The sequence below is a fragment of the Cyprinus carpio genome, chromosome B22 (assembly GCF_018340385.1).
Source record: "Cyprinus carpio isolate SPL01 chromosome B22, ASM1834038v1, whole genome shotgun sequence".
Classification (NCBI taxonomy): domain Eukaryota; kingdom Metazoa; phylum Chordata; class Actinopteri; order Cypriniformes; family Cyprinidae; genus Cyprinus; species Cyprinus carpio.
The window spans coordinates 15,667,814-15,739,902 of NC_056618.1; the positions used below are offsets into that span (position 1 = coordinate 15,667,814).

The window sequence follows — 72,089 nt, forward strand, 5'->3', positions numbered from 1 at the left end:
CCTGACCAAGTTCATGCTCTCTCAGGATACTGGAATCAGTCACAAGCGAAGGACAAATCAATTTTGGGCAACAAAAAATCAGTCCTTAACCATCTTCAAGAATCAAGAAATTACTCTAAAAAACTATTTAGTATGATAAATGTAATAACTTTTTATTTATTATACAATTGCCTTTCTAAATAAAAAAAAAAAAACTTGCTAAAAGTCTCAGCCTAACTGAGACTTTTTATTCATTGCTCTTTTGTTGATTTTGATTTCTTCCATTGTGCCCTCATTTGTAAGCTGCTTTGTCAGAATTGGAATGTTTAAGGAAAACTTTTAAAATATAGTTATTCCAAAGTGATATCATATAAGGATCTCATGTAATGTTAATAACATTAATGAAAATTATTAGTATGGTTTTACCATACAGATGTATATGTGTACGTTTATTTGCATTCAGAAAACCATAAACGAATGTGTTTTCCCCCTCCTTAACGCCACAACGAACAAAGAAATAGCCTCCAAAAGCTAAGACACTCTTCTCCGCTCCTCAAATCAGATATTGTATAAGGATAATAATTGATTATTATGTGTATTGGTTTCAGAAAACCATAAAGAAATAAAAGATTTTGTATCAGTATATTAATTAACATGAAATTTGTTGTATTTTACAAGTGTCAAAATTATTGAGGAAAGCGCTTGTCATTGCCTGCAGACGAATAGAAGGATGTGATGGTCCAGGAAGAACCGTTATATTTCGATGAGGAGCAGACGAATAGAAGGATGTGACAAGAACCTGCTGCAGACAATGCATGATGTCAGCCATTTTGTTGTCAAGGTATATGTGCAGCGTGAAGAGTAAGTGATTGTCATGTGAATCTTGTCAGTAAAGCCGGTTCTGTAATCAGTAGTAAATCTCACGTGCATGCTTTCAGATGGAACAGAATTTACTATGCAGAGCCATAGTTCACTGACAAGCTACGCAAAGCCACATTCATAATCACAGACGATATCATACAAACCCGATTCCAAAAAAGTTGGGACACTGTGCAAATTGTGAGTAAAAAAGGAATGGAATAATTTACAAATCTCATAAACTTATATTTTATTCACAATGGAATATAGATAACATATCAAATGTTGAAAGTGAGACATTTTGAAATGTCATGCCAAATATTTGCTCATTTTGGATTTCATGAGAGCTACACATTCCAGAAAAGTTGGGACAGGTAGCAATAAGAGGCCGGAAAAGTTAAATGTACATATAAGGAACAGCTGGAGGACCATTTTGCAACTTATTAGGTCAATTAGCAACATGATTGGGTATAAAAAGAGCCTCTCAGAGTGTGGCAGTGTCTCTCAGAAGTCAAGATGGGCAGAGGATCACCAATTCCCCCAATGCTGTGGCGAAAAATAGTGAAGAAAATAGTATCAGAAAGGAGTTTCTCAGAGAAAAATTGCAAAGAGTTTGAAGTTATCATCATCTACAGTGCATAATATCATCCAAAGATTCAGAGAATCTGGAACAATCTCTGTGCGTAAGGGTCAAGGCCGGAAAAACATACTAGATGCCCGTGATCTTCGGGTCATTAGACGGCACTGGATCACATACAGGAATGCTACTGTAATGGAAATCACAACATGGACTCAGGGATACTTCCAGAAAACATTGTCGGTGAACACAATCCACCGTGCCATTCGCCGTTGCCGGTTAAAACTCTATAGGTCAAAAAAGAAGCCATATCTAAACATGATCCAGAAAATTGTTCTGTGGTCAGATGAATCAAAATTTGAAGTTCTTTTTGGAAAACTTGGATGCCATGTCATCCGGACTAAAGAGGACAAGGACAACCCAAGTTGTTTATCAGCGCTCAGTTCAGAAGCATGCATCTCTGATGGTATGGGGTTGCATGAGTGCCGTGCGGCATATGGGCAGCTTACACATCTGGAAAGGCACTATCAATGCTGAAAGGTATATCAAATTTCTAGAACAACATATGCTCCCATCCAGACGTCATCTCTTTCAGGGAAGACCTTGCATTTTTCCAACATGACAATGCCAGACCACATACTGCATCAATTACAACATCATGGCTGTTTAGAAGAAGGATCCGGGTACTGAAATGGCCAGCACTGCAGTCCAGATCTTTCACCCATAGAAAACATTTGGTGCATCATAAAGAGGAAGATGCAACAAAGAAGACCTAAGACAGTTGAGCAACTAGAAACCTGTATTAGATATTGAAATTTGAAACTTCCACATCATTGCATTCTGTTTTTATTCACAATTTGTACAGTGTCCCAACTTTTTTGAAATCGGGTTTGTAGATATAATCGCCGATATTATGAAATCATTCTGCAATACAGAAAATTGTTTACGTAGCTTGTCAGTGAACTACAGCTCTGTGTAGTACATGCTGCTCCATCTGAAAGCACGTGAAAATAACACATTTAATAACAATGTTTTTACTCCACACTCACTTCATAACGTCAGTCGAGTGTTTGAAATAAACCCTTGTGCGAGATGATGTTGGTTCTTACACAGAATAAGGCACGCAACATATTTCATAGTATTCTAAGCAGTGATAAAGGCTATGTCAATTAGCATTGCATTATTATATACTTTATTATAATGAAAATTATAATAATAATTATAATAAGAACTCATATAAATAATATATTGACGTTGTCATGTGTTTATTAATCATGTTAAATCAATGAAGCAGTTAAATCTTCTGCTTATTCAGCTACCGCTATAGAGATTTCCTGGATTTCTTCTGCGGGGCCTATTTGGAGTTTCTGCATGAGAGTGCCCTCTGGCCTTTGGATGGAGATTTACTACTGATCACAGAAACGTGCTTCACTGACAAGATGCGCATGACTTATTGCAGCTTTTGCCTAATCATGAGTGCAATATCATTGTGATTTATTGTGATTTATCGTGCAGCCCTAAATGTCAAATTAAGACACCTCAAAAATCTATTAATAAAGGGAACTGAGGGGAGCCCCTTATTAATAATGTGAACAGTTGCTTCATTGTCGCAGTATATGAGATTTTGTTTCCTGGATCATTGATTACCCTAAAGAATGCAGGCTACAACCACTGGGTATAATTCAAGCAGTGCTGTTGATAGTGTGTTAAATGGACGATCTGACAATTCTTTTGGTCAACCACTAGCAAACTGCTAAATATTGTAAACAACTCCAATTGAATCCAATTGAAGGAGCGACATCTGTAAAAAAAAATATGTGCAACAGAAATCTCACTACGTCGTTGTAGAAAAAAATTAAAACATTCTGTTCCAACCTTCACATAGAAGGGACCAAAAACACTGCAATGCAGTTCAGATTAGCAGCCTGAATCTAACTTAATAGGATCAAGCAATCTATACACTGTTTTTCACATATTGTCCAAAAGTTCTTTAAAAAGACCAGATAGTGAATAATTTACAAAACACCAATTAGGATGCTTCTTCAATGCTCTGTCGAGTTCAGGAACATTGACAGGCATAGAAGGCTTTATTTTTTTTTCTTTTCTGCTACATGCATTATTCAAGAATAACTGTGAGGAACTGATCCTGCCGCTAAGAAGAGATAGCAGTGGCTGGTGGAAAGAAGGGAGCTCCGGCAACAGGAGCCGGAAGAGCTGCTGCCAGAGACCCACAACTCCAGCAGTAGATGAAGTGGAAATAGCCTCTGGAGCATCTGGGGAAGTAGAAGCAGGTGCCGGAGAAGGGATGGCTGCTGCAGCGATCGAAGAAGAGGACCGACCCCCAGCGCAGTAGGTGTGGATGTTGAAGCGGTTGAAGGAGAGGGGATGGCTGGGATGCTCGATAAGGATATTATTAATTTTAATTATATATTTGATTATTGTAGTATCCCCTTACTTTTTTATTTTTCATTCTTTTAGGCATCCAGATTATGTGCCCAATGCTCTGTTCATTCGTGGTCCTTCAGTTTCAAGGATTCAGATAATCAACCATCATTTCAGTAAGTCCTGAGTTTAGAGTGACTGAATCTCCCATTTTCACAAACTTAATTTCACCAAACACACCTGAAAAACAGTTTTTCACAGAATAAAATAAAGCTTTAAAATCACTTGATGTTGGTTTGATGAAGCTTCACTTAAATGTGCAGTTAATAATATTTTGCTGCAATATTCTGCAGCAAAATACAAAAGATAATCAATGAAAAAAAAAGAAAACAGATTTATATGTGGAACAACAACTACATTAGTGGCCAAATGTGAAGTCAGGCCTACAAAAAATGTACATCTCTTTGTTACATATATTATGATCATATTGCAGAGTTGTGCTTGGAGTCGATTGTTTTATTTTCTGATAAAGCAATTAAACATTCCAAACTCTGCGGACATAATTTTCGGCTAGGCTGTCATATAAAGACATTATCAATGCATGCAAAAACAAGAGAGAACCAACAAAATGTTAATAAATTATAATTATGTTGTAGTCAGTGGATGTTTTTTGTTGTTGTTGTTGTTTCCTGTGAGCTTTTTGTTATTCCAATTTTTTTTTTTTTTTTTTTTTTTTTTTTTTTATAATTCTGTCAAATACTTTAAAGGGATAATTCACCCAAAAATGAAAATTCTGTCATTAATTACTCACCCTCATGTCATTCCAAACCCGTAGGACTTTTGGAACACAAATTACGGAGCATTAGGCAACGCTACAACACCTCTAGCTTTGTGGCATCAAATTTAGGGCAGAGCACGTCTCTGAAAACAGTATTAACACCCTGTTTATGTTTCATCTACTTCTTTTAACTGTGGTTTGTAAACTAAATAATTTGTTGGTGCCATATAGGTGCAACGTAAAATATTATCTTTTTTTTTTCATATGACTTTTTCAACAACAAGTGATTTCAGCTAAGTATTTGACCAGTTTAGCAAACACTTAGAAACATACGAATTTTTACAGCGATTGGTTGTTGCCTGGTGTTTTTCGCTCAATATTTTCATAAGTCGAGGAATGCCCAACTTTTTGTGAAGTGAAAGTGACGTGACATGTGGCCCAGTATGGTAACCCATACTCAGAATTTGTGCTCTGCATTTAATGCATGCAAAGTGCGCACACACATCGTGAACACACACCAGAAGCAGTGGGCAGCCAGTGCTGCAGCACCTGGAGAGCAGTTTGGTGCCTTGCTCAAGGGCACCTCAGTCATGGTATTGATGGTGGAGAGAGCGCTGTACATTCACTCCCCCCACCTACAATCCCTGCTGGTCCGAGACTTGAACTCACAACCTTTTGGATTATGAGTCCGACTCACTAACCATTAGGCCACAACTTCCCCAATTGATACTATTGGCTGCTCTCATTGCTTTCTCCGCACCGCTTTCAATTCAATAATACACCGTGTAAGCGTTTAAGCTTAACTTCCATAGAAATGAATTGAAAATGCTTGCTCCACTGTGCTTACTACGTGCCAGTAGAAATACACCGTTAAAATATTTTTGATGAAATCCGAGAATTTTCTGACACTCACCAATAGACAGCAAGGGTCCTACCATGGCACAGAAACATAGTAAGGACATCCTTAAAATAGTCCATGTATCATCAGTGATTCAACCGTAATTTTACGAAGCTACGAGAATACTTTTTATGAACATTATTCAACAATTCGTCTCCTCCTCGTAGTATACTTTTACAATTTTAACAAAGTCCTTGCGATGTTTCTGCACCTGGATCGTGGAAATACCCTTGCTGTCTATGGGAGGGTCAAAGAGCTCTCGGATTTCATCAAAAATATCTTAATTTGTGTTCCAAAGATGAACAAAGGTATTAAGAGATAATACAAAGAAAAAAACATAGAATACTCTTTTTTTTTTATAAAAAAGGAAATGTGTACATGTATATTAAAAACCAGCACTGCCAATGTGCAAAGACTGAAACTAGCTAATAGTGTGCAGGAGGGATGAATTGCAGATTACCTCAACATAAGTGCAGTGTGCTTGAGTAACCCTACATCACCAGAAGCTCCAGAAGCAGTGTATTTTCATGACTATGTTTAAAAGTCTGATTGTCTGATTTTAAAAGCCATAGCTTTGCATCGCCTGATGTGGATGTCATGCAGGGAAGGAAGATGAGTTCTGGAGATACGCTCAGCTGAGCATACCACTAGGGCTTAATCACTAATAACTTCTTATTAGAGTTTAGACCTGAATTAAAACTTGATCTTACAGTAAAATCACAGTTCAATTTTTTTTCTATATGAGAATAACAGCGAATATTAATCCTCTCCAACTGACTTATCCAGTAATTTAATTACATGGTACCAGAACAAAAACAACTAAAGCCATAAAAACATCAAACTCACTAATCAGTCGCCACAAACACAAACAGCACCAAAATCTGTCAAACATTGTTTCAGTCCACAAATATGAAAATAAATTAAAAAAAAAAAAAAAATCCTTTTCAAAACTGGTTCAGTAATAAAATGCTACTGTCAGAACAACAGTGTTAATGCAGAATTCACACTGAATACTGATATTTTTAGCTCCAGTAGGCCTCAACTTCCTCTATATGAATGATGTCATTTTCAACATGATCAGTGACTAGAGAAGTTGTTTAGAAAAGTGTTTCCTTATATGAAAATATGATTCATTTTCAACCGCTACAGATTACGACACAAAAAGGGATATTCTGTGTTCACAATATAAAAGTTATACCTCGTTTGTGAATAAATCCTTTGGTGCAAATTATGAAACCACAGCTGAACAACATAAGCCATCAGACAGAACTAACGGAGTCAGATTTAGGAGATAGTTGTAGAGCTAAAATTCTTTGTGAAATACAAAAATTTAGGAGTCCTAAATTTAGGACTGAAACGGCCATTATTTTTAAGATTTTCTCCTAAATCAATGATTTATGAGCTACTTTTAGCCTTAAGATGTTTTGTGAATACGGGCCCAGTTCTCAAAGTATGTTATAACTATATTATTTTAATATATTATAACAAAGTATATCATTATTATTAAACGTCTCCGAAATCAGCATTTTCTCAGGTTAAAAGAGACACTATGGGAAGCTGTTTATTATTGTGGATAGAAAAAGAAAAAGAAAATGAATGAGCAATAATAATGTAAACATTCACAAATAATGTTGCAGTAATGTAAATCCATGTATATGTAACACTGCTGAAACTGTTAAAATATACATACCAGTGGCAATTGGTCAAGTTAGCCTCCTTTAATGTGTTAACAATAAGTTAAATATATATCCCAAATATTAACTAAATAACATAATTTAGTCATAGTATTCTACTGTTAATCATATTATAATTTATTAAAAAAATAAATAAATAAATAAATTTCTTTCATATGTGTTTGCGGGGCGCCGGGCTAATGAGTGTCTATGTAGGTACACAAACTTTTGAAAAGCATGTGATTTGAGGCTAAGCTCTAATTGGTTTGTTTCAAATTGTCCTTGGGGTGCAGCGCTCTGCGCCCCGAACCCTCCCACTTTTGTTGTTAGAGTGATTGGACTGTTCTCAACGACTCTCATTCTGCTCAGCAGCAGCTCATCAGTTGTCAGTTGACAGACAGGAACTAATTAATGTGGAAGGAAACGCAATATCTTGAGGTGAAAGAAAATTTGGTTTTATCTTTACAAAAATACCCGTTCACAAGGTGTTCAGATGAAGAAAAAAAAAGGATAAAGGAGTTTTGACCAGATCAACCACACTTGCAAATTCATCAGCAATCAAGTGATCGCGGTAGCGCCTACACTCGGGGCTTTTCCAGCACTTCTTATGGCAAACGGAGTTGGCTGGCTGGATGTGATGCAAGTCATGCCTTTTATTGTTTTCCGTGTTTGCTGTTTCAAAGTCATGGCACCGAAACGTTGTGGACAACAACAGGTGTTGGCGACTTAAAACATCTGTCTGAAAAGTGCAAGCGGCATGAAAGTAGCCGAAGCCATCTTGACAGCACTATGAGGCTCCAGTTTTTTGGGAAGCTTAGCATTGCTGAACAGCTAGATGAAGGCTACAGGATTGGCATTAGAAGACACAATGAAGAGGTCACAAAAAATAGACATATCCTGTCTAGAATAATAGACTGTGTGAAATTTTGTGGCGTGTTTGAGCTGGCTTTGCGTGGCCATGACGAGAGCGAGACGTCAGACAATCCCGGGTTATTCCGTGGCCTGGTCGATTTTGTTGCTTCTCTTGATGGAGTTTTGAAAGAGCACCTTGAGAATGCCGCTGTGTTTAAGGGAACTTCAAAAACCATGCAGAACGAGCTGTTGGACTGTATGTTGTCTGTTGTTAAGGAGCAAATAATCCAAGAAGCACAGAGCAGCGACTTTCTCTCAATCCAGGCCGACGAGACCACTGATATTGCAACACAGTGTCAACTTGTGCTTGTGCTGCGGTACATTGACGATAAAAGCAACGTACAGGAGAGTTTTTTTTTTTAGTTTATTACTTCGCGTTCAAGTACAGCTGATTCCATCGCTACAGCACTGAAAGAGCGTCTTGCTGTCATCCTTCCAGAGGATCAGAAGAATATACTCATCTCCCAAGTGAAGATGGAGAGCAGCGTGATGAGGGGTGCCACTGCAGGTGTTCAAAGGAAGATGCAAGATGTGTACCCACACTGCTATGCACATCAACTCAATCTGATCATGCAACAGGCCACTTCTCACATACCCAAAGTAAGATTTTTTTTTTTTTCTGACCTTGGAGGATTTGCCAGCTTTTTCTCAAGATCACCCAAGCGCACATAGACTACCAACATCAAGCAGAGTCAGATGAAGCTTCCACAGCTGTGCCATCAATACAGTGTTTGAGCACAGAGAGGACCTCATCCGCTGTTTTCAAACTATATGAGACTCAGGTGACTTTGACCCTGTTACCGTCAGAGAGACAGGAGCCTTTGCCAAGCTGCTGGAGGATCAGGAATTTAAGTTTTTTCTGCAACTTTTCCACAACATCATGCCACATGTGGACCTCCTCTATGCCAAACTCCAGAAGAAGGACATAGAGTCAGTCCACATCAGTGGGAGCAGCCAGCAGTTCCAGCAGGACATACAGAAGATCAGGTAACAGCTGTATTCCTTGTTTTGCATTTATTATTAATACTATTGATACATTTTCTTATTCCTTTACAGAAATTCTCTCCATTCCCTGGTTGACCAAAGCAGTGGAGGTGGTTCTTAACTGAAGAGGTGGCGGTCACTCAGTCCAGAGGTCCATGAATGGATTGCAGCAGAAGTAAGTTTTTATTGCAGTCAAAATAAACCTTCACCAACAAGTTAAACTACATTGTTTATTTATCTTCTATGGGTACTTGTAAATGTCTTTGATTTTATAAAAAAAAAAAAAAAAATGGTTAAGTATTGTAGCAAAGAGTAGATCCTTATGATAAAGAAACATTTAAATAATATAAATGAATATAAATAATTAGCCCACTGGTTTTGATAACTTTACTAATGAGAGGATTACTATTCCATGTTTGTGGGATCAATAATATGGTAGTCACCAAAGACAATTACCCACAGAAGGTAAATGAAACAATGCTGTTTAACTTGTTGCAAATTAATTTGTTGCATGCACAATGGCTTGTGTAGATGATACAGTTACACAATGAGCATGTTTCTGTTCAAATAAGAGTATTTAAGTGTCTCATTGTAAAAGCATTATATAAAAAAGTTATTAATAAAAAGTATTTTGGAGATAAGTTTTGTTGATTATAAGCTGATTATATTGGGCTTTAGGAAACTATAATAAATGTATATGCATTTTTTATATACCGCAAGGCTATCTTTTTAACCATTTACACAGTCTTTAAACTGATCTAAAAGGATATGTTATTCTTTGGTTTCCTCTTGTGGACAACATTAGTATTACAGCCTTCATCTCTGAGTTTGATTAAAATAAATGGCTGGTGTTTTAAAAATTGGTGTTAGCGCCATGAGCATCAGAAGTTCATGAAGCTTGACATGTTTACGAAGAATGAAAATGTTTATGAAGTTTTGAGAAATTATTGATTCAAACACTAAAACACTGGTCTCCCTTTATAACTTAAATTGGTCATTTTAAATGAAGCAGTTGAAATTGACATGTTGTCATCACTACATCATTTTTGTTTTTATCCTTTAATGCGTAGGTCTGTGATACCACACTCAGACACACATTGGAAAGGTTCTCCTTCACAGACCTCATGAGTGCCGCAAGCAGACTTTATTTCAAATTGAACTAAAATTCACTGATTTGTGGTAGTTTATTGCATGCTTTAACAGTCGTAAAGCTAAGTCATTTAGCTAAGCAGTAATGATACATCCTCACCTGATAAATGGCTTTTACATTCCTGCGTTACTAACAGTTTGATTTTCAGTTGTTTGCGCCAACCAAAATTTTTAGCACCAGCTGCCATTGATATAGACTGTTTCCTCCAGAAAACGCTAAACATAATAAATGTAATAAAACATGGACTCTTGATCCTCAGAGTGAGAAAACTTTAATGATAAAGGCAAGCAAATACAGATGACAAATGGACAGCAGCAGTAGCTAAAGAGAGACCTGATAGTCTCTTTAATTTCTTTTATGTATCTGAGGAAAAAAAAAAACCTTTCTAACTGTATTTTTAAAAATCTGACACTTAAAGAGAGTGCAAACTCAAATAATCATCAGTATTTATTATGACAAAAACACTAGAAGAACACAAACACTTGAAGAGCCTTTAAGGTTCAGCATCTGCTTTAGATTTTTTCAATATTTCCTGAAAAAAAATATGAACATATTAAGCCTTAAATAAATATATCAGAAATATTTATATATGCAAAATGGTTTGTGAGAAATGATATCATCAATGCGGTACCTGATCTGTGAATTTGTGCTTGATCTTGTTCAGCTCTTCTGGATCTGATGTGGTGAATGACAGTAGCCACGCCCACCAGAGCAGAGAGGACCAATCGGATCACAGCTTCAGTGGAACCACAACAGTGTTCAGAGTCTGAAGAATAAAAACATCAAACTGAGGTCAGCTCAGTCAATAAACGTAAATATCAGCACCAACATAACTAATATCAGCTCTGCTGTACCTGAACATGTGTGACAGAGTTGAGTGATGTCCAGATGTGTGGTCTGGTTGCTGATGGGATTGTTGAGCAGACAGCTGTAGCTGTTTTTATCCTGATATTCCACCTCCAGAGGTAGAGAGAGACTGATGCTGAGATCAGACACACTGATGCTGGACAATAAACTGTTTCCTTTGTACCAGTATATTGTAACTTTTTTATTATTATATATTGTATAAAAAAGTGTAGTATATTTTTATTATGATGATGAACATTGTGAAGCGTTTCTGCTGATGACAGGAACAGGCAGACGAGCTGAAAACATGAGAGAACAAAGATAAATGAGGATGAATGAAGATATTCAAGCAGGTATTTTCCGTCTTCCGTTTTTAAAAAAATATCTGTCCACATGAAAGCATGTTATGATGATCCACATGCTATGATGCACTGTCAAGAGCATGCCAAACCAACAGGTGGCAATATAATCTCAACCGTAAAGCCATGCTGGCCAATGAGAAGCCTGAAAAAGTTTCCAGTAGGCGGAGATAACAGCACTGGCTCTGATGTCACAAGCCAAAAAACTCAGGTTTCACTGTCTGTTTAAAAAATGTTCAGTTTCAGTGACCTGGTGCTGCTTTTTCATTTCGGCCAAGCTGCAGTTTTGAAAATAACTGCGTTCAGGCCCCAAGACTGATCAAAAGTAGAGCATTTAAAAACTATTTAAAAGAACTAAAAGAAACCTCACAAAATCTATTTTATAATTCTAAGTAATTTCATTCTTCTTTAGCTTTACTTTAATGCTGGAATTAAATAAATAATTAAACCAATAACACACTTACCATAGATAATTAAACTGAAACTCTCAGCGTGTTGAGTTGTGATGTCTGTGATGGTCAGGGATCCAGTTTGATTGTCCAGCTTCAGTCTGTCTCTGAATCTCCCATCAAGAACATCATCATATACAGTCATGCTGTTGGTCTGTTTGATAATTTCAGCTTGTTGAATCACTTCATCCCCAAACACACCTGAAGACCAGAGTTTTTCACAGATTACATATAAAATCACTTGATGTTGGTTTGATGAAGCTTCCCTAAAATACTTTTAATCATTTGAATGTGAAATTAATAATATTCTGCAGCAGTAAAAAGACAAAAGTCGTTTTGAGTTTAGGCCTGAACTCAAACTTGATCTAGCAGAAAAAAATCAATTACAGTTCAGTTATGTCTATATGAGAATAACAGTGAATGTTAATCATGTCTCACTAATTTAACCAGTAATTTATAACTTGGTACCAGAACAGAAGTAACTGATACCATATAAACAGATTTAAAACCCAACCAGATGCCGCAAACAGAACAAAACTAATCTGAACAACATTTTCTTGAATGGCTTCAGTCCACAAATATGAAAAGACAAACTCTTCAAAACTGGTTCAGTAATGAAATGACAGATGATCTGATGACAGAGCAAGTTTTTAGCAAAGTTCTGTGAAACTCCTCCTTCACCAGAAATAACTGCACATCTTCGGCAGTGCTGATGTGTGTGACCATCGCTGATTGTTCATTTGCTGTTTTTTACTTTAAGCCGCAAGCTGCAACTTTCTGTAGATCTTGTTTGATGGTTTTATTTTTAAAAGTGTCTTGTGAAGCTGAGAAGTAAAAAATGTTACTTTTGTGAGTCTTAAACTAACATTCAAGGCTTGTCATGAGATCCTGTGAGATACAAACCAGTGTTATTTCAGTATCATTGATATACTATTATATATTTTTACTAATATTTTTTTAACTCATTTTTTATTTTCCATATTCAAAAAAAATAATAATACTTATATTATGTGTGTGTGTGTGTAGCCCTTCTGAATGTTAGCATATGTACCTTAGCTACTGTACCTGAACATGTGTGACAGAGTTGAGTGATGTCCAGATGTTGAGTCTGGTTGCTGATGGGATTGTTGAGCACACAGCTGTAGCTGTTTTTATCCTGATATTCCACCTCCAGAGGTAGAGAGAGACTGATGCTGAGATCAGACACACTGATGCTGGACAATAAACTGTTTCCTTTGTACCAGGAGAGAGTCACATGACTCACATTCAACACTGAACACACCAATGAACAATATGATGAAGATGATGATGATGAACAGTTTGTAGAGTTACTGCTGATGACAGGAACAGGCAGACGAGCTGAAAACATGAGAGAACAAAGACAAATGAGGATGAATGAAGCTTGAGGAAAAAAAAAAAAAACATTGAGAGGAACCAAGACTGCTCAAAAGAAGAGCATTTAAAACAATCTCACAGTTGAATATTAACCTGGATGATATTAATAACTGATTAGTTACTTTATGAATAAAACATCATCCACTGATATTTTACTTTAGATCGACTTAAATGCTGTATTAAAAGAAGTGAAAGCAATAGTTGTGAAATCAGACATGAAAGAAGCAAAATGCTGTGTGGAATAATACTTTTTGTAGTTCAAACAGCTGAAGCCAATATTTAACTCACCATAGACAGTGAGAATGTAATCAATCCTTATATAGAGGATCTGTGCTTTATAACGTCCAGCATGTTTTATTGTGGTGTTTGTGATGGTCAGAGATCCAGTTTGATTGTTCAGCTTCAGTCTGTCTCTGAATCTCCCATCAAGAACATCATCATACACAATGAATCTGTTGGCCCGTTTATTGATTCCAGCTATTAAAGTGTTTGCACGTCCAAAACTCCACTGAATCTCATAATCTTCGATTTCAGTAAAACCAGAGTTTAGAGTGACTGAATCTCCCTCCATCACTTCTTTACCGACCCCACCTGAAGAACAGTGTTTATCACAGATTAAAGCTTTAAAATCACTTATTGTTGGTTTGATGAAGCTTTTAATAAAATACTTTTATTCATAATCATACATCATTATGATGTATAAATCGCTATAATGCTGAATGCACAATGTCATATCAAAATAAAAATATACTGACATAACTTGGCTTCTCTTGAGACTTCCCTGCTTTGCAGCATAGTTAATGATATGCTAAAGCCCGGGACTGGTTGCAAGGTAGTTTGTAATTTTGTGAACACAGGTGATTTCAAACCATGCTTTTGAGAATCTGAGTTTTTTCACCTGTAATCTGCTAGCATGTCATTCTTTCCTAGCTAGTAATGGGCTATACTAGCTTAAAACATCCACCCTTTTATGGTACATACTACATAACGTTGTATTGCATACAGCAACACATGCGGGCTCTCGCAGCCCTGGACTTCTGCTGGTGAGTGTTTTCTGGACAATACACACAAATTCACAAATGAGTGAAAACAACACGTAATGCAGAAGTTCAATTTAGTGAAATGCTAACATCTCCAACTGTACTGACTCTAAGTTTTACTATTTTTAATTATATATGGATATACATATAAGCACCTGCTGTGGTTCTTTTCTGTGTCTGCGATGGATTTCATAAATGTTGTTGTGCACTGTATAGCAATTGTTTCCAAGATCATGTTGGGGGATTTTCTCGTTTAAACACAGTGTATATAAATAACTTCTTATTTATAAAACTCTCAGTAGATTTCATCCTTAAAGTGTACGCATAAATGCACAAAAGCTTTCAGATTTATAAAACCATGCATACGCCAGAACCTGCGCAAAAATCCCTTTATAAATCCGTTTCAGGAAGAGATTGTGCATACGTGAATCCCCCCCACCCCCGAAATCACCACATATAGCTTACAACACTTAGTTTTACTATTCATAACCTCATCTGCATATCATTTCCATGCATATTCCCATCCACGTGACACCATGTTTAAAACTGTCAAAGGTACAAGACATTAAGGAAGATGAGAAACAGATACAGGCCTAAATGCCATTTGTACCATATACATGAATTTTTATAAAAATCATCCAGTATCCTTGTTATGTTTTAGAATAAATATATCAAAATATCCATAAAAACAGAACTGTTTACAACTAGTTAACAGATAAGTATTTACATTTAAAGATGAATTATTGTGGATAGCACTCCTCGCTGTCATTAAAACAGCATGCCACAGGAAAAGTGATCAAGCGCATCCACTCTAAACATAGGATTTTTGTTTAACTTCTGTATAATGACTTTATGTATTTTCAGTGCTTATCTCCATTAATGAGAGTGGAATATTTAATGTAAATGTGTCATTGACATGAAAACAGACTTTTTTTTAGTTGTTTTTTTCTTTATTTTTTTTATTATTGGAGGAATAGTTTTTTTTGCGTGTTCTAGAATGTCCTTAAGTTTATTTTTTTATAAATCCAGATATGTGCGTGGAAAATTGCATACACATATTTTGATTCCCATTTTGTACGTACGCAATGTTTATAAATGAGACCCCTGCTGGGTTTGGATTTTTCTGTAGGTTTGTGTTTGCCCACGGCTAGTATTTAATGCCCCCTTCAATACTGGCCTGTAACAGTGAACGACGATCCTCTCTGACTAATTTAACCAGTCATTTATTACATTGTACCAGAACACAAGCAAATGAAGCCATAAAAACACATTTCAGACTCACCATCCAGACGCCAGAAACACAAACAGAACAAAACAATCCAAAACATCTTCAACGGTGTTAGTTCACAAATCATATGAAAATACTCTTTAAAAAAATTAAAAATAAACTCTTCAAAACTGGTTCAGTAATAAAATGACAGATGAGCTGATGTGAAACTGCTCTGTAGTAAAATGAAGTGAAACTCCACCTTCAACTAATATAACTGCACACCTTTAAGTGTTAATGCATGTGACCATCTAGCACTGTTTTTGGCCATTTGAACATTGTCACTTTTAGCTCCAGAAGGCGTCAACTTCCTATAGGTCAGTGGTGTTGTTTTCAACAGTAACAAACTGACCCATAATATGTGATTTCAGAGTTTCTCTAATGGTTTATGGAGCAGGAACAGATCACCTGCTAGAACTGTGTGAAGAAAAGTGTTCTCTGATATCTTCATATGATTAATATTCACCCTACTGATTATGACGCTGATGTGACGCTCTAAATGTTTACTTAGTTCAAACACTGCATTAGTCCTTATAGCTGCTATTAGAGTATGTGAGAGGAAGTTTTTCAGTTGTTATGGTCTGACCCCTGTATCAGATCAGACTGTGGCCCTCAGTTAATGTCTGCTCACTTTTAACAGTTCAAATGTCATTCTACATGTAAAGACAGCACCAAAAGGGGCACAGAAAAATGTTGAAGTGATGTGACCAAAATGAAAGGCCTTTGAATAACTGATGCAGAGGAGCCAGACTGGAAACACACCATATACACAATACTACTGGAACAGGCTCTGCTGAAAATTACATGAAAATTAAGCAAAGTTTAAGTTATCTATCAGTCCACTGGAGAATCACCAAACCCCTCTAGTGGTTGAGAACCACTGCTCTAAATGCTTCCTTTGCTTACAAGTGAACAACGCATTAGTGAGAAAAATACAGCATGACACTGTTCAACAGTTTCTCATTCACTTTAATCAAGCTCACAGCACAGTCCAGATAAATCACAACATCTGCTGTACATAATGGTGCATATCAAGTGTGTCGTCATTCAGCGAGCAAAATCAACATGAAGTCACATCAGCACTTGCAGGTATTGAGTGGAAAATATCTCTGATGATATTATTATACTTGCTCTGAACCAAGAGACACATGATTACAGACCACATGCAGTCCATCGCAGAGTAAGAAAATCACAGCTTGAGGTGAAGGACAAAGTTCTGATAGAACAAGAAAAGACCAAAAAAACTGACAATTCTTTTGTGAGAAAACAATTGACACCCAGCTGAACAGCAAAATCAGTCAGACGGAACTAGTGGAGTCAGTGACAGAGGATCCTGATAACATGCAGATTCAGACTGAAACACCAGATAACGTTGTTAAACCACAGATGAAACACAGACACAATTCATACAGATATTTAAAGACTTTAACATATCCTGTCAGAGGAAATGGAGCACTGATATGTATTTCACTGTGTTCTCAAAGTATTTTACAACTATATAAGTAAATTATTATTATTAAAACATCTCCCAAAATCAGCGTTTTCTCAGGTTAAAGGAGACACTACAGGAAGTTGTTGGTTTATTGCTGTGGATAGAAAAATAAAAACTCTTGAACTTCAGAATGGGAAAACTTTACTGATGATGAAGGCAAGCAAATACAGAAGCGAGCAGTGGACAGCAGTAGTGAAGTGAGATCTGAGTGTCTTATTTGAGAAAATATGAACAATAAGTCTTTCAAATTAGATTTCTGAAAGATACTAAAAAATGACCGGAGTGACTGCTTGTTTTATTGTATTCATTTTCAGACTGTAGAAGAGCTTAAGAATTAGATACGTCTTATCTATAAAACAATATTAACAACACAACACTAGCTTTATGTGTGATTTGATGTGAATTTGAAAGTCTCCAATCAAAAAAAAAAAAAAAAAAAAACTTGAAAGGAAAGCATGTTAACTATTTAACTAATCTAGCATTAGCAATGCAATATTCGGTAATCATCAGTAGTTATCATGACATACACTAACATTTAAGCATTAATAAGAGAATACATTTCTGTTTGTTCTCAGATCATCTTCTAGAGTGGAAATGAGCCACCTAAAATAAACATACATAAAAAATATGTGAATATAAAAAACCATTACAAATAAATGAAGATTAATAAATAATAAACTAAACAGTTTTATGAGAAATAACATCAACAGTCATGTACCTGATGTGTGAATTTGTTCTTGATCTTGTCCAGCTCTTCTGGATCTGATGTCATAAACCAGAAGAATGACAGTAGCCACGCCCACCAGAGCAGAGAGGACCAATCGGATCACAGCTTCAGTAGAACCACAACAGTGTTCAGAGTCTGAGGAATAAAAACATCAAACTGAGATCAGCTCTGTCAATAAACATTCATATCAGCACCGACATCAACTAATATTTCTGAATAAACAGATCGCAGCTTCAGTAGAACATATATATAGTATATATATATATAATATGAATATATATATATATTTATATATATATATATATATATGTATATATATGTATGTAATTATCTTTTCATGTGACAACACTGAAGAAATGACACTGACAGTGTACATTTGCTGTCCCCTCAAAATGAGTCAACACACAGCCATTAATGTCTAAACCACTGGCCACAAAATGAGTACACCCCTAAGTGAAAATGTCCAAATGGGCCCAATTTCGTGTTACGAGGTCTCAGGTGTGAATGGGGAGCAGGTGTGTAAAAGTGTCTCAAATCCCCCAGCTCCATGATTTCGTCATGGAGGAGTGGAAGAGGACTCCAGTGGCAACCCGTGAAAGCTCAGGTGTCATGCCAAAGAGGTTTAAGGCAGTGCTGGAAAATAATGGTGGCCACACAAAATATTGATACTTTGGGCCCAATTTGGACATTTTCACTTAGGGTTGTACTCACATTTGTGGCCAGTGGTTTAGACATTAATGGCTGTGTGTTGACTTATTTTGAGGGGACAGCAAATGTACACTATACAAGCTGTATACTTACTACTTTACATTGTACCAAAGTGTTATTTCTACAGTGTTGTTACATGAAAAGATATAATAAAACATTTACAAAAATGTGAGTGGTGTACTTCTGTGAGATTCTGTATATATTATACAGTGTATCATCTCAAAATATATAATAGTTTAACAATTCAATATGTAAATTAATAGCATAATAATATTTGAAGGACAGAACAGGTGATCTCTACTCACAGTAGACAGAAACTATAAATGTTTTTGATGAGAATCCTGATGAAATTATCAGTAGAAGATAATCTCCGGAATGTTGAGTTGTGATGTTTGTGATGGTCAGGGATCCAGTTTGTTTGTTCAGCTTCAGTCTGTCTCTGAATCTCCCATCAAGAACATCATCATACACAGTCATGCTGTTGGAATGTTTATTGATTTCAGCTATCAAAATGTTTCCAGTTCCAAACCTTCAACGGATCTGATGATCATCCATTATTTCAGTAAGATCAGAGTTCAGAGTGACTGAATCTCCCTTCTTTACTGATATTTTAACTATATCACCAAACACACCAGAAGAACAGGTTTTTTTTTTTCACGGATTAAAGTTTTAAAATGACTTGATGTTGGTTTAATGACACTTCACTAAAATACTTTCTAACATTTTAATGAGAAGTTCAAAATATTCTGTAGCAGTACAAAGAAAGAAGTTGATGATTGAAACGAGCATCTTGTAATGTAACCAGTAATTTATTACATGATACCAGAACAGAAACAACTGAAGTCATAATAACTTTTAAAACTCACCATCCAGACACCTCAAACAAAAAATAGAACAAAACAGTGCAAAGCATTTTAACAGTTTCTGTCCACAAATATGAAAAGACAAACTTTTTAAAACTGCTTCAGCAATAAAATGGCAGATGCACTGATGTGGAGAAACTCCATCTTCATCTAAAATAACTGCACATCTTCGCTCTGAACTTTGGGTCTGTCCAAATTCTCACACTTACAGTCTTGGCCTCTTATATGTAGGCAACAGGAAGTAAGTGTGCAAGACTTAAAAATGGCACACTAAAGCCACACAATCTTGAATACCGCTTCAGAGCATATCCCATCATGCATCACGTTTGGGAACTCACATCATACGAATAAGTCATCTAGTTACTGTAGATGAAAGGTCAAGTCCAAAGACCACAAACATGGGTATTTATTTAGACAATCATTTTGAGCTTCAGTAGGTCTCAACTTCCTGTAGATCAATGATGTCATTTTCAACAGAAACAAACTGACCTGCAACGTGTTAAAAGTGTCTTAAAGCAACAGTTTCATCTTGTCATGAGTTCCTGCGATCACTGGAAACTAGCGTGAAGCATTATTTGAAACTGGACGTCACAAAGCTCAGTGCAAGTAGTTCATTCTGTGGAGTTCAGGCAAGGTCCTTATGCTGTGTTTAAAGCCCCCGATCAAATATGTTGATTAGATGGTAAAAAAAATATATATATATAAAAAGAGAAAGCTGTAATGATCAGTATTTTATCATGAAAAACATTCACATTTTATTTGAGGATTTGTTGCTTTTTGTTCTCAAATCATCTTCTAGGGTGGATAAATGGACATTGATACCAGCAGATGAATATGTAAAGCAATTCAAAATAAATGCAGATTGATGATTGAATTAAATAGTTATGAAACATGACATTTCCCTGATGTATGAATGTGTCCTTGATCTCAGAACTTCTGGATCTGATGTCATAAACCAGATAAATGACAGTAGCCACGCCCACCAGAGCAGAGAGGACCAATAGGAACACAGTTTCACAGAGTCTGAGGAATAAAAACACAAGCTCAATAAATGCTAAGTTCTCCATTCACTGATAGAGAGATAAAAATAAAACCAATTTTTGTAATTTTAAAGATAAAACAACATCTAAATCCAATAATTATTTAGTTCCAAAAGTTGCAATTAAAAATAAATAAATAAATAAATAAATAAATAAATAGTTAGTTAAACTTTTGTTTAGCTGTGTTTTTTTTTTTATTTCTTTTTTTTTTGTAGAAGATGATGCAATTGTTTTTTTGTAAATAAACCTTAAATAAGACACTATTATGTCCGAAAACAGAATGATCGGAAACACGACTGGACTGTGATATTTATCTAATTCTATGTCAGTCCTCCTGCAACCTCCATCACAGTTTATACCTGCACATTTATCCTCATGAAAATCAAGAAGCTTTCAGTGATCTTACATTTTTCAAACTTAAAACCAGGAAAAGGTTTTAAATATTGAAAAAAAAAAAAAAAAGAATTTGCAGGGATTTTTGCCCCATATATTTATATATATATTAAGCTCCCATTAATTTCCGTCACTGGTGTATGCGCGGCAGGGCACTTTTTCAAGTATAAGTGGACTCTCCTTCTGTTGTGAGGCCTGTTTCAAATGTAATAGGTGAAAAATAGCAAAGGCTACTACTGTGCCTAATGTTTCTTCACACGGGAGTAGGCTTTTCTGGATCTGATATCATAATCCAGAACAATGACAGTAGCCACACCCACCAGACCAGAGAGGACAGATTCAGAGTCTGAGGAATAGGCACACAAAACTGAGATCAGCTCAGTGAATAAATGTAAATGACTAAAAAACAACAATCTGCTATAGAAAGTCAACCTAGTAATTTTAGGTATTTAGCCATAATAAGATTCTTGATAAAATGCCTAACTCACCATAGACAGTGAGACTGAATCTATTTCTCACATTTTTGGTCAGTAGTTTATAACGTCCAGTATGTTGAGTTGTGGTGTTTCTGATGGTCAGAGATCCAGTTTGTTTGTTCAGCTTCAGTCTGTTTCTGAATCTCCCATCAAGAACATCATCATATACACTGATTTTGTCGGCTGTTACACTGATTTCAGCTATTAAAGTGTGTTCTTTTCCAAACCTAAACATCCACTGAATCCAATCATCACCCTTCATTTCAGCAAGATTAGAGAATAGAGTGACTGAGTCTCCTTCATTTACTGACATTAACCTCAGTCCTTGAACAACAAACCCACCTGAAGAACAGAGTTTTTCACAGATTAAAACTTTAAAATCACCTGATGTTGGTTTGATGAAGCTTCACTAGAATACTTTTAAAAACTTCAGTGTGAAGTGAAAAATATTCATCGCTATTAATATAAAATATGCTGAATAAAATTAGAAATAGTTAAATAGATACATTTTTATATAGACCATTAACTAAAATAATAAGATAGACTTCTAAAACTAATGTTGTTCGGTAGTCCAGCTTCATATTTATTTGATTGAATCAATGCCTTATAACTGATTTTAGACCTGAATTTAAACTTGGTCTGATAGTAAAATCACAGTTAAGTTATGTCTATATGAGCATAACTGTTAATTTTAATCCTCTCTGACTGATTTACCAATATTTTTTTACATGGTACCAGAACAGAAGCAACTCAAGCCATAAAAACACATTTCAAACTCACCATCCGGACGCCACAAACACAAACAGAACAAAACTAATTTCAGTGACATTTTCTTCTTCGGTTCACTGAAAAGCTCTTGATAGTAACCCCTTAAAATGTCAGAAAGCACCTAAACATGACTGAACTGTGATATTTATTTGCTTGTTTGTGAATTCTCCCCCAAACTCAGTTAGTTTCCACCCACACGTTCATCTCCTTTAACATCACGAACATCAACAAGTGTTTGATAATCAAATTCACTCTGGCGCTGAATAAATGTAATGCAATGAATGTAATCTGGATGTTTTACATCTACCATATTGTCTTTATCACATGACCTATCAGCATCATATCACGCTGAAAAACCGACTAAATGTGCTGGCACAACTGTCAAAAATGTCCATCTAATGCATATTTACATAGAAAAACTATTAAAAAGCAGCAGAGCTTACTGTAAAAAGTGTGGAGTAATCACGTCATCTCCATAAGAACTTTATGATTTTATGAAAGCTGGTCAGTGCGTTTGGACTTCATGCGCACTCAATACCAGTAATCTTCATTTCTTTGTTCACACAGTATCATACCACTAACTCAATGGTAATGTTACAACTTCCCATACTGATAAATTGTCAGAAACGATTTACCGGTAATTTTGAAAAGGTCCTGTTCACACATGATCTTTTAACAGCAATTTACCAAACTGAAGAGACCGAATGTTTAACTCAGTGTTAACTTCTTGTTTGTTGAACTGTTGCATAAAATCAATATCACATTTGCCATCTCGCTGATGTTCAGCAAAACAGCACTCCTGCTCCTGCGATATTGCTTAACTCAGTCATATCTCATAAGCATAAAATATACTAAAGGTCATTCAAAAAAATAAATAAATAAATAAATAAAAATAAAATAAAATAAGTAAACAAATAAAAATCCTAATTTCTTGACTTTTGTGGTCATTCTAACTGCATTTTAACCTTCTGATGCATGAATTGTTAAATCACAAAGTAATATTTTTTTTACAGGTTTGTCTTTACTTTTAAACAACTGAAAAAATCATACCAAAAAATTGTCAATATATTATATTTTGAGGGAGTTACATACAAAGTAATATTTTTTTTACAGGTTTGTTTTTATTTTTAAAAAGTGAATAAGCAGAACTTAATGAGCTACATCATCTAGTGGAAGTGTTTACTATCAGTGTGCATGTGCTGTAGTTTATCGCACTAGGGGAAAAACCGCTTCACCTTCCAACAAATGACTAACACAGCAACCACAAACATCCAGCAAAAGCTGTTTATCCACTGACAGATAAAACCACATTTCTGTATAGATTCTGTGCAAAACAACCAGGAAAATATTGCAGGGTCCATTCACACTCCAAAAAGGTATTGTTACAACAAAAATTTTTAATTTAAAATGAATGAGAAAACACAGAAACCTGTAAATGTATTTGCTCATCTAGAGAAATTTGCATTTGTTTATCCAGATTTTGGTATTTTACCAAATCTGCGCAAAATAACTATTTTGAAACTATTTCAGTAACCTGTAAATATATTTGTTCATCTAGAGAAATTTGGACCCCCCAATAAAAAAACAGAGGCCTGATTCATTGTTTCCTGAAATTCGAGTATGATGATCTTAAACAATAATCCTCATATTTTAACTGCATGTATAACTTATAGGAAGGTTTAGAAAAAGAAAATATTCAAAATTAAACTTTAAGTGAATCAGCACCTCCTTCTGGATGAACCATCGAGAGAAGAAACAAACTGTGATGAAGCGCTTCTAAACTTAATAACTTATCTGTCAAAGTTTTCATTATTTATTTTCAACATTTTCAGCATTTATTTTTATAACACTATACATTCTGTTATAGTACCTTTTGACATTACAAAAAAAAAATTAAACTTCAATTCAATTCAATTTAATTCAAGTTTATTTGTATAGCGCTTTTTACGATACAAATGGCAAAGCAACTTTACAGAAAATTAAGTTTCTTCAATATTTAGTAGTAGCTTATAAGTGGTGACTGTCAGTTTATGTGCATATTTTCAGAACAATTAATACAAGACATAGTCCACCAAACGATGAACACTATTAACAGCAATTATTATTTGATGCAATCACAATTGTAGCAATATTTGTTTTTTCTGTTTGTTGTTTCAGGGTTAGCATCATCTGAGGTCCTCTGAGGGGTTGGCATCATTTCTTCTCAGGTGTTCTGGAGCTTGTGTAAATCCTATTTATGCAAAACAGAGAAACAAATAGAGGCATAATTAGCGTAGCTGCTGTTCCAACAAAGTAAATTAATTAGTTTAACCCAAGCTAAAAAATAAAGATGCACATTTGATCAGCTATAACTGCAGTCACAAAATATGAGATGAATTATTCGAATGCTTGGTGAAAGAGATGTGTTTTTATTCTAGATTTAAAGAGAGAGAGTGTGTCTGAACCCCAAACATTATCAGGCAGGCTATTTCATAGTTTGGGAGCCAAATGCGAAAAAGCTCTACCTCCTTTAGTGGACTTTGCTATCCTAGGAACGACCAAATGGTCCAGCGTTTTGTGACCTTAGGGAGCGTGATGGGTTGTAGTGTGGTATAAGGCTAGTTAGGTATGCAGGAGATAAACAATTTAGGGCCTTATAGGTGTCATGATCCGGTCTTTGAACTGCCGTTAATTCACCACACAGACTTTCACACTACACAGTACACCCTGGACTACATTTCCCATGATCCATTGCACCAATCACAAGTTCACCTAATAACAATCACACCATACACCTAAGAACAATCACACACACACACACACACACACACACACCACACAATCATCAGACATGCTTTATAAGCATTGGACTTCTTCTCACACACTGCCAAGTGTTATTCTGCACATATCCCTCTCCTAGTGATAGCTGTGATACCAAGCCATTCCGTGTTTATTTTCATAGCCTTGTTTCGGTTTATAGTTTACATAGTATTGTTTCAGTTTATAGTTTTCATAGTCTTGTTTCAGTTTACAGTTTTCATAGTCTTGTTTCAGTTTATAGTTTTCATAGTCTTTTCTTAGTTTATAGTTTTCATAGTTCAGTCTTTTTCCTGCCTTGCCCTGTTTTTCATGTTTTGACCCTTCTGCCCTGGATTCTGGATTACCCCTCGTGCTTAGCCCTCTGGATATTGTTCATTCATTGAAGAACCACACTTGCCCTAGGAATATTCTTCGTCTTGCCCTCTATATACCTGTTTGCCAGTGTTTAACCCATGCCTGTTATGACCACGTCTCTTTGTAATAAAAGCTGGCACATGGATCCGCACATCTCACGACTCGTCAGCCCCATTACAATAGGTAAGTAATAATAATTTGTAACTGATTTGGAACTTTAATAGGTAGCTAGTGCGGAGACTGTAAAATTGGGGTAATATGATCATATTTTCTTTACCTGGGAAGGACTCTAGCTGCTGCATTTTGGACTACCTGTAGCTTGTTTATTGAAGATGCAGGACAACCACCTAGCAGTGCATTACAATATTCCAGTCTAGAGGTCATGAATGCGTGAACTAGCTTTTCTGCATCAGAAAAAGTTAATGTTTCGTAGCTTGGCAATGTTTCTAAGATGTAAGAATGTGGTTTTTGTAACTTGGGAAATATGGTTTTCAAAAGACAAGTTGCTGTCTAATATAACAACCAGATTTTTGACTGTAGAGGAAGTAACAGTACATCTGTCTTGTTGCAAAATGTAGTCTACTAGATTCTGTGTATTGTTTTTTGGTCCAATAAGTAATATCTCTGTCTTATCCGAATTTAATAGGAGAAAATTGTTCGTCATCCAATATCCAATTTACTTTAACACACTCTGTTAGCTTAGATAATTAAAAAGTTTCATCTGGTCTTGTTGAGATGTATAGTTGAGTATCATCAGCATAACAGTGGAAACTAATTCCGTATCTTCTATTAATATCACCAAGGGGCAACATGTATATTGAAAATAGCAGAGGACCTAGGACAGATTTTAGACATAAATGGAAGATTTGAAATGGGCAGAATAGTGAAGGGATTTATGGAAACTGTGGTTCCTAATTATTGTGATCCAACATTTGCCTCGCATTTCAGGATGAAAAGACAAACATTTCAGGTGAAGAATAATCCATTTCTTACCTCTGAAACTGTGTTATGATCTATATGACCTTATTATTTTTATTGTGAGTATTAGGCTTATCATTAATGCTGATCACTGTTGTTGTACAATGATATTGTAATATTTACCCTTATTTAATCAGAGGAGTATAGAAAAGTTTATGAAAGTGTTACTCCAAAATACAATAGCAAAATATATAAATATGCATAGTATTTTTGTTACATTAGCCTAATCAGTATTTAGAACACCTTGCTAAGGAAAGGATATGGATCAGAAGACATTTTAATTACTAAATTAAAATTAGACTGACTTAAAGAAGTTCCAGATCTGTACTTGTACTCTTATCATTTCAGTTATTTTGATGTTAATTACATTTACTTAGAAATTCCTACTATTTGCATCAATCATCAGCAATATTTGTGTCCGATTATTTACAGCATCACAGGGATGTAGAACTTCTACTGTGACTTTACTTGGACCCATTGTGCGAGTTGTCTCTTTAATATCGCATGATTTATAAACATGTTGCTGCTGATTGGGCTGACATGTTTGACACACCCACCAAACAAGAGAAAATATATCTCAAACCCCGTTGCACACCTTTTCCAGGAAACATTTCGATTAAACAGGAAACCGTAGCAAAACGTTGCACATCGGTTTGAGCTTGAACTTGACCCTGCTGTGGTCTCCATTCACCACTATGAACGTTTTCTGAGAAAACCAGGAATGGGACAATGACCTCAGCTAATTCAATTTTACATTTACAGTATTATTATTTTACAAAACCGCAATGAAAAATAGGCCTAGTCAATGCATTAATAAAAATAGTAAACAGAGTAAACAAATGTTTACAAAAGTTTTTTTTTTTTTCAGAAAAAAATAATGAGCTGAACAATGTACAGTTACAAATTATGTTTTAATAATGTGAAGCTGTATATGTTGTGCTCTTCTGAAAATTAAAATATACATAAAGTTAGTTTTGCTCTAGGGGGCGCTCGAAATAATGTAATAAAGTATGGATAAAATGTATTCAAGAGGGCAGGCGGATACATGTGGAGAGAAAAAAAGCATGTTTATACTAAATAATTAAAGTGTTCTTTGATAATCTGGAATATTCATCATTCAGGATCACAATAAACTCATTAGAGGAAGATCACGTATGACAAAAATCACATTATATTTTTAAACAGTAATAGAGGATACAAAGGCAGATGGAGGGTTATTCTGATCAAAAATATAATTTTGTGAGAAACAGAATCACAGAGAGTTTAATCATTGTTCAGAGCTGAAACACGTATACTTCACTACCGTCTCAGATTCCAGACACGAACACAAAAGAGTCAAAGGAGAAAATAACCCTGATAAATGACAATTAGTGAAAGAAATCTGCTGCAAATTGATCATGAGAATTGATAATGCACTGGACCTAATGATGAAGAACACTGTGAAGAGTTACTGCTGATGACAGGAACAGGTAGACGAGCTGAAAACATCAGAGAATAAATGAACAGTAATTAAGAGGCTGTTTTATTTGTCAGTGTTTTAATGTTAACTTTATTGAGAATTGGTGAGTGTTTAATCAAATCAAATCACTTTTATTGTCACATCACCACAGCACATGTGCCTTAGTGAGTGAAATTTTTGGGAGCGTGCTCCAGACAGTGCAGAAACAATTTACATATAAACATACAGACTTCAACAGATGACAATGTGCAATATACACATACATATAGTCACTACACACAGTGTACTATTAGACATACTTACAGTTAGCACTACACATTATACACAGTATGTACATATTTACAGTTAGCACTACACATCTTACACAGTATGTACATACTTACAGTTAGCAATACACATTATACACAGTATGTACACATTCTACATTATGTAGACATATACACAATATATGCGAAGGTGCAACAGATACGCAAAATGTCTTGGGTGTGCTTTGGATGGTATCCAGTGGTAGCAGGTAGATTATTGTATTAAATGCAGTATGTATGAATAGTCCAGTAATGAGCTGTTGGAGTTAAAGTGCAGTGTGTGGCATACCATATTGTGTGAGTATGCTGTAGGGTGTATTAGTTCTGACTGTTCATTTGTCTGGTAGCCTAAGGGAACAAGCTATCCCTCAGTCGGCTAGTGCAGGATCGGATGCTGCGAAGACGTCTTCCTGAGGGCAGCAGAGAAATAAGTCTGTGGGACGGGTGGTCACTGATGATCCTCCGGGCTTTCCTTTTACACCACCTTGTGTAGATGTCTGGAGGGAGGGAAGCTCACCTCCAACAATGTCGTGGCGGCAGTTCGCACAACCCTTTGCAGAGCTTTGCAGTTGCCAGTGGTGACGTTTCCAAACCAGGCAGTGATGCAGCCACGGTGCAGGTGTAGAATGTTCTGTGGATGCTGAGGCTCATTCCAAACTTCCTCAGCCATCTCAGGAAGAAGATGCGTTGATGTGCCTTCTTCAGCACTGCATCAGTGTGTCTAGACCATGTGTGATCCTCATTGATGTGAACGCAGAGGAACTTAATGCTGTTTACCTGCTCCACAGGTGTCTTGTCGATGGTGATGGGAGCTGTGTGTGGCTGCACAGTCATATCTGTACAGGGAGTACAGGAGTGGGCTGAGGACGCAGCCCTGAGGAGCACCAGTGTTGATGAAGTATTGTTGCCCATTCTGATCACCTGACTTCTACCTGTCAGGAAGTCCAGGATCCAGCTGCACAGAGATCTGTTAGTCTCAGAGTCTGGAGCTTTGCCAACAAGTGTGGCAGGCACTATGGTTTTAAATGCTGAGCTGTAGTCCACAAAACAACATTCTCACATAGGTGTTCTTATTTTCCAGGTGGGAGAGAGCAGTGTGTAGGGTGAAAGCAATAGCATCGTCTGTAGGTTGCTACGATATGCAAAGTGTAGCTGATCCAGTGAGGCAGGCAGCACAGAGCAGATGTAACACTTCTCTCAAAACACTTGCTGAAGATGGGTGTTGGTACAGGCACAAAGGTGGATTTTTTTTGAAGCATGAGGTTACCACAGACAGAGATAGGGAGAGGTTGAAAATGTCTGTGAAAACTCCGGCTCGTTGGAATGCGCATGCTCAGAGCACATGGCCTGGGATGCCATCAGGACCCGCAGCCTTGCAGATATTCACTCATCGGAAGGATTGGGTTACATCCGTGAAAGAGATGGAGAGTGCACTCACATGTTCTGCAGCAGCTCTTTGGAGCGCTCTCTGTGTTGACGGTGTTGTGAGCCTTGAAACGAGCATAAAAGTTATTAAAAATCCTCATCCGGTAGAGAGGCGGCAATGTTTACAGTAGCTGGTTTATTCCCTTTAAAGTCTGTTATGCTATTGATGCCCTGCCACATGCTTCCTGCGTTGTTGGTGTTGAATTGTTCTTCGCCTCTATGTCGTCATTAGACGCTGCCTGGAACATGTCCCAGTCCACATGATCAAAACAGTCCTGTAGTGTAGCGTCCAATTGGTCCAATCAGCATTGAATTGTCCTGAGGGCGGGTGCTTCCCATTTCAGTTTCTGCCTATAAGCAGGCAGGAGCAGAATGGAAGAGTGATCCAATTTGCCAAAAGGTGGGCGTGGGGGATATTTGTCAGGAGTCCCTGGTCGTGCTGCAAATTGATCGTCTGCCGAAATTCAGTTATTTTGATTTCATTACATTACTTAGAAATTCCCACTGTATATATATACTATGTGAAGCAATCTCATCAATATTTTGTGTCAGATTTTTACAGCATCAGAGGGATGTAGAACTTCTATCTGTGACTTTACTTGTACCCATTCGTGCGATTTTGTCTCTTTAATATCGCATGATTTATAAGACATTGTTGCTGCTGATTGGCTGACCTGTTTGACACACCCACCAAACAAAAGAAAATAATCTCTCAAACCCCGTTGCACACCTTTTCCAGGAAACATTTCGATTTTTAAACAGGAAACCATAGCAAAACGTTGCGCATCGGTTTGAGCTTGAACTTGAACCCTGCTGTGGTCTCCATTCACCCACTATGAGCGTTTTCTGAGAAAACCAGGAATGGGACAACGACCTCAGCTAATTCACAGACAATACACAATTTTTAAATATATTTTACATTTACAGTATTATTATTTTACAAAACCGCAATGAAAAATAGGCCTAGTCAATGCATTAATAAAAATAGTAAACAGAGTAAACAAATGTTTACAAAAGTTTTTTTTTTTTTTCAGAAAAAAATAATTGAGCTGAACAATAATGTACAGTTACAAATTATGTTTTAATAATGTGAAGCTGTATATGTTGTGCTCTTCTGAAAATTAAAATATACATAAAGTTAGTTTTGCTCTAGGGGGCGCTCGAAATAATGTAATAAAGTATGGATAAAATGTATTCAAGAGGGCAGGCGGATACATGTGGAGAGAAAAAAAGCATGTTTATACTAAATAATTAAAGTGTTCTTTGATAACCTGGAGTATTCATCATTCAGGATCACAATAAACTCATTAGAGGAAGATCACTTAGAGGAAATATAAATGACAAAAATCACATTATATTTTAAACAGTAATAGAGGGTAAAAGGCAGATGGAGTTATTCTGATCAAAATATAATTTGTGAGAAACAGAATCACAGAGAGTTTAATCATTGTTCAGAGCTGAAACACGTGTACTTCACTGCGGTCTCAGATTCCAGACACGAACACAAAGAGTCAAAGGAGAAAAATAACCCTGATAAATGACAATTAGTGAAAGAAATCTGCTGCAAATTGATCATGAGAATTGATAATGCACTGGACCTAATGATGAAGAACACTGTGAAGAGTTACTGCTGATGACAGGAACAGGTAGACGAGCTGAAAACATCAGAGAATAAATGAACAGTAATTAAGAGGCTGTTTTATTTGTCAGTGTTTTAATGTTAACTTTATTGAGAATTGGTGAGTGTTTAATCACATACTTTGCAACTTCTCCTTGTTTTGCATGATACGTCTACATTTCTTTATAGTTTTTTTTGTGTGCGTGCTTTACATTGTACATATACATTTCATATAAAAAAATCAGTTTTTTTATATGTGAATGTGTGATATATACATATATATATTGTCTATACACAGTGTACTATTAGACATACTTACAGTTAGCACTACACATTATACACAGTATGTACATATTTACAGTTAGCACTACACATCATACACAGTATGTACATACTTACAGTTAGCAATACACATTATACACAGTATGTACACATTCTACATTATGTAGACATATACACAATATATGCGAAGGTGCAACAGATACGCAAAATGTCTTGGGTGTGCTTTGGATGGTATCCAGTGGTAGCAGGTAGATTATTGTATTAAATGCAGTATGTATGAATAGTCCAGTAATGAGCTGTTGGAGTTAAAGTGCAGTGTGTGGCATACCGTGTTGTGGGAGTATGCTGTAGGGTGTATTAGTTCTGACTGTTCATTAGTCTGGTAGCCTAAGGGAAAAAGCTATCCCTCAGTCGGCTAGTGCAGGATCGGATGCTGCGAAGACGTCTTCCTGAGGGCAGCAGAGAAATAAGTCTGTGGGACGGCTGGTCACTGATGATCCTCCGGGCTTTCCTTATACACCCCCTTGTGTAGATGTCCTGGAGGGAGGGAAGCTCACCTCCAACAATGTCGCCGGCAGTTCGCACAACCCTTTGCAGAGCTTTGCGGCTGCCAGTGGTGACATTTCCAAACCAGGCAGTGATGCAGCCAGTTAGGATGCTCTCCACGGTGCAGGTGTAGAATGTTCTGTGGATGCTGAGGCTCATTCCAAACTTCCTCAGCCATCTCAGGAAGAAGAGGCGTTGATGTGCTTTCTTCAGGACTGCATCAGTGTGTCTAGACCATGTGCGATCCTCATTGATGTGAACGCCGAGGAACTTAATGATGTGTTTACCTCTGGGACCCTGCTCCACAGTGTCTGTTTGTCCTTGTCGATGGTGATGGGAGCTGTGTGTGGCTGCACATTCATGTGTGTACAGGGAGTACAGGAGTGGGCTGAGGACGCAGCCCTGAGGAGCACCAGTGTTGATGAAGTATTGTTGCCCATTCTGATCACCTGACTTCTGCCTGTCAGGAAGTCCAGGATCCACCTGCAATGTTTACAGTAGCTGGTTTTTTAGATTTGATGTTTTTTTTGTTTTTGATTCTGTTATGTTTTTGATGCCCTGCCACATGTTTCCTGTGTTGTTGGTGTTGAATTGTTCTTTGGATATTTGTTGTGAACATGTCCCAGTCCACATGATCAAAACAGTCCTGTAGTGTAGCGTCCAATTGGTCCAATCAGCATTGAATTGTCCTGAGGCCGGGTGCTTCCCATTTCAGTTTCTGCCTATAAGCAGGCAGGAGCAGAATGGAAGAGTGATCCAATTTGCCAAAAGGTGGGCAGGGAGGGGATTTGTAGGAGTCCTGGTGTCTTGCTGAAAATTGATCGTCTGCTGAAAACTGATTGCCATCTTTAATCACTTTTTGGAAGTGTAAAACTGCATTTTCTGGGTTTTATTGACCATGTAAAGGTATTTCAACAGGTAGAAAGGACTGAATGAGGTATAATCTATCAAATATAACAACCATGAATGAAATAAAGTCAGTTAACATTCAATTAGTAGAGTTTGTAATCACTTTTTAGCAAGTGTAAAAATGCATTTTATGGGTATTTCAACAGGTTAAAAGGACTTATATTTGGATTTTATATTTGACAGATTATACTTCATGCAGTCCTTTTTACCTGTTGAAATTTAAGTGCCAAATAAAACCAATAAAATGCAGGTATACACTTGCCAAAAAGTGATTTACAGGTGCCAATCAGGCACGACACTGGAAAGGAGAGTAGCAGTTGTCCAGTGCATGATCACCACGCATGTTGATGGTGACGTGTTTAAAATATTTTAAAGTTAATGTTCTGAAGTTGGCTTTGTTAAAGTCCCACGTAACAATAAACGCTGCATCTAGGAATGTGGTTTCCTGCTCACTTATATTCCCATACAGTTCCTTGAGTGCCTGGTCTGTGTTGGCTTGAGGGGGGATGTAAACAGCTGTGATAATGATCGCTGTAAATGGTCGACACAGAAGCATAAGAAATTCCAGATCAGGTGAGCAATCAGTGTAGGTTCCTGAGTGTAGGTTCCTCTCATCATACCACGAGTTGTTGATAAAGAAACAAATGCCCCCACCTCTGCTTTTCCCTGTGAGCTCTTTTGTTCTGTCCGAGTGGTGCACGGAGAACCCCGTAAGCTCGATGGCTGAGTCTGGAGCCACTGCAGACGTCCAGGCTTCTGTGAGGCAAATAATGCACCAGTCCTTTGTTTTTCGTTGGTATGAGACGCGTGCCAGCAGTTCACAGTTCAATTCCAGGCTGCAGCAAAGTCTGATTGTGCAGAAGAATCATCTGTTTCCTGTGGACGTAGGAATGTTTAACATTAAAGCAGCTAACATGTCAAACAAACAAAAAACTGCAGAGTTTACTTGGAGCTCGCAACCCGGCTGCCATGCTCGGTACCATCTTGAAACAATTCCAGTGCTTATACTGTTTATCTTAATTAATTTCTCAAGATTTACAATCAATTCATATTTAATAAGATTACACTGTCAGAGAGGAAAATGCCATACAAAATGACAAAATGAATGACCATTTAAAAACATAAGGACAAAGTACATAAATGACATGTGCATGTGATCTTAAATTGTTTGTTTTATAAATGATAAATAATTATTTGTGAAATACACCTAAATAAAATAATTAGTATGAAGCTGGCAGCACAAATGACACTGGTTTTGATGTTTGTGATGGTCAGAGATCCAGTCTGATGATCCAGTTTAAGTCTGTCTCTGAATCTCCCATCAAGAACATCATATAAAGAGATGGACGCTCTACTGAGTTTAGCTATGAGCACGTTATGTCCAAACCTCCACAGTATTAGATCATCTTTCTGTATTTCAGTAAGATCAGAGTTTAGAGTGACTCTCCCCATATGATGGATTACTAATGTAAACTGTTTGGAAATTACAATTAAAATCAATTTCCAATCAATTCTGAATGAAACTCGTTTACTGATGGAGTTGATTTGATCTCCACACATGAAACACAGAAAACACTTTTTTGTTTTCAGCATCAGTGTTTTTATAGAACCACCATTTGGAAAAATAAACAGTGAATCTTTCACAGAAATAACTGTAGCCATAAAAACACATTTCAAACTCACCAACCAGACGCCACAAACACCAACAGAACAAAACTAATTTGATTGCCATTTTCCTCATTGGTTCACTGAAAAGCTGTTGATAGTAGCCCTTAAAATGTTTTAAACACAAGTGAACTGTGATATTTATCTGGTTGTGTGTGAATCCACCCCTAACCTTCATCACAGTTCATTTTCAGACGTCCATGCTCTTTTACATCAAAGAAAATAAACAAGCTTTTGCTGATCTTACATTTTCAAACTCAAAACCAGGAACAGGCAAAGTTCAGATGATCAGCAAACAGCTTGTCTAAAGCAATTTAAGTCAAAGTTTAAGTCAAAACATTTAATAATGCAAACCAGTGGGTATGTTGCACAGCTCCGAACTGTTCTAATACACATAAAGTTAGTATTCTTCCAGAGGGCACTCAACATAATAAATGTAATAAAGCATAGAGTCCCTTGTAGCACAGAGTCAGAAAACTTTATTGATAAAGGCAAGCAAATACAGGTGCTGGTCATATAATTAGAATATCATCAAAAAGTTGATTTCACTAATTCCATTCAAAAAGTGAAACTTGAATATTATATTTATTCATTACACACAGACTGATATATTTCAAATGTTTATTCCTTTTAATTTTGATGTTTATAACTGACAACTAAGGAAAATGCCAAATTCATTATCTCAGAAAATTAGAATATTGTGAAAAGGTTCAACATTGAAGACACCTGATGCCACACTCTAATCAGTTAATTAACTCAAAACACCTGCAGCCGCAATTTAAATGGTCTCTCAGTCTAGTTCTGTAGGCTATACAATCATGGGGAAGACTGCTGAATTGACAGTTGTCCAAAAGACAACCATTGACACCCTTGCACAAGGAGGGCAATACACAAAAAGTAATTGCAAAAGAGGCTGGCTGTTCACAGAGCTCTGTGTCCAAGCACATTAATTGAGAGGTGAAGGGAAGGAAAAGATGTGATAAAAAAAAGTGTACAAGCAATAGGGATAACCGCACCCTGGAGAGGATTGTAAAAACAAAACCCATTCCAAAATGTGGGGGAGATTCACAAAGAGTGGACTGCAGCTGGAGTCAGTGTTTCAAGAACCACTACACAAAGACATATGCAAGACATGGGTTTCAGCTGCCGCATTCCTTGTGTCAAGCCACTCTTGAACAACGGACAGCGTCAGAAGCGTCTCGCTTCAAAAAGGACTGGACTGCTGCTGAGTAGTCCAAAGTTATGTGCTCTGATGAAAGTAAAATTTTGCATTTCCTTTGGATATCAGGGTCCCAGAGTCTGGAGGAAGAGAGGAGAGGCACACAATCCACATTTCTTGAGGTCCAGTGTAAAGTTTCCACAGTCAGTGAAGGTTTGCGGTGCCATGTCATCCGCTGGTGTTGGTCCACTGTGTTTTCTGAGGTCCAAGGTCAACACAGCCGTATACCAGGAAGTTTTAGAGCACTTCATGCTTCCTGCTGCTGACCAACTTTATGGAGATGCAGATTTCATTTTCCAACAGGACTTGGCACCTGCACACAGTGCCAAAGCTTCTAGTACCTGGTTTAAGGACCATGGTATCCCTGTTCTTAATTGGCAAGCAAACTCGCCTGACCTGGGAAGAGGAAGATGCGATATGCCAGACCCAACAATGCAGAAGAGCTGAAGGCCACTATCAGAGCAACCTGGGCTCTCATAACACCTGATCAGTGCCACAGACTGATCGACTCCATGCCACGCCGCATTGCTACAGTAATTCAGGCAAAAGGAGCCCCAACTAAGTATTGAGTGCTGTACATGCTCATACTTTTCATTTTTTTTATACTTTTTAGTTGGCCAAGATTTCTAAAAATCCTTTCTTTGTATTGGTCTTAAGTTATATTTTAATTTTCTGAGATACTGAATTTGTGATTTTCCTTAGTTGTCAGTTATAATCATATTTTTTTTGGGAAATAAACATTTGAAATATATCAGTCAGTGTGTAATGAATGAATATAATATACAAGTTTCACTTTTTGAATGGAAATCAAATCAACTTTTTGACGATATTCTAATTATATGACCAGCACCTGTACAGATGCCAAATGGACAGCAGTAGTAAAGTGAGATCTGTGTGACTCAAAACTACAAGACAGGTGCATTTTAAAGTTTTTTACAGCCCCAGAAAATATGAAAGCTAACATTGTAACAAAATTAAGATTGTAAAAAAAAAAAGTTTAAAAAGGCATTGTAATATTGATGAATCATGGTATTTATCATAACATTCACTTTTGTAATGCTGAGCATATATGTGAATGTTACTTTATTAATAATCTTTTAGAGTGAAAATGATTTGCTAATAAATGAACATCAAAAGCATAATACAAAAGAATAATCAATGATAAACAAAATTGTTGTAGAAAAAATTACATCATAATTTAGGTTTGTGGCGAGGGAATACGTGCATGATCTTGTTCAGCTCTTCTGGATCTGAAGTCATGAACCAGAAAAATGACAGTAGCCACGCCCACCAGAGCAGAGAGGACCAATCGGATCACAGCTCCAGTAGAACCACAACAGTGGACAGAGTCTGAGGAATAATAATCAGCTCATTCAATAAACGCTAATATCAGCACCAACATCAACTAATATCAGCTCTGCTGTACCTGAACATGTGTGACAGAGTTGACTGATGTCCAGATGTTGAGTCTGGTTGATGATGGAATTGTTGAGCACACAGCTGTAGGTGATTTTATCCTGATATTCCACCTCCAGAGGTAGAGAGAGACTGATGCTGCGATCAGACACACTGATCCTGGACAATAAACTGTTTCCTTTGTACCAGGAGAGAGTCACATGACTCACATTCAACACTGAACACACCAATGAACAATATGATGATGATGATGATGATGATGAACAGTTTGTAGAGTTACTGCTGATGACAGGAACAGGCAGACGAACTGAAAACACAAGAGAACAGAGATAAATGAGGATGAAGGAAGATGTTGAAGAAGACGAGGAAGAAACATTGAAAGAACCAAGACTGATCAAAAGTAGAAAGTTTAAAACAATCTGATACACACTGCTCAAAAAATTAAGTGAACACTTAAAACACACTGAATCTCAATAAATATAATATTCAAATTGATGGTGAATCTCTGTGCTGATTTGCTCCCAGGTATACATTAATACATTTTAATGCAAATGTAGTTCCAGGTCAGTTTAATTACCTTTCCAGTTTAATTTGCTGCTTTCAGTGACACACATGCACACACACACAGAGAGAGAGAGAGAGAGAGAGAGAGAGAGAGAGAGAGAGAGAGAGATCGGAGATAACGCAGCACAGATACAGAAACATTCAGGGGCACAAAAACATGTCAGTGCTGCCCTGTGAGTTTATTTAATAAAATAGCTTCAAGACTGAATTGCTAAATTGTATTTCTCAGTTAAGAGGAGTTAAAATTGCTGATTAAGTAACTAAATTCACAACTTCATACTTTGCAGAGAGAGCTGCACAAACTAAGGCAATTCACAGACACAACTGTTCCCTTTCACGTTCTACGCCCGAGAGCCCAATCACCTTCGAGTGGTAACAAAATGAGCCAATGGTACACAATGTACCTTGGTCTGCGGAATTTGCATCGCGAGCTCCGCCCCACTGTGTGGGTACATAAGGAGCAGCGCAAGCAACTCGCATTCAAGCTTTGGAGCCGAGCACATAGCTTGCTGCTTTCACCGGAGTGTTTACAAGCGAGTCAGCTGGTGTTGGTGTGACGGCGCGATTCAGCGGTTCGTCTGAGCTTCCTGCCTTCAGCTCCCGCGTTCCCCTGAGTGCTTCAGCACCACTGAAGGAACTATTTCTAAAAGAGTAAACGGGTTGAGTTTGCGTCTTTTTAAAGATGTCATTCTGCCTGTGTGTTTCTGGGTGCGGTCAATATATGGCTCCTCATGACGGCCACGATCGCTGTGTCACATGTCTGGGCTTTCAGCACACTGAGACTGCGTTCATGGATGACTCATGTTCTCACTGCAGGGACATGACCATCTCGGCGTTAAGATCGAGACTCGATTATCTTAAAAGGTATAGAGTCCCCTCTGCCACACCCCGTTCTAGCTCCTCTTCTCGTAAGAGGGCTACTTCGGTTGGTTGCCAGGGTGATCTGAGGGTTACCGTGTGGGCTTCCCCGACGAGCCAGCCTCCTCGGGCCACACCCCCCTCACAAACGCTGCAGCCGGTTGAGTTTCCGGATGAGTTTGCTGGACCCTCTCAGGCTTCCTGACATCTCATTCGGGGCTCAGGAGGAAGACCTAATGTCAATCGCCACATCACAAGGTGGGCTTGAGTCCTCAGAGATGAGGATTTGGCTGCGTTGCCTCCCTCGGGAGTGCCAGCGTAGCCCGAGTCTGATCCCGAATTGACGGCTGTGCTTTCACGGGCAGCTGAGAGCATCGGGCTTGAGTGGAATCCTCCACCCTGTCCCAAGCGCTCGAGGCTGGATGATTGGTTCCTGGGGCCTGCTCGTGCTGATCGCCAGCACCCCCCCCGCTGGTTCCCTTCTTCTCGGAAGTGCACCAGGAAATGACCAGTTCATGGCAGGCACCTTTAACTGCCCGAAACCGTTCTGGTGCTTCCTCCGCCTTCACTGCCCTCGATGGCGGAGCGGCCAAGGGGTATGCTGGGATTCCCCCAGTGAAACGTTCTGTTGTGATGCAACTGTGTCCTCAGAGCACCTCCGCATGGCGTGGTGGTCCCAAGCTTCCCTCCAAGGCCTGTAAGTTCTCATTCACGCTTGTGGCCAAGGCTTACAGTGCTGCGGGTCAGGCCGCTTCTGCCCTGCACGCCATGGCCACTCTTCAGGTCTACCAGGCCAAGGTGCTCAAAGAGATGCACGGGGGCAGTGCTGACCCAGGGGTTTTGCAGGAGGCGAGCACTGCTACCGACGAAGGTTACTGCGCGCTCCCTGGGTCAGGTGATGTCCACCTTTGTGGTCCAGGAGCGCCACCTATGGCTAAACCTGGCAGACATGAGGGAGTCTGATCGGACTCAGCTCCTCAACTCCCTGGTCTCCCAGGCTGGCCTCTTCGGCTACGTGGTGGAGAATTTTGCCCAGCAGTTCTCTGCCGCCCAGAAGCAGTCTGAGGCCATCAAACACATCCTGCCCCAGCGGCCTGCTGCTGCCTCCACACTGCCACTGGCGCAGCCACCTCAGCCTGCTCATCGTCGAGGGCGCCCCCCTGTGGTCTCCTCCACTCCCGCTCAGCCACAGCAGCGGCCTTCACCCCGGCCGCAGCGAGGAGATGGCCGCAGAAAGGCAGCGCAGCCCGTCTCTGACCCTAAACCTGCCAAGCGTCAGGCCAAGCGGCGTTCCTGAGATGGACAACCCAGAGTTGGGGATGTCAGCTCATCAGGAGATGGTAGCAGGACCACTCCTTCCCCCGGAGGAGGGCTGGGGGAGAATCCTTTGTTCTCGTTTTCTTTTTGTTCCGCCACTCAGCGGAGTGGTACCCAAACTTTCATTAAAAGAGATGTTTCCTCTACCTCCGGGTCCCAAGAGGCCACGGACGACAGTTGGCCACGTGCTTCCTCGCCTCTCTCGTTCCCCTCTCCCCTTGCCAGTTTTCATGCAGAGCCGGCTCAAGAATGCATTGCCTTCTCATGCCCTCTTTGCCACTCGGAATCAGACGAGTGCTCGCACTCCGCCCCAGCTAAGGGACGCTATGCCTCCCATGCTGGGGCTGTCTGCTCCGCCTCGCTGCCCCATTGTGGGTACGCCTGTAGTTCCCTTGACCCCGCTAGATCGGTTTCTGGGAGCCTGGCTAGAGCTCCCCAGGCTGTCCCGCTGGCTCATCTGAATGATCAGGCTCAGCTACGAAATTCAGTTCGTCTGGCGTCCCCCAGGTTTCGGGGTGTTCGCGTGACGATGGTGGACAAGGATTCTCCTGTCATGCGTGCAGAGGTCGCGACCCTGCTGGCAAAGGAGCCGGTCCCTCCAGCCGACATGAAGTCCGGCTTTTACAGCCTCTACTTCATAGTACCCAAGAAAACAGGTGGATTACGGCCAATCCTGGATTTGCGTGCCTTAAAACCGAGCTCTTCACAGATTTCCGTTCAAGATTCTAACGCCCAAGCGCATTTTCGAATGCATTCGTCCGTTGGATTGGTTTGCAGCAATCGACCTGAAGGACGCGTACTTTCATGTCTCCATTCTTCCTCGACACAGACCGTTTCTTCGGTTTGCTTTCGAGGGGCAGGCATATCAGTGCAAGTCACGGAGGGAGCCCTGGCTCCTCTCAGGGAACAAGGTGTCCGTATCCTCAACTACCTCGATGACTGGCTGATTCTAGCCAACTCTCAAGCATGGTTGTGCGAGCACAGGGATCTGTTGCTCAGACACCTCAGCCGTCTGGGTCTTCGGGTCAACTGGGGAAAGAGCAAACTCTCCTCTGTGCAGAGGATCTCTTTTCTCAGTATGGAAATAGACTCGGTCACCATGTTTACAAACGAGCACGCGCAGTCACTGCTGAATTGCCAAGTCAATTAGAGGGCAAGAGAGCGGTTCCACTGAAACTGTTTCAGAGGCTCCTGGGGCATATGGCATCCGCAGCGGCAGTAATACCGCTTGGGTTGCTCCATATGAGACCGCTTCAGCACATGGTTTTCACGACCGAGTCCCGAGATGGGCATGGCAACAGGGCACCCTCCGAGTGACCGTCACTCTGGCCTGCCTCCGAACCTTCACCTCGTGGTTGGACCTCTCATTTCTACGGGCTGGCGTTCCCCTAGAACCAGTGTCCAGACATGTTGTTGTGTCAACAGATGCCTCTGCCACGGGCTGGGGTGCCATGTGCAACGGGCATGCTGCGTCAGGTTCCTGGACAGGACCTCAACTTCAGTGGCATGTCAACTGCCTCGAGTTGCTAGCAGTACGGCTTGCTCTGCACCGCTTCAGGGCCCTGCTGAAGGACAACACGTTCTGGTCCGTACGGATAACACTGCGACCGAAGCGTACATCAACCGTCAGTGCGGTCTATGCTCCCACCGCATGTCGCAACTCGCTTGTCATCTCATCTTGTGGAGTCAGAAGCATCTGAGGTCACTTCGTGCCATTCACATTCCGGGCAGGCTCAATCATGCAGCCGACGAGCTTTCACATCAGCAGTCTCGCCCCGGGGAATGGAGACTCCACCCCCCGATGGTTCAGCTCATTTGGGAAAACTTTGGAGATGCTCAGGTAGACCTGTTTGCCTCTCCAGAAAATTCCCACTGCCAGTTGTTTTACTCCATGAACGAGGATACCCTTGGCACGGACGCTCTGGCGCACAGCTGGCCGCTGGGCCTGCGCAGGTATGCGTTTCCCCCAGTGAGCCTTCTTGCCCAGAGATCTTGTGCAAGATCAGGGAGGATGAGGAGCAAGTCCTCATGGTTGCGCCATTTTGGCCCCGGAGGACGAGGAGCAGGTCGAACTTGTACTCCTCGCGACAGCCCCTCCCTGGCCAATTCCTCTGAGGAAAGACCTTCTTTCTCAGAGATGGGGCACCCTCTGGCACCCGCGTCCCGATCTTTGGAACCTACATGTCTGGGTTCTGGACGGGTCACAGAAGGTTTAGGTACCTTGCCACCTCAGGTGGTAGCTACCATCACCTCGGCTAGAGCCTTGTCTACCAGACACGCCTATGCTTTGAAGTGGAACCTCTTCGTCACCTGGTGTTCTTCACGCTGTGAAGATCCCTGGAGATGCCCGATTGGGTCAGTGCTTTCCTTTCTTCAGGAAGCGTTGGAACGAAGGCTGTCTCCTTCCACCCTGAAGGTCTATGTGGCCGCCATTTTGGCTCACTATGACCCTGTTGATGGTAAGTCTCTTGTGAAGCATGATCTGGTCATCAGGTTCCTGAGAGGGGCCAGGAGGCTCAATCCACCTTGGCCTCATCAAGTTCCCTCTTGGGACCTCGCAGTGGTTCTATCTGCACTGCAGAGGGCTCCCTTCGAACCCTTGCTCTCAGTAGAGCTAAAGTTTTTATCATTGAAGACTGTGCTCCTGACGGCTTTGGCTTCAGGTAAGAGGGTCGCAGACCTGCAGGGATTTTCAGTTGATGAAGCGTGCCTGGAATTTGGGCCAGCCAACTCTCATGTTATATTGAGACCCCGGCCTGGATACATGCCCAAAGTTCCCACAACTCCTTATAGAGATCAGATGGTGAACTTGCAAGCGCTGTCCCTGGAGGAAGCAGACCCAGCCCTGGCGCTGCTTGGTCCAGTACGTGCGCTCCGCACTTACGTAGACAGAACTCAGTGCTTCAGGACCTCAGACCAGCTCTTTGTTTGTTATGGAGGCCAGCAGAAGGGCTGTCTCCAAGCAGAGGTTATCCCACTGGATAGTGGATGCTATTGTCTTGGCTTATCAGGTTCAAGATCTGCCATGCCCCCTAAGGGTGAGAGCTCACTCAACTAGGAGTGTAGCCTCCTCCTGGGCGCTGGCGCATGGTGCCTCGCTAACAGACATCTGTAGAGCTGCGGGCCGGGCGACACCTAACATGTTTGGGAGATTTTATAATCTCCGTGTAGAGCCTGTGTCCTCCCGGGTACTCCCCCCTTCGGGCCAGTAAGGACCTGCTCGGTGTCAATTCGCTTGCTGCGCCATTCCACTCCACGGACTGGATGCATGCGCTATTCCCCTCAGGTGAGTTCCTCAGTTCAGAACCCTGGGTTCCTCCAGCACTGTCGACGTCCAGCACTTGTGTGTATGCCCTATCAGTCAGCCCTGTGTGGGACTAGGTGCTTCCATGTGTTGTGATTCCCCTTTTCTGGGCAATCCCACATGTGTTTTTCCACAGTAAGTCTCTTCATAGCATGTGTCTTTCCCTTGGCAAGCACCTTGCCAGCTCTGTCATTGAAACTTCCACCCTGCGGGCTGGGTACCTCAGAATTCATTTGTATCACCACCTCTCAGTTGATACCTGCCTCTGTAAGTCCTGCTATGAGCAGGCAGCCTGCTAGCATACGTCCAGCTGGAATATGCTACCCAGTGTATTCTGTGTCAGGTATAGACCCTCACTCGTGCTGGCCTCACAACAGGGTGCTATCACTCACACGGGTCACTGGAAGAGTGCAATTTTGGATTTTTTTAAGGGTGCATTTTCGTCAGTCTCTTTCTGACGTAACGTAGAACGTGACCGACTGAAAGGGAACGTCTAGGTTACGTATGTAACCATCGTTTCCTGAAGGAGGGAACAGAGACGTTACTTCCCTTTGCCACATCGCTGTTCCGCTGAACGGCCGGGTCACTGGGCTCGGTTCCTCAGCGAAGACTTGAATGCGAGTTGCTTGCACTGCTCCTTATATACCCACACAGCAGGGCGGAGCTCGGGATGCAAATCCCGCAGACCAAGGTACATTGTGTAACATTGGCTCATTTTGTTACCACTCGAAGGTGATTGGGGTCTCAGGCAAGACCCCATTCGTCAGTCTCTTTCTGATGTAACGTCTCCGTTCCATCCTTCAGGGAACGAGGGTTACATACTTAACCTAGACGTTCTCTCTCTCTCTCTGAGTGGATGTTGGGAGTGAGTGGGTGGTGTCGGGGTGAGTGTGGTGCTGTACGAGTAAGTTTTTGTTCCTTCTTTCTTAAATCGTATTCTTTATTATTTGTGTCAGTTTTTAATTTAGTTGAGGAATGTAGTTTTTGGTTGGAAAGGTTGTCGTGTATGAGAATATTTTGCCAGCGTCGAAAATGAATAGTGCTGTTGTTGTTTTTCTCAACGCTGTGGAAAAAGTGAACAGTGTGGTTCAAAGTGGGGTAATAATAAAAGATACGTTTACCCCAGTAATGCCTTTGGTTCAGCCAGCAGGGAAGATTACATTGTCAAATGTTCCTCCTTTCATAAAGGACAATTTATTATTGGCAGAATTATCAAGGCATGGAAAAATAGTCTCTCAAAAAAATAGTCTCTCCCCTAGGTTGTAAATCACCTTTATTGAAACATGTTGTATGTTTTAGATGCCAGGTTCACATGATCCTGAAAAGTGAAACAGATGAGCTTAGTGTGGCCTTTAAATTTAAGATGGATGGGTATGACTATATTGTCTTTGCATCATGTGAAACAATGAGGTGTTTTGGATGTGGACAGGAGGGGCATTGTAAGACGTGCCAGTCCAGAGAGGACCGATGATGTGACTGTTGTGGATGGGGGTGGTGTAAATGTGGGGAGCAGCTACAAGATAATGTGACAAATGAGCAGGTGGTTGAACAGATGAAGGATACATAGATAGAAGAGATAGATGAGAGGGGACAAGAAGATATAAGTTCTAATTTCAGTAATGTGATTGAGGCTGTAGAAACAGTTCTAGAAGGAGAAGGAATGGGCAGCGAAGTAGAGAATGAAGAGGAGATTTTTAAAACGTTCTGTTAAAAGGAAAAGGCCAAAGTTAAATATGTAAAGAGCTAGCATCTGCAATGATAAATGTGATGAGAGTGAACAGAGTACAATAGATGATTCTGATAGTGAGGTAACTGGACAATAGAAACATTGGAAAGCAAAGGAGTAATTATTAATTCAAGTCGTGGAGTTTTTTTTTTTTTCTGATCAGAGAATGTTTATTGAGACAGTTGGAACATTAATGAGGGAGTGAAGGAACTGATCAATTTGCAGTTCAAGAGATTTATAGGCTTAAAAATTTGTTGGTAAACTGAGACAAGAACTACAAACAGAAAATGGGTTTGAAACAACATGATTTGTTTGTTTCCTTTGTTTTAAGGGATATTTTCTGTTAATTTTCTTTTATTAATAGGTGCAGTAAGGGTGGGTTCACTCAAAAATAAATGGGTTTCAAAATAAATGGTGCAAGAGATATACAGAAAAGAATGTTGGTGGTTTGAACTAATTAAACAGAAGAACATTGATGTATGTACAAGAAACTTATAGTGATCACATCAATGCTATTGACTGGAAAAGGGAATGGGAGGGAGAAGTGTTGTTAACGCATATGAGTTCTAACAGAGGTGGTGAGGCTGTTTTATTTTCAAAAAGTGTTTTGCCTATATCATATCAGGTGGAAGAGGTACTGTAATACGTAAAGCTAATATTTTAAATGTAAACAATGGATGGGTCTGTTATGGAGTTTCAAGCTAAATTAAAAAATCTGGGGGTGATATTTGATTCAAACTTAACTTTTGATCCTCATGTTCAGAACATGGTTAAAGTATCATTTTTTCACCTTAGAAACATTGCAAGACTGCGTCCCATGTTGTCTTTTTCAGTGGCTGAAAAACTGATCAATACATTTGTCTTTTCTCGAATAGACTACTGTAATGCTTTGCTCGCGGGGTCTCGAAATCTACTTTAGGCAGATTGCAGTATGTTCAAAAACGCAGCGGCCAGAGTCCTGACAAGTTCCAGGGACAAGTGAGCACATCTCTCCAGTCTTGGAGTCCTTGCACTGGCTTCTGGTCAGGTTTCGCGTTGATTTTAAAATTCTTATGCTTACCTACAAGGCCCTGCATGGTTTAGCTCCAGAATATCTGACTGAACTTTTAACTGTCTACACCCCAATGCGTAATCTTCGTTCATCAGATTCTGGCTTTTTAACTATTCCTGTAACTCGTTTACACTCTATGGGTGACCGGGCCTTCTCTTCTGTGGCACCTAAACTCTGGAACTCTCTTCCTACTGAAATAAGACAGGCTGAATCCCTTAGTATTTTTAAATGTTCTCTTAAAACGTATTTTTTCTGGTTAGCATATATGTGATATGTTTCTCAATGTATTTTTATTTGTTTTTTATTTTATTTTTATTTTTTTTTCTTTCTTTCTGTATGCCTTGGTAAAGCACTTTGAGATGTAACTTTTAAAGGCGCTATAGAAAATAAAGTTTATTATTATTATTAGTAGTAATAGCTGGAATAACACGGGCTGAATTTGAAAAATATAAGATGGTTTTTATAAATGTCTGTGTTCCTACACATGGTACAGAAAGAGTTATTTTTCTCGACAGTATAAATACAATTTTATAGAACTATAAAAATGATGAATATGCGTGGTTGGGTGGAAATTTTAATTACACAGAAAATTAGTTATGTACAGCAATCATGTGGAGCCTCATACGACTTCAAGTCGAGTACTCTGGAAATTAATAGAGACACACAGCTTATATGATACAGGGAGAGAATGTAATGGTAATGTGACACAATATACATGGTTACATACAAGAGAGAATTTTCTTTCTATGGCAAGACTTGATTTTTTTATTGTTTTAAGCACCATGTAAATGTTGTGAGAAGATGTGAAATTGTGCCAGTTGGTTTTACTGACCATTCTTTGGTTGTATGCCAGGTTTTTATTGCGAATGTCAAGGTTAAAAAGTGCATTTTGGCATTTTAATACATCGTTAAGTGATTTGAAGTTTAAGAAAGTGTTCTGTTTCTTTTGGAAGCAATTTCAGTTAAGAAAGCAATGTTTTAGTGATTTGAGACAATGGTGGGATTATGGAAAAATTTTATTAAAATTGCTCTGTTAACAGTATGATTTCAATGTTTCTCAAGATATTACACATGCTATGATAAAATTGGAGTCTGAAATAGTAAATTTACAAGCTTTAGCTGATGTTAAAAATAGCAATCAAGACAAGCTGAGACATTATTAAAGTCCAAAAAATCTTTTTTAGAGAATATGCTTGGTAAAAGGCACAGGAAGCTTTGGTAAGGTCAAGGTATCAGAATTTTACTGAAATGGATGCTTTGTCCAAATTTTTTTTTTTTTTTTTTTTTTTTCAGTCTGGAGAAGAAAAAAAAAATGGCCAGTGCCGATATATTCACTCTTTATTATCTGAAAATGGACATGTGTTAATTGAATCAGATGTTATAAGACGGAGAGCTGTAAGGTTCTATGGGGAGCTATATAAGAGTGAATATGAAGAAAACAGCTTACTGTCTGCCAGTTTCTACCAAGGATTGCCCATTGTTGCTAAAGCTTCAAAGGCGCAGCTGGAAAGACCTTTATCTAATCAGGAGCTTCTGAATGCCCTCAAAAGTATGGAGGGTGGGAAGTCTCCAGGTATTGATGGACTTCCTGTGGAATTGTTACGAGGAATTTTGCTGACGATAGGTTATGGTGTTAAGTAATAGCCAAAAAGACTGTAATTTGGTCTCTGTGGTAAATAATTTTGGTTTAATTTCATTTTGCCCTGGGAAGGAATTGTGGAAAAGATAGAAGGGTAGACTTAAAAAAAATGGACTTGGATTCATCCAACAAATTTATTTTATTTTATTTTTTTTCTCAATAACTTAGTAGCATCAACTTTTGTGGCACAAACTGTCTTGCCTGAATCCACCTATTGGCCTTTTGCCAAAGTTATGGTCAATGTTAGTTAATTTATTTTGGGAAAAACTACACTGGATACCCCAAAGTGTGATATACTTGCCAAAAGAGGAAGGCGGAAAGGGTATGGTGCACTTGCAAAGTGGGTTATAGGTTAAAATTGTTCTAGTTGACATTAGCCATACCAGCTCTTCAGACCCTTTTAAAAACTTCTGAAGAGCTGGTATGGCAAATGACAACTAGAACAATTTTTTAAAAAGAGTAGAAAATCTTGGATTGGATGCTGCTCTTTTTCTAATGGATTCAAAGAACATTGGTTTAAGTGGACTACCATCTTTTTAATGTGGACTTTTTAAAGTTTAGACATGTTTTATTGTTCACAGATTGAAAAAAAAAACATGCTCATTGTTCTGTTTGATTGAAGGACCTTTGGTTAAAGGAGCCATGTTTCGATGTAAGTAAATGAGAGCATGTTGGGACTCACACAGACACTGTGCTCCTCTAGAACTGTTCAACTGAAGCATATTGTAGATGTGGCTGGGACTGAACTGAATAATGTGGATGCTGTGGCCAACTTGATGGGACAGAGATCAACTCATCACACTGCAAAGATAATTGAACTTTGGAAAAGTAAGTTAACGGAGGAGGAATGAGTTTACTAAAAGGTTTTAAAGATGGGTATTATTACTTTGGATTGGACAGACCCTTTTCCAAAACTTGGTTTCACACCATATTTAAAAAGATATATCAGGATCTTTATTAGATTTGGAAGAGTTTAAGAATTTGGACTTAACTATGCTGGGGGGAAAATGTTGTATAAATGTTTTGTGAAAGTGTATAATAAGGCATCTTTGGATAAGAGAAATGATGCAGAATGGAGAAGTAAATTTGTTTTAAATGAGGGAATGATACCAGTGTGGAGAGTTGTTTGTATAAACCACCATTGACAAAATGTGTTGAGGATTTACAGTGGATGTTTTTGCATGGAATTGTAGCAGTTAATGCATTTACTCTGTTGTTAATCCCAGCACTGATGACATGTGTATGTTTGGTGGATATAGGGAGACTGTATTTCATTGTTATATGGAATGTAAAAGGTCAATGCCTTTATTTGATCTATTGAGTAGAGTTTTTTTTTTTTTTTTGTAAGTGGGGAGAGGAATATACTCAACATAAATATATTCTGGGTGTGCTGGTTATAGCCCAGAAGCAAAATATAAAATGGCAGTTAATTAAATTCTTACTGGTCAAGCAAAACTTGCTATACTTACTACAAGAAGAAACAATATTGAGAATGTGTATGGTCATGAGATTCTGACAGTTTTAGATAGCATTATCTAGGATTATAATAGATTTGAGGTATTATAGAGCAATGAATGATGTCAAACTTTTGTACAGCAGTGGTGTTATAGGGATGCTGTCTGTAATGTGGTGGAGGGAGAGTTGTTTGATATTTTGTGGTGTTAATTTCTGATGAATTGAAAAAGTGATGTTAATAAAGTGTAAAAAAAAAAAAAAAAACAATCTCTCTCTCACTCTTACTCTCAAAACAACCTGGTTACCAACAATTCCACAAAAAAGTAAGTCATACAGGTTTGAAACAACATGACGGTGAGTAAACGATGACAGAACTTTCATTTTTTTTAATGTTTAAAGAAATTATACTTTAATTGAGAAAACTAAAACTGCCAGTAGGTGGTGGTAAATGTTTTATGCGTCATTCATTCATTCGATCCATTCAAATGACAGATTCATTCAGGAATTAAGTAAATAACTCTCTTTTTGAATGGGCCATTGAATCATTTTGTTTTTTTTTTTTTTTTTTTTTTTTTTTCTTTTATTGGTTCACCAGATTCATCCAAAACATGGATTCATTCAGAAATTGTGTTGACTGGAGACACCCAACAGTTCTGCTGGAGACTGGAGAACAGTTCTGCTGTGGCTTTAGTAGTTAATATTGTTGTTGGTTAATGTAAGCAAAAACAGACACTATTGTGTTTAAAATATAACACAATATAATTTTTTACAGTCAACTGTTCGAAATGTAACGTACAGTCAGTCTGGGGCAGGGTGTTAAACTTCATTAAAATATTTCAATATTAAATTTAAAAAAAATCAATATCCATTTATTATCATTGTTTTTGCAACAATAAATCTAATTATTTCTTTTTAAAGCTATTTTTTGAATAGTCTTTTGAATGCTTTCCCATTTAACACAATAATGTCTGTAAATAATCTTTTAGGGGGTATTTTCTCAGCCAAAATTAATGTATGATTAGTTAGATTAAGTTAACTGGTACATCATGCGTTTAAGTAGATGAAACATTGTAATTGCTAAACAGCCCTCCTTTTAAAACAGTCTGACATAGAGAGTTAAATATAAATCTGTATTTAATCATTTTAAGAATAAAACCTTTAAATGAGGTACTTCTTTAGATTTACATAAAAGCTGCAATAAATAAAACCGATTCATATTCAAAATAAAACTCACCACTGACATTGACAATGAAGGTGTCTATCGAATGGTTGGTCTGTACTCCATAACGTCCAGCATGTTCAGTTCTGATGTTTGTGATGGTTAGACATCCAGTTTGACGATTCACCTCCAGTCTGCCCCTGAATCTACGGTCATAATTATCATTTACAGTGACACTGTTGGCTGTTACGTTCATTTCAGCTATTAAAGAGGCTTCATTTTCAAAACACCACTGAATCCGATCATTATCCATCACTTTAACATGACAAGTGTGTAGAGTGACTGGATCTCCCTCCATCAATGACTCCACTGCATCTGCATCACCTTGCAAAAACAGAAACAGGCTTATCCACACTTGTAATTACATTTAATGATGCTTTACTAAATTAAAAGAGAAAGTCTCAACCGACTGCACACACTACATGAAAAGGCACGGTTTCCGGACAGTTCATGTCAGTGCACGAACCCGTAAACAGCACGTTTTAAGCAGTTTCTGTTGTATGTGACCTGGCGTTTTGACTTCTGACACTGACAGAACAGACGTCCTGGGCCTGGTTTCCCGATAACAATTGATCTTAGTACTTAAGAGCGTTTTCTATGAGTAATTTCACGATCGTTCATTATTGTTTCACATGCTTTTCATAAAAAAAAAAACTTAACAAAGTCGCAAGTAGCCATGCTTTAAGTGCTACTTAGGAATCGCTATCCTTTTTGTCATGTGCTGAAATGTCACCTTATGGAATGGCTTTCCAGGCCCAGAGGCTTCATGTCAGTAAGTTTTTTTTTTTTCCTTTTTTTTTTCAGTATTTCAAGCATGTTTCCTACATTACTTCTTTTATTTCATTTGTTTTTTGTTCATTGACAAACAGGTAGCAACTCCTTAGTGTCGCACTTAAAGCATGGCTACATGCGACTGTATTAAATCCATTTTTGGGGAACGAACGTTCGTAAAATTACTCATAGAAAACGCTCTTAAAGGGGGGCTACAATGGTGTTTCATGTATTCAGAATTGTTCACAGTGTTAAAGAGATGGATTCTCATGCTAAACATGGCCAAAGTTTAAAAAAAAATATTTGGACGAATATCGGAGAATTTCTGTGGCGAAAATCTTACTTCCGGTTTGGTACAAGTTTCGGCTGTTTTTTTTAGATCATGGATCTCATGATGTAGACAATGGGTGGAACTCCTTATATGAGCATTTTTTCTCGGAAAAGTGCGCCCGCACACACATCGACCAGAGGAGAGCGAGAACGTGCTCATCAATGCGCTTCATCGGAAAATCGTCGGCAGCGCTGCATAGGATTTGTTCGAGAATGTCTCCAAATAAGTGTGTTTTTTGGAATGTGAGGAAAGTTTACCGTGTTCCGCTTCCCCAAAGAACCCAGGGTTACACGAAACAGTGGATGCAGGTGTGTTGTTTTTCGGGGCAGCACGCGAGTGTAGCACAAGTGTGTTTGTGGTGTTCCTCGTCATCTTTCAGTGACAAATGTTTTATCAACAAGGCCCTGGTCGCACATCGCCACATCGTTTGCTATTAAAACAATGGAGTGCCGTTCCCAGTGATAAAAGACCCCATTCATGTAAGTTTTACAACTGCATCAGAATTCTGTCTTTGTTTGGTTTGAATCAGCACATAAGGGGAATATATGTTTAATGGAAACAACTACGAAACATCAGTATTGATGAGCTCCGCCCATGGGACCCCTTTCCAGGAGCTCGGCTTTTTCCGAGGAGAGAATCGGAAGGCTGTATTTTTCTTTTATAAATATGATGACAAAACTAAAGACTTTTGGAGATAAAGAAGGATGCAGTACTACACTATAGGTGCTCAAGATTACATGACGAGGAGGTTGAAAACTGTGTATGTTATGTACCCTTTTAAAGCACTAAGTCCCGAATTGTTGATGCATTTGCATTGTTGCTTGGGTTGATGTATGCATTGCATTTGGACTATCCCAAGAAACTCGTTCACACTTTTACATTCTTTCAGAAAATCCTAATGGCTCTTGATGATGGTATTTTCTTGTCTGCGTGTTGATGTGTTTTTGGGGTTCCCAGTATGGTCACTTTATTGTATGCTGTTGAACACCATGTTAGTCAAAGCATTTGAAACTGTTTACATTTGGCGGGTTATGTCTTGCCCACCGAATCTAACATACAGTAGTTGCTGTTGTTTATACTTATCGGTTGTACACCAACTTGAATTACTCCTGAATCTAAATGATGAGATGAGCTTTTTAATATTTAGTTTTTATAGGTTTTTACAAACAGGATAGATTTGATGTCTTGATTTCGTGTTTTGATAAGTTTATCTTTTATTTACTTTAAAAAATAATAATAATAATAATTCATTTGCATTGATGGTCATATTAGCTGTTACTAATGCTGTTTTTAGAAATCAGGCCATATCGCGATATTGTGGTTAGCATTTTAAGACAAGCTCAGTCCCTGATCATCTCGTTCCTGCCTGATAATGTAGAGGTACATGCGTCATTTCAGCTGTCAGCATATATACAATTAACACCACTTTCATTACCATTACTACTTTCATTACTTTCTTTACGCCAAAATATGACACATGTACAAACTCATATACTCTTAAATGGGAGTTCTAATGGGACGCCAGTCACATATGTAGCTAGAGCAGCAGATGTGTTTAATTGTGCAGTCCATGCAGACTTTCATTCGAATGCAATACTTCACCCATGGTGCACGGAATCTGGTTAATTGTCAATTCTACAGCTTACTTTCGTAGGCGTGGTGGAAACTGGTATGCGACTTGAGTCACTTAGTGCAACATGACAACTTCCTGGGCACTTCCTGAGCTAGAACTCTGAGCCAAAATTCATTACTGCGCGCTGAACGCCGTTGAATGCCCTGACATGCTCGGTATAAAACAATGGAAGACTGGAACAAAAGAAAAATGAAAATGCAATACAGCTGGTGTTTATTTTTTTTTTTTTTTCGGTGGCTTTACCTTCTAATTTCATTAGCTTCAGGTTTCATGCACACCAAGCATATTTCTATTTAGTTAGTAGATTTCCCATTTTAATCGTTGTATACCATTTGGATCAAACACTGGTAAATATTTTGATGAAACTAACCAATGCATGCCGAAGAACAAATATCTTTAAGCACGGGTGCACTTAAAAAATCAAAATAAAATGTAAATATTTAAGCTTGATTTGATTGCGTAACTTTAAAAAAAACTTCAAAAAAAGTTATCAATGCGCACCGTGTTCTCAAAAGGTTTTGAGCGAATTTATGAACTGCATTGGGGTTTCTATATACTGCTGTTTTTTGTAAAGGAAACTCTATATGACACATTTAGATGCAAATGCAGAAAACAAACTATATTTGTGTGGCAGCGTGTGTGTTATATTGTAAATGTTTGTTCATATATATAATCGTTATTTATAAATATTTCTATTACCTATGTTTCTTGGTGTAAAGTTAGCATGGTTTTCGGCAATGGTAAAACCATTTTTTTTTTTTCATTTCCTCCATTACGGTAATGCGGGTAAAATTCAACATCTGAATTCCTGAGGGCGCCAAATCGAGGTGAGATTACCAAAACATTAATCATGCTGATTAAACCTCCCTTTTTTCATTTTATGGATTTCTATTTGGTGCTTTCAATTTTAAAAAACTTATTAATTTTCATTCAAATGAATTTAATTGATTCCACAATGAAAGTACTAAAAATGACAAAGAATACATAAACTAGAAAAGAGAATTATAAAATTTTGATGACGGAGCAACAAACAAACTATACCACAACCAAACAACGAAAGCCATACTTTGTTTTGAGTGCTTCATACCTGAATCGAATCACCACCACTGAAAATACCCTGAATTAACTTGAATTTCTAAACTTGATCACAGATTAATATCGTTCATCCTTATGTCTAGATGCGAATAAGCGTTAATCTTAATCCTCTCTAGTGGTACTCAGACACTAAACAAAAACAAACACTCTACACATGATAAAACAATCAGAACAACAAAAAACAACTGAACTTCAACAAAAGACTAAAACAAACCACATTTCTTTAAACTTCACCCATCTAGACCGCCACAAACACTAAATCAGAACAAAACCAATCGAAGAGAACCTTTTCTTCAATCAGTTCACTGAAAAAAAACTCACACACAGTGATAAGCTCAAAAACATAAATGTGTGTAATAAACAACACTCACAACTGAAACTGTGATATTTACATCTGGTTGAATCCTCCTCAACCTCAGTTTAGGTTTCCGCACTCACACAAAACAGTCTGTCTTCTTAACACCACTGAAAACTCAACAAGCTTTTTGCTGATCTTACAAGACATTTGTTCAAACGAATGTACCCGTACTAAAACCCATGAAAGCAAAAATATCACGAACAGCACCGTCACATTTAGGCGGTTAGAGTCGGTTCAATCTGATATCAGACTTGACTTGGGGGTAGCACCGTTGAAAAAATTAATTAAAATTAAAAAGCATAAAATACACACTTTATATTGATTAACATTGTTTATTTACTTTTTCTAAATCTAAATCTAAATCGAAAGACGCATTTCAGACTCAACACAGTATCGCTGGTGACTCTGGTGCTTTTTATATTCCTAACTTTTTCTCCGCTCAGGCCAAAACAAACAATATTACGTCCAAACTGTAACCTGCACAGCGAATTCGCCCTTTGTTTGTTTGAACTGTTGCACATAAAATCATTGACACATATCGCAATCAGCGTTGACGTTTTGAGGGAAAAGAGCATGCTTTGCTCAATGAGATACCGCTTCACCCATCATATGATGACACTTACACTCATACCTTCTCTTGACTTTATGTATTATTCAACCGGCGCATTTTCGGTTTGGCCATTTCTAAATCGGTAAAAGCGCAATACGGTACGAGGCTGATCATCGCAGTATAGGGGAATCCAGCCAAACCATAAAGATCCAAAATAAACCGCTCATCACCGACAAGATGAAGCCATGTTTCAATGCAGATTCTGTCACCGAGAAACGAAACGTGGACCTGCACGCCGTTTCTTGGTAGCCTTTGTTGATATCGTTCTTTACAGTGTAATCATTATCGTTTGCATGTGTTGGTTACAGCAACCAAAAATGCATCAATTGAAATGTTTTGGCTAGCGAAGCTTAGCTTTCTCTTTTTATTCCAGAGAAAATGAAGCGGTAGAGGCCTCTGACTAGCGTAAATTGCTTTAGGAAAATTACACTGAAAAACATTCAGTGTGGAACCTTAACATCTCCAACGGACCAAAATAAAAGCCTCCAAATAAATCGGCAAGCGTAAGTAAAGCCGAAATACTTTGTCTGTAGTCAACGCAAGTCTGAATGTCTATTTTTATTCGGTGTATAGAGGGGCGTGATATGATTGATTTCTTGATGCGTGGGATGATGAAAACTTCCATCCGCCTGGCATTAAAACACCGTTAGCACAAAATACATCTGTCAGCCGCCCAGGCAACCGCCCACATAACGCGTACTAATGTGGACATTCTACATTAAATCGTTAACTAAAGAAGAAGCCATCCACAAACACCATGTCCGAAAACGCTGAAACCGTCGGAAATACGCGACGCAGGGTCTTTAAAGCTGATACTGCAGGGGTCCTAAACATGGATGCTGATTGTCATTAAAGGAATAGTTCACCCAAAATTTCTTTAATTTCATTATTATTAATCTCAAAACCCGCACAAATGGGAGGTTGACTGCGATTTCACTTTATTAGGTTTTGATGAGTGGGCAATTGTTTGTTGTTTGAGAACAATCAATATCTGGCAAACATCTACTAAGTTCTCAGCAACCAGTGTGCCAAAGGTTGCTGTTCCGGACGATTGTTCCTGCAACCCCCTAGCCCTGGCACACAATTCAATGCTCTGCAATCGTTTCCATCATTCAGATCATCAACACAGCCCAAGGTTTGATTTTCACTGAATGAAGGATGCATTTTATAGCGTTTTAATAGTGCGGTCCACCCAAAGACCAGGGGCGGAGATTCGTGGGTGACGGGCCCCCCATTTTAATATCACGTAACATTCGTCCCCACGCACTTTTCTCGTTAAGTGGGGTTTCGCATAGATTTTCAAAGCGGTGTTGAATGCATATAGATTAACCAGGATAGTCACAGGATAGTCAGGAGAGACCGGATAGTCTGCACATGACGCTGATATTTTAAATTCGGACCCAGAATAAAGCGATATGAAACATCACGGACGCTAAACACTCATCAGTGTGGTTTCATTCATACTCCAAAGCTGAGGAACGCTGTCATGCAGAAAGTTCGAACGTAAATGGACAAAAGCTCGCCCTTGCTGGTAAGGAAAACAGATTTCACAGAAAAACGAACACCGTTTGGCACCAGAAGACTTAAAAAAATATTACTGCGACAATATTGATTTGGTGTTTTTCCAAGTAATCCCAGGTAATAAATCAGTTATGAACTGCAGTGCCAGTGGACATAGCATTTATACAGTATAGAAACTATTCTCCCTTATGTGATTAAAAAAAAGTTGTTTTGTATATATAAACATTAACAAGTATTATTGATTATTGTCTAGCCGTTATCTGATTTCTAAGCCAATTTAAAAGCTAGCAATTACGAGAAAAAAATAAAGTTGCCCAATACACTAAAAGTTTGTAAATGGTAAAATTGTTAATTTTTTTTAAAGAAGTTTCTTCTGGTTCACCAAGCCTGCATTTATTTGATCTAAAGTACAGCAAAACAGTTAAAATTTGATAATATTTCAATTACAAGCAACAACCCTTTAGCCCAAGACTGGTTGCCCAGTGAAGCGCAAGCAAGGTTGAGCCTGGTCGGTTACCTCCCTCAGACTCAGCCCTCAGGGTAGTAGGGCTCCAAGCCCTAGAGGTGGAGGGCTTTTTCAGTAATCATTACTACAGTTCTTCAGTGTCACATCCTTCAGAAATCATTCTAATATGCTGATTCTGCCTCAAGAAAACCTTTTTTTAATTATTGAATATATTAAAACAGGTTTTTTTTTTTGCTTTTCAGGATTCTTTGACTAGAAAGATCCAAAGATCAGCAAGTTATGTGAAATAAAGCTTTTGTAACATTATTAACCATTCAAAAGCTTAGTTTGCTACTTGCTTCGCAACTGCTGTCTTCACTGAAGCTTTCGTTCAAGAATATTTCAACTGACAAATCAATATTTATTGGCAATCTATTTATTTACTTTGTGTGGCAAGGTAGCCATGTAATAAGCGGGATAATGTACATCCAGCCGGTTGTTATCTCGGAATAAACCCCTTCAGAGCTGATACAAGACAAAATACAAGACATCCTGATCAAACCATTGTCTGGGTTTATTCTGATATAACAACAGGCTGGATGTACATTATCCCTTACATAGCACAAATCGAGATAGTGAAAAATGCTACCTATCAGGTTGTGCTACCAGACATGACTTATATATGTGGGTTTGAGGCTTTTTTAATGTCCATAAACGTATTCATAACCCTTACCCACCCATACCTATCTTTCCCATAAACTTACGCTTAAAACAATTACAAATATATTTGTATGCCTTTTGGACGGTAAATTTGATATATTTCATCTTCTGACTGCCTAATCAAATCTCTCTATATGTTGTTTCTCTTTGAAAAAGTCGTGTAAACGATATTGTTAGTTTTGTGTTTTGCTTGTTTATCCAATGAAAACGCATTGGCGCAATGTTTACTACGGTTTCCAGGATGAATGGGCAATGTTTCCCTGGAAACGGTGTGCAACAGTGGTTTGAGATATGTTTTTTTTGTCCTTGTTTGGTGGGTGTCAAAAAATGTCAGCCCAATCAGCAGGAACATGTATATAACTACAACGTTATTAAAGAGACCAACTCGCAACAATGGGTCCTAAGCAGACTGGTTAATGGTAACATAAAAACTACTATTCTGCTATTGTATTGCAGAGTGGAACACTTTTCAACTTTCTATTACTCCTCTGATTATTATAATGGTAAAAATTACCAATCGCATAGCACAACAACAGTGCATCAAACAATAAGATAAGCTGAATTACTCCACAATTATAAAAACAATAAAAGTCATATAGATCATAACACAGTCTCCGGGGTAAGAAGTTGGTTTTATCCCTTGCACCTGAAATGTTTGTCTTTTCATCCTGAAATGCAAGGCAAATGTTGGATCCACCAATATATTAGGAACCACAGTTTTTCCACACAATCCCCTTTAATTCCAATTGTGGCCATGGGCAGCTCACACATCTGGAAAGGCACCATCAATGCTGAAAGGTATATCCCAAGTTCTAGAACAACATATGCTCCCATCCAGACGTCGTCTCTTTCAGGTAGGGACATTGCATTTTCCAACATGACAATGCCAGACGCACATACTGCATCAATTAACAACATCATGGCTGTGTAGAAGAAGGATCGGGGTACTGAAATGGCCAGCCTGCAGTCCAGATCTTTCACCCACAGAAACTTTGGCCGCATCATAAAGAGGAAGATGCTACAAAGCAGACGCTAAGACAGTTGAGGAAACTCGAAGACTGTATTAGACAAGAATGGGAAAACATTCCTATTCCTAAAACTTGAGCACTTGTCCTCCTCAGTCCCCAGACGTTTGCAGACGTTTATTACAAAGAAGAGGGGATGCAACACATGGAAAATCACGAAAGTTGTCAATTAATGAAGCTCTTTTTTACATTGTGTGCATTTTGTTGATTATAATGAGGGGATCTCTGAGTTTAAACGTGTGAGACGTTTTATTAATGGAGTCCATTCTTTAGAGTTTCAAGGATTTAGCTCTAAATCATGCAGATTTAATTTATTCATTTCTTGTTTTAATTAGGCCTAGATATTGGGAGCGAAATTATACAGTGCCCTCACGTTTTAACGTGAGGAAATAATTTATAAAACACGCAACAATTTCGTAATCAGTGTACACACATATCTTTTCCCAATAATTTATCTGTCAAAATAAAGGACAGGTACGAATAGCAAAGTAGTGCATGGCAAAAATGCAACTCGCATTTGACTGGTGCTGAGCCAGAAATGGACGAGCTGAGTGCTTGTTCATATTATCACACATATTCAGTGCTTTTAAAAATATATGATTGTATTAGGTTTCACAGAAAATTAAATTAAAATAAAATAAAAATCACACAGTGCTGTCAAACATTGTTATGGGTGCATAGATCAATATATGAACATCACTTTAAGTTAAGGGAAACATACTCGCTGTGTCTTATTATTAAATTGTAGTTTTTTTGTTGTTGTTGTTGTTTTTTGCAACAGAGCAATCAACAATAAGATGTTTTGGCAACAAGCCTTCTTAAGTGAATCATGCAATGAAACTTCCCACAAGAATGAAAAAAAGTCCACTTGATCACTAGGTAGCAAGTCACATAAAAGGTGTTACTGATAACAAAATTAATTAACCAATCAATGAAGAAAAACTAAGGACAAAAATAATAATAATAAGATAATAATAATAATAATAATAATAATAATAATAATAATTACGAAATCAACACATCACAAAAAAAAAAAAACCTGCACAAAACATGCAGCACGAATAATCAATTAAAAATTCACCAAACAGATACAAAAAAAACTTTAATAATATAATGATAGCAATGAGATGGAGAAGGACGAAACCAGTCTTGAGCTGCTCCATCCCCTCTTTAGTAAGATCTGGGAAGAGGAGAAAGTGCTGACAGAGGTGGAAGTAAATAAACCTCATCAAGCTGCCAAAAAAAGAGGTGAACTCAGTTGCTGCCTCAAATTACAGAGGAATAACACTTCTGTCACTCCCAGGAAAAGTGTTAAACTGGGTCCTGCTGAACAGGATAAAAGATGTAATAGACACACAAACTCTTGAGACCAACAAAGCTGTTTTTTGCAAGGGAAGGTAATGCACTGATTAAATTATAATATTACATATCATCTCGGTGAGTCTTACACTTTATTGACTACAAGGAAGCATTTGACAGCATGGATAGACAAACACTCTGGATGCAGGATAGTTCATGTCAGGCAACTCACAGATACCTTTAAAATTAGAACAGGAGTGAGGCAATGATGTTTACCATTCCCCTTCCTGTTTCTGCTTGCAATAGATGGATCATGAAGACATCCACATCCCCAAAAGCAAAATGGCATCTAGTGGACATTATGGACACTTTTGGATGCTCTTGACTTTGCCCTTCTCTCTTACACCCAACAACAGATGCAGGAAAAGGCCAACATGTTGAGCTTGTGCCTCAACATAAATAGAGAGAAGAGCAAAGTGTTAAAGATTAAGTGAATACAAATCAGCAAAGCAAGAGCAGACCCCTCACCCAGTTGAAGAGAACATCTGGCATCCTTGGAGATCGGCATCAACACCAAGAGCAGGGTTTTTCAGCACTATCGTGAAGGGCTGTATTGCTGTATGGAGCTGAGACCTGGGGAAATCACAACCACTACCATAAAGAAATACCAGATTTCCATTAATACCTGCCTCAGAAGGATCCTCAAAATCCATTGGTCAACAGGAAACTGAGGAAACAATGGAAATGATAAAAACTCAGCCTTACTACGCCCAGATGGAAGATGACTTTCTTCAAAGACTCTGGAGGTGGATTTGACATATCCTCATCAGGCCTGCAGACAGTACTGGAGGCAAAACATGAAAGAGAATGAACCATACGTGGGGCAGATGGAACAGCACAGGGACCGGCTCGAGATACCTGGAGGAGAAAACTTTGCTGGTGGCCTTGCTCCAGTCGGAGTTTTGCAGGCATAAAAAGTAACCTTTCCTGAATAAGTAATGTGTAATAAAAATTTCTATTGGCTAATTTTTATTATTAATAATTTAGCAGATGTAACAGAGGTTAATATTACTCAATTTTTATAACGTGATTAGTTGTGTAATGTACAACAAGAAACATTTTTATTTGCTATGACTGGCTGTGTGTAACCGAAGAGGTCTGACGCAACAGGTTTAGTGTCTACAATAAAAATTTATTTAGGTCACAGAAAGTACTAAGTGTAGGATCCAGATGATGATGATATGGTGAGAGAGCAAGTTTCGTAGAAACAGTTTCAAAGGAGATGAATAAGAGTCTTTTTTTTGCCTTTACAGGAGTTTGAGTAACACACCGAGAGGGGGCAACACACCTCAGCTATCCGGGAACTAGGAGGAAGAGGAGGAGACACTTGGAGATTAATAGACACTAAGGACTCATACAGGAGGAAAGTACTGCAGGCAAGTAGTCAAATGGAAGCAGTAGCAAAATCGGAGTCTTCCTATGTGTTATACAAGATCAGACAATGAGGGTGCCTGATGTGTGTGCTTTTAAACCAGGCTGGTTGATAAGGATTGAGGTATGTGCGCAGCTGACCACCACGGCGCCGGGACTGCAGAATCTCCTTCACCTTGGTAAAACTCATCCAGGATCAATGGTACAAGGGGAATATTTTATCGGAACTTGATGGTGATGTTGTTTAGAATTCAGTAAATCTATATAGGGCCTCAAGCCCTCTGTCCATTCTTGGCCTCGAAGAAGAAAATAGATGCAGCAGGGGAACTGGATGGATGTAACCTTGACCCAGCCGCCTCCTTGATGTGTTCTTTCATGGCCTTTTGTTCAGGAAGCGACAGTGAATAGATTTCCACGAGACACTGGCTCACCCAGAATGGTGCAGTCTCCTTAAACCATGGTTGTAAGCGAGAGGCTTTGTTCGGGCAAAAAAAACATTGTTGAAGGGGTATCAGCAAGCTGAATGTCTATGGATGGCTTTCTCGATTGGGAACTTGATCAATGGACGGGCTGAATTCACTGGAAGGACCTCCGTGAGTTTCTTGGATCGGTGACAGAGTCCTGGGGGAACAGTCCTGGGGAATCAGTACTGGGTCCCACGTGTCCCACTTCAGGAACTTCTGCATCTTCCAGGACAGAATAGGATTATGCTTTACCATCCCCGGCACCCCTACTAAGTTGATTTCAGCAGTAGACCCCTCCAGAACCAGAAGATGAATGTCTTCAAATGAAGTTAGCCAAGACGAAGAGTGATGGGTCCCACACGATATCGTACATGTCTATGACATAGTGGTTTTTCCTGTTATCGACTGTTGACTTGTAGACTGCTTTCAGTGGTGGTAGCTTGTAAAATTGAGCTGCCCGCAGAGGGTTCCTGGAGTCGATAAGGGCAGGATCCTGAAATAGAAACAGAGGCAGTAAGCATTTAACACAGGTTAGTGAGTGGGTTCCATCTTAACGATATCACGCTAAATCACAATCACTCACCACAGGACATAGGAGGGCGAAGGGGTATGCCAAGATCATATGACCTTGAGTCCGCAGTATAAACAGACTTCTGGGTCAGCCTTCTCTGCCGCTCAGTTTGAAGATCCATTGTCTCTCTATAATCATGGGTTTCTGATGCTGGTCTGGAGGGAACTGGGCTCTGGTCAGCGGAGGTATGGTGGAGACTGGTGTTGCTGCTGAACAGGAGTACATGCGGTTTGAAGTAACGATGGATAGCTGAATTTATCTTTCCAATCCAAATGAATCATTCATACACGGCGAGTTGTAACTGAAGCTGGGGGCTCCAGGCCCTGTCTGTATGTAGTCAAGCAGAATGAAATAATCTCTCAATCCATCCATTGCGAGAGTTCTGAACTTCAACCAGTATTCAGCGATTGACATGGTACCCTGTTGCAAATGATAGTTGTTCTCCCACAGATGTATCTCTGTCTGTCCTTCCAAACACTTCATGAAAATGTCAGTAGGAAGTTTCTGCAGATTTTGAAATTAATGGGGTCTGGCCTGGGCCCAGATAATTTCCACACATTGCAACACAGATTCTGTTAGCAGTTACTCATCTGTGCCGTCTGTGCTTGGTCCGATCTTCTGTAACAGAAGAGGGCTGACGCAAATCACGTTAGTGTCTATAATAAAGTTTATTTGGTCCCAAAGCAGTACGGTGATATGGTGAGACTATAGTTGTAAGAAACATTTCAAATGATATGAAAAGTGGAATAATCAGAGTCCTTCTTTGCCTTAACAGGATCTGCGAATGGCACACAGGAGGAGCACACACCTCAGCTATCCAGGAACTAGGAAGAATAGGAGACAACTAGGAGGAACACAGGAGGTAAGATAAATGGGAAGTCATTCATATGGAAGCCGTAGCAAAGTCAGAGAGGTCCTCTACGTGCCTATGAGATCAGACAATAAGGGTGTGTGCTTTTTTCTGTTGATGAGATGCTTGATTGGTGACAGAGCAGGTGCTCAGTAATCCGGTGATAGGGATCGCTGTGATTGGGTTGTGGTGGAGCCTGGCCGATCTGTTACACTGTGCTGTTTGCTATGGATATATATTGTGCATGAGGCGCCGGCACGATCAAACAGCTAAAACATAAAATACCTCCTAATTTTGGTCATACAGTAAAGGCGTAATTTGAAGTGCTCAGCAGTTTGAACGATTCAAGAATATTAGCAAAGATTATTAGAATTCTTTGTATGCGAAAACACTGTCTGTTCTTATTTCGCTCTGGAACCTAAACCCACCATTTTTTATTTATTTTTTTGCTTAAGAACGAACCAAAATGAAAACATTTAATAATGTAACATCTGTGTGTATGTTGCACAGCGCTTGAACTGTTCAAATACACAAAGGTAGTATTCTTCCAGAAGCATGCGCTCGACATAATAAAATGTAATAAAGTATAGAAAGACACTTGAAGCTCGGAGTGAGAACAACTTTATTGATGGAAGGCAAGCAAATACCGATGACAAATGGACCGCCGTAGTAAGTGAGATATGTGTGACTCTTTAATAACTTGCTTAACTTATCTGAGGGAAATATAAAAAACAATAAAAAAAATATGTGTTCATGTTCTGCCAGTTGAAGAGCTTCAGTATTAAAGCTGTCTGACCTGTTACACAATAAACTAAGAGACAGGTACATTTTAAAGAGGCTTTACAGCCCCAGAAAAAATATGAAAGCAAACATTGTAACAAAATTAAGATTGCAAAATAAAATAAAAAATTAAAAACAGTTTAAAAAAAGGCCTTGTAATCTTGCTGATCATGTATTTATCATAACCATCACTTTTGTAACTTTAAGCATATATGTGATATTACTTTATGCTCTCCTTTAATCATTTTAGGGTGCCAACGATTTGAAACATCAAATGAACATCAAAAGCATAATACAAAAGAAAATTAAATGCTTAACAAATAGTTATAGAGAAAGTACATCACAGTTTAGGTTTGTGTATGGGGTCTGTGGTTGATCATGTTCAGTTCTTCTGGATCTGATGTCATAAACCAGAAGAATGAACGTAGCCACACCCACCAGAGCAGAGAAGACCAATCGGATCACAGCTTCAGTAGAACCACAACAGTGTTCAGACTCTGAGGAATAAAAACATCAAACTGGAGATCAGCTCAGTAAGTAGACATTAAATATCAGTGCCGACAATCAACTAATATCAGCTCTGCTGTACCTGAACATGTGTGACAGAGTTGGCTGATCGTCCAGATGTTGAGTTCTGGTGGCTGATGGGGGTTGTTGAGCACACAGCTGTAGCTGTTTTTATCCTAATATTCCACCTCCAGAGGTAGAGAGAGACTGATGCTGAGATCAGACACAAACTGATTTTGGACAATAAACTGTTTCCTTTGTACCAGGAGAGAGTCACATGACCCACATTTAAAACTGAACACACCAATGAAACACGATGATGATGATGATGATGATGAACAGTCCTCTGCTGATGACAGGAACAGGCAGACGAGCTGAAAACACCGAGAGAACCAAAGTAAATGATGGTTGAATGAAGATATTAAATAGACGAGGAAGAAACATCAAGAGGGTTCCAGGACTGATCAAAAGTAGATCATTCTGATATAGAAAGTGAAATATAACCCTGGCTGTAAACATTAAAAAAAAAGGCTAATAAGTAATTTTTAACAAATAAGTCATAAGATACTCTTTAGATCTACTTCTTACCTGTAATAAATAAAACAGGTGAAACTAATATTAACTCACCGTAACAGTGAGATAAAAAAAAAGACCTGCTGTAAATGTTGATCTGCAGTTCATAAGTTCCAGTGTGTTCAGTTGTTGTGTTTTTGTGATGATCAAATATCCAGTTTTGTTTGTTCAGCTTCAGTCTGTCTCTGAATCTCCCATCCAAGGACATCGTAGACAGTAAAGCTGTCAACCTCTTTATTGATTTCAGCTATTAAAGTCTCTTCGATCCAAAACCTCCACAGAATCACATCATCATCCATCATTTCAGTAAGACCAGAGTTTATACTGACTGAATCTCCCTCCATCATTGATATTTCACCTTTATCATTAAACATACAAAGAGAACAACAGAGAAACAGGGTTTGTCAAATATTAATACTGCTAAAAAAAAAAAAAAAATGATGATGATGAATTAATTAATTTCAGTTTGTTCAGTTTGTTATAAAAAAGGTGATTTTGTAAGACGTTGAGAAAAAAATAATCCTGATATGGTTGATCAGTAGTTTCATAACGTCCAGTATGTTGAATCTGGTGCTTGTGATGAAATCATAGATCCAGTTTGAACGTCCACCTTCAGTATTCCTCTGGAATCTCTCATAAATGTGATCATCATATACATTGATGGCCTTAGCTGTTACATTTAGTTCAGCTATTAAAGTGTTTTTCAATCCAAAGCTTCCACAGAATCATATCATCATCCATCATTTCAGTAATGACCAGAATTTAGAGTGACCTGAATCTCCCTCCATCACTGATATTACACCTTTATCATCAAACACACAAGACAACAAACAGAAAAAGGGTGTTTCACAGATTATACTGTTAAATAAACACAAAAAGAAACAAATGGTGTATGATTCATTTCAAGTTTGTCATTAAAAAGGTCACATTATTCTTATATTATTATTATCTCATTATTTAGTTATTAGTATTACTCACGCTAGACAATGAGAATAAATAAATGCTTGATATTGGTTGCTCATGTATCACTAAGCTCCACAATGTTGAGTTGTGGTTTTTCCTGATGGTCCGAGATCCAGTCCTGATCATCAACTCATTCTGGGTGGTCTCTGAATCTCCCATCAAGGCCATCGTAGACATATGAAAGAGGCCTGTCCGGCTCCTTTTATTTGATTTTAGCTATTAAAGGTCCCTTTAAATCATAATTCCCAAAATGTCCCACAGAAAATAGAATCATTCATCCATTAATTTTAGTAGACCGATTTTTTAGAGTGCTGAATCTCTCTCCCTCCGCTCCACTGCCACTAGACTTCAGTTCTGTTTCCCAGCAAACACACAGAGAAACCACCACAAGCAAAACTTTGTTTACAGATTAAGACTTTTAATTCACTTTTTTTTCTGAAAGTAGAAAGTTTTTAAAATTGAGTGATGACATATGTGATATAAATTGTCATAAAACAATAACACACATTCAAAAAAAAGCAGCAAAAAAAAAAAAGTAAATAAAAAAGTTGGATATTGTATTTTAGTACAAAAAAAAAAAAAAAGTAAGACAAAATATTCACTACTCACTCACCAAAGTACAATGAGAGAGACATTAATGCTGATGTGGTTTTAAATCACGGAGTCACATAACGTGTCCAGTATCCTCCAGTTTGCAAAGAGTGTTTTTGATGTTCATAGATCCCGTTTGATTATCCAGCTTGGCAGTCTGTTCTCTGAATCTCCCATCAAGGCAAGACCGGCAAAAATCCGTAGACAGTAAATGCTGTCGCCCGTCCACGGCCAGGGGGCCCCGTTTATTGAATTTTTTAGCCTATTAAAGTGGTCTTTAATTGTCCCTTTAAAAAAAAAACTATAAAAATTTACTTTTCAAATTTAAAAATAAAACAATATAAATAAAATTAAAAATGTTAAAATTACTATCCAAAATGTCCCCAAACTCAGAATCCAATCATACCTTATGTTAAGTAAGACCCGAGAGAGGTTTAGAGTGCTGATCCTCTCCCTCCTTCACTTACACACTAACTGACATTCAGTTCTTTTTCTTTGTTTTTTTTTCCACAAACACAGCAGAGAACAACACACGTCACACAAAAGCAAACACTTTTGTTACAAACAGTGTCTAAGACTTTTAAATAACTTTGTTTCTGGAAAGTAGAAAGTTTATAAATTGAGAGTTGAATATATGTGGAATAAATTTGTCATAACAACAATAAAACCCACCCCCCAGGGTAAAAAAAGAACAAACAAAAAGTAAATATTGTTTGGATTTTTATGGTTGGTGTTTTTTATTTTAGAAGTAAAAAAAAAAAAAAAAAAAAAAAAGTAAGACAAATATTTACAACCGAAAACCCCGACAAAACCTCACACAAAGACCAAAAAAAAAATGAGAGATGAATTTATATGCTTTATGTGTTTATGTTTATCAGGAGTACAATTACGTCCAGGCAGTTCTCAGTGCGTGTTTTTTGATGGTCAGAGATCCAGTTGAATTATCCAGCTTCAGAGTCCTGTCTCTGAATCCCATTAGAACATCATCATATACAATGACTCTCTCTTGCCCTTTAATTGATTTCATCTATTAAGTGATTTCACAGCCCAAACTCCACTGACTCAGATCATCACTATTAATTCGTCAGACTATTGTTTAGAGTGCTGCATCGCCGTCCAACCTGACACTGACCCACTTCATCATCACCAAACACACCTGAAGAACAGAGTTGGTCACCGTTAAAGCTCAAATAATCTTTCTTACCGGTAGTCTTGAATATTTACCCATAACAGAAGCGCTGAAGCCATAAATACACATTTCAAACTCACCATCCAGACGCCAGAACACAACATAACAATAAAATAAAAATATAATATTTAAATCTCGACTATATATTTAAAGTGAATGCTGCCCTGGTGTATCAAACAGCAGAATAGTTAGAGGTGATGGTTGTGGATTATATCAGTTTCTAAGATGTAGTTTTGAGATTAGATCAGACTGCGGAGGTTCATAGTGATGGCTGATAACAATATCTTGTGTGATTTTTGACTTTTAATGAACTGTTAATTGATGATCTTTTAATTTAACTTAAATACCTTTTTGATTGAGTAAGAAAAAAAAAAAAAAAAATGTTTGTCTATATAATGGTTCATATTCAGCAGAGGAGAAAATAAAGAGACCACTTCACCCCACAAAAACCACTGACCTCTTTCAGCCTTGCTATAGATGCTACCGCAGATCCTGCTTGTAGACCGAAGACCAAAACCACATTAGATGTAGATAAATCAAACCACAGCACAGGTCAACGTTATTACTTTCACAAGCGGAGCTGCTTACACTACAATCAGTGAAGGACATTTAGCTTTTTTGTGGCCAGTGTTGCATTGTTATGTGATGCTCTGATGAGCTGTTGTTCTCAAAATCCACAATAGAACATATACCTGGTGTTGTGTCTATGTGACCCAGGTGTCAGAAGTTCATTTGTTGCCTTCCTGTAAAAACAAACAGGAGGCCTTTGAGGATCCGCCTGACGCTTGGAAAAAACCCAGTACTCAAAACACAACAAACAATTCTCGAGTATGGGTTTTCTTTCTTTCTGGTGTGATAGTTTCAAATTGTCAGGGGATGGTTCGATGAGATGGAGGATTCCAAAAGGACTCAAATCAGACAAATGTTACACACAGTCCTAGTAGCATAGACCTTTGCAGGAGCATTTTGTAAGAGCTGGGGACATCCACACACATTACCAGCCAGCCTCCACTAAACCCACAGTCAAATTGATGGCTGCAGGCCGAGCTGTTGGAAAACAAGCAAGCACCTATTCTTTCTCTGCACACTCAACATGTTCTCTCTTCAATTTGGCTACTGTCGTGGTTGAGTTACAGAGCCACTCCAATACTTTACCTATTTACTGCTACGACTGTAACTGTTACTGCTACTTTGAGCACCCCTGCTCAGCTAATGCTGCTGGGATCTGCCAAATTCCACACTACAACTGCCCGCCGTTCCTGGAGATTACTTTGGCAAACAATGTCATTTCAGTCAGGTCCTCAGCAATGTTGGTGGCAAAGACGTACAAAGCTAAAGCAGCTTACCAAGTGCTTACCATTAAAAAAATAAATAAAATATAATGGTAAGAGTGTCAGACTTTGCTAACCCGAAAGGTATGAGGGGTTTAGAGTACTCAGGACTTCTACTCTTGGCTGGGATTGTAAGGTGTGGAGGAGTGAATGAACAGTGCTCTCTTCCACCCTTTAATACCACGAATGATGTGAGAGAACCCAAATTGGAAAATTTAGCAGAACCATAATTGACTCTGCTTTCATATTTCTGCATAACTCTTACGTCTTCTTTTTCGAGGACGAAAACCAGTCCAGAGTTGTATAAAAAATTTTGTCCTTTTTCTTGATATTTCAATTCAAAGACAATCAGCTGTTTGAACTGCCACTCTCCACAGCTGGTTTTGAATGCATCAGTCCACAAAAGAAATTTAAAAATAAAAGCGACAAGAGAATGCGGCCCATCCAGGAGAAAAAAAAAAAGTGTTCTCACACATGGCTTCCGGGGCCGGGGTGTGAACATTATGCCTATGGTGGTAGGAATTGTGATATATTGATAGCATTTTTTATGTTTTTTTTTTTTAATTTATAATACATAAGAAATATCCAGATTCCAAACATCCTAATCACTTTACTACTTGCTCACGATACGCCAACATTTGGTACACAGAAGCAATTTTAAATAGTGAATGTTATTTTGTTTTGATCTCTCCCCTGCGCTTCGACGATCGTCACGTTCTGAGCGGCGCATGCACAACTCTGACCTCATAGCGGTCTCCGCGCCGGAAACTGCTTCCGTTTACAACTGAGCGAAGCTAGATTAAATTTGATTATTCTTTTGAATATGGATAGTCTTTCGTATAAAACACATCGTGTCGCTACAGGAGGACTTTATTCATCCCCCGGAGAGCCGTGTGAGACACTTTTTTTAATGGATTGCGCTTTATTTGACTTCTTTTGGACTGAGGCTGCAATTGAATGCCACTAGGGGCATTGACACAGCTTGAAGATCAAAGACATTTTTAATATATCTCCGACTTTTGGATTTGTCTGAATAAATAATCTATACCCCTAGGATCACTAGCGGTGAGTATGTATTTGTGGTGCTAATCTTTCTATTTTGGTGAATTAACCTTTAGCAAGGCACCAAACTCCCAATTCCTCAGGGTGTGTGTTCATGGTTTGTGTATTCACTGCTCCCTGCTGTGTGTGTGTGTGTGTGTGCACTTGGATAGGTTAAATACAAAGCACAAATTCTGAGTATAGGACACATACACTTTCACATTCAGCCTGTACACTAAACATCCTATTTGATCCAGACACAAAGTGGAGCTATTCTCAGACAGGCGTCCCCTACAGTGGGTGGGGTCCACAGGAACGATTCTGTAAAGTCTGACAAAAGACGGGACAGTTCACACAATACCACTACACAACTCACACAGGAACATTCTGCACCAGCCATGAATGCAGAGAGTTCCAGCAGACCTGTTTCTGTTCAAAATGAACTCTAATGGCAGGGTTAATAAAACTACCAGTTTCACTATATAGGGATAGTAGTGAACACACATTTGGTGGCATCCCAAATAAAGAGAGGACCTAAGGTTTTGTTTTGTAAGTAAAGAGATTTTTTGAAATACATCTTTCTGGGAAATGGTATTAGTATTTAATGTTTATGCAGTTTTGTAATTGAACTGCTTAATGTCATTCTAATGTGAATTTCAGAATGAAACCCTAGCAGGATTTCTCTCTCTCTCTCTTTTTTTTAATAATAATAATGTAAACATTTACAAAAGTATGTTTTTAATAGTGTAACGCTGTATATGTGAATGCTCTGCTAAACTTCTGAATTCCTACAGGAGAGCGCTCAACATAATATAAACAAAACAAAGGGACTCTTGAACATTACAAAACTGTACTGATTAAGGCAAGTACCCATGGCAATGGACAGAAGTGAGAGCTCTGTCTACTGAGACAAATATAAACAATAATGCCTTTCAAACTGCATTTTTACAATGGCCGACACTGAAAAACTGCACAGGCAGGCGCTTTCACTTTAATTTCAATACTTCCTGAAACAAAGATGAACATATAAAATTTATAAAGTAATAAATGCATCACAATCCATCTGTGATGTGGTGACTGTGTTCTTGATCTTGTAAGCTCTCTGGATCTGATGTCATAAACAAGAAGGACGCCGCACCACAGTAAGCACGCCCACCCGAGAGAGAGACCAATCGGATCACCAGCTTCAGTAGAACCCACAACCAGTGTTCAGCGTCTACCGGAATACAAACATCAAACTGAGAGCAGCTCAGTCAATAAACGTTATTGAGCACCGAATAACTAATATCAGCTCTGCTGTACACTGAACATGTGTGACAGAGTTGAGTTGCTCGTCCAGATGTTGCAGGTCTGGTTTCTGATAGGGATTGTGTGAGCACACAGCTGTAGCTGTTTTTATCCTGATAATTCCACTCCAGAGGTAGAGAGAGACTGATGCTGAGATCAGGACACACTGATGTGACATAAAACTGTTTCCGTTGTAACAGGATGAGAGTCACCGGACCCACATTTAAGATCTGAACACAAACAATGAAACACGATGAGTAGTGATGATGATGTGATGATGATGATGATGATGTGACCTGATGGAGAGAACAGTCTTGCGAGGTACCAGGAACCAGGCAGACGAGCTGAAACGTGGAGGATGACGAATAAATTGGATCCTGTATCCTATCCGTACTGTGCTCAACACCCAAGCAGAAATACCTGGCAGAAGTTTCCACGCTGCACTCTCTGAGAGTGGTACCAATTTGAATACTTCCTTTTTAGGGGATGTTAGATGTTCCGTGTCCAGAATGATGGCAGGAAGCACTGGAACATCTAATATCTCGCTGGAAACCCCCGCCCCCCGAGGCACAAGAAACGGC

The 72,089-nt window shown here is 38.6% G+C and overlaps 1 protein-coding gene across 1 annotated transcript; it reads right to left on the minus strand.

Moving 5' to 3' along the window:
- Nucleotides 1-36,465: 36,465 nt before the first annotated feature.
- Nucleotides 36,466-52,830, minus strand: LOC122141619 (CD48 antigen-like). Its single transcript, XM_042749514.1, has 6 exons — nucleotides 52,827-52,830; nucleotides 50,192-50,446; nucleotides 49,312-49,325; nucleotides 46,002-46,044; nucleotides 37,000-37,296; nucleotides 36,466-36,923 (listed from the first exon to the last, which is right to left on the minus strand). Exons 1-6 carry the CDS (start codon nucleotides 52,828-52,830, stop codon nucleotides 36,772-36,774), a joined length of 765 nt encoding a protein of 254 aa, XP_042605448.1. The 3' UTR covers nucleotides 36,466-36,771.
- Nucleotides 52,831-72,089: the final 19,259 nt, after the last annotated feature.

What these genes read in the sequence shown, in the direction of transcription:
- LOC122141619 (XM_042749514.1), bottom strand. An exon ending in ATTCAGCCTGTCTTATTTCA is followed by an intron (nt 37,297 to 46,001) that starts GTAGGAAGAGAG and finishes TTGTGTTTTCAG; the next exon opens with TTCGTCTGCCTGTTCCTGTC. An exon ending in ACTCTGTCACACATGTTCAG is followed by an intron (nt 36,924 to 36,999) that starts GTACAGCAGAGC and finishes ATTATTCCTCAG; the next exon opens with ACTCTGTCCACTGTTGTGGT.